This window comes from Cebidichthys violaceus, unplaced genomic scaffold (assembly GCF_023349555.1).
Source record: "Cebidichthys violaceus isolate CVI_PGR_0920_01 unplaced genomic scaffold, fCebVio1.0.p SCAF_7, whole genome shotgun sequence".
In the NCBI taxonomy this organism is placed as follows: domain Eukaryota; kingdom Metazoa; phylum Chordata; class Actinopteri; order Perciformes; family Stichaeidae; genus Cebidichthys; species Cebidichthys violaceus.
The window spans coordinates 10,940,922-11,003,663 of record NW_027176927.1 but is presented as its reverse complement, the minus strand read 5'-3'; the positions used below and the strand labels follow the sequence as shown (position 1 = coordinate 11,003,663).

The 62,742-nt window shown below is 40.3% G+C and overlaps 3 protein-coding genes across 4 annotated transcripts; 2 read left to right on the top strand and 1 right to left on the bottom strand.

Annotated features, from left to right (window-relative positions):
- The first annotated feature begins 9,346 nt into the window (after positions 1 to 9,346).
- On the top strand, positions 9,347 to 16,629 carry ncam3 (neural cell adhesion molecule 3). Its single transcript, XM_068736416.1, has 16 exons — positions 9,347 to 9,577; positions 10,269 to 10,340; positions 10,497 to 10,694; positions 10,875 to 11,012; positions 11,230 to 11,373; positions 11,814 to 11,931; positions 12,091 to 12,245; positions 12,415 to 12,548; positions 12,805 to 12,940; positions 13,069 to 13,236; positions 13,368 to 13,488; positions 13,917 to 14,046; positions 14,148 to 14,316; positions 14,505 to 14,697; positions 14,797 to 14,931; positions 15,445 to 16,629. Exons 1-16 carry the CDS (start codon positions 9,505 to 9,507, stop codon positions 15,485 to 15,487), a joined length of 2,127 nt encoding a protein of 708 aa, XP_068592517.1. The 5' UTR covers positions 9,347 to 9,504; the 3' UTR covers positions 15,488 to 16,629.
- A 1,323-nt stretch (positions 16,630 to 17,952) lies between these two features.
- On the top strand, positions 17,953 to 44,066 carry mroh1 (maestro heat-like repeat family member 1). Of its 2 annotated transcripts, XM_068735335.1 has the most exons (45): positions 17,953 to 18,054; positions 18,558 to 18,662; positions 18,876 to 19,021; positions 20,010 to 20,141; positions 20,244 to 20,406; positions 20,747 to 20,845; positions 21,629 to 21,780; positions 22,630 to 22,770; positions 23,158 to 23,250; positions 24,542 to 24,620; positions 25,217 to 25,330; positions 25,533 to 25,606; positions 25,761 to 25,883; positions 26,337 to 26,444; positions 26,683 to 26,827; positions 27,019 to 27,059; positions 27,444 to 27,585; positions 27,760 to 27,812; positions 28,048 to 28,155; positions 28,620 to 28,739; positions 28,883 to 29,005; positions 29,118 to 29,264; positions 30,583 to 30,609; positions 32,053 to 32,175; positions 32,293 to 32,372; positions 32,489 to 32,630; positions 32,791 to 32,886; positions 33,354 to 33,458; positions 33,791 to 33,926; positions 34,114 to 34,226; positions 34,529 to 34,681; positions 36,554 to 36,610; positions 36,830 to 36,927; positions 37,113 to 37,278; positions 37,818 to 37,987; positions 38,089 to 38,226; positions 38,621 to 38,735; positions 38,991 to 39,137; positions 39,227 to 39,293; positions 39,460 to 39,581; positions 39,703 to 39,852; positions 40,023 to 40,157; positions 40,439 to 40,541; positions 40,650 to 40,715; positions 40,892 to 44,066. In XM_068735335.1, exons 2-45 carry the CDS (start codon positions 18,641 to 18,643, stop codon positions 40,966 to 40,968), a joined length of 4,911 nt encoding a protein of 1,636 aa, XP_068591436.1. In that variant the 5' UTR covers positions 17,953 to 18,054; positions 18,558 to 18,640; the 3' UTR covers positions 40,969 to 44,066. The 2 variants fall into 2 exon arrangements, with proteins under 2 accessions (XP_068591436.1, XP_068591435.1); XM_068735334.1 differs by lacking the exons at positions 17,953 to 18,054; positions 30,583 to 30,609 and having other exon boundaries at positions 18,568 to 18,662.
- A 1,218-nt stretch (positions 44,067 to 45,284) lies between these two features.
- Positions 45,285 to 51,112, bottom strand: LOC137891543 (cholecystokinin-like). The gene is made up of 4 exons (XM_068736209.1): positions 51,051 to 51,112; positions 48,782 to 48,855; positions 48,394 to 48,583; positions 45,285 to 47,771 (listed from the first exon to the last, which is right to left on the bottom strand). Exons 1-4 carry the CDS (start codon positions 51,064 to 51,066, stop codon positions 47,641 to 47,643), a joined length of 411 nt encoding a protein of 136 aa, XP_068592310.1. The 5' UTR covers positions 51,067 to 51,112; the 3' UTR covers positions 45,285 to 47,640.
- Positions 51,113 to 62,742: the final 11,630 nt, after the last annotated feature.

Genomic DNA, 62,742 nt, shown 5'->3' with positions numbered 1-62,742 from the left:
TTGTTGTATACAGTACATGGCATTATGTCTGTTTCTTCATAATAATTCAAGCAGAGCTATTTAGCCGTTTTAGTGACAGACAAGATTTTTTTATTTTTTTTATTTTATTCAATCTTTATTTTTCCAGGAATATTTCCCATTGAGATTCAAAATCTCTTTTTTGAGGGACTCCTTGCCAAGATGGCAGCATAAAAAAGTTCCACGTAAAAGAACAAACAGTGGGCTTAAAACAGCAACAGTTAAAACAAACAAAAAATAAGAAATTTCACATAAAAGAAACAAACAACAGACTCATCCTGTTTTTACAATCCTCCATACATTTTAACATACACAAACTGTCTGACTCCATACCATCCCTCCCTCCGCTGTCTACATACCCTTCATCCTCTCTTCCGTTCACTATGAATGCACCAATGATACTGACGCATAAAACCATATGTTTCCCCCAGACAGGGAACATATACAGGGATAAATTCAGCCTTGTAAACAGGTAGGTAACATTTGCAGATATGTGAAAAACTTACATTTCCCCCCCACACACATACACAGACACACGCACACTCTTCAGTCACGCCCCACCCAGGGTGTTTGCAGTTCCGGGCCATGGGGCAATTAGCAATAATGGCAGGAAACTAGTTAGTGTTATCTGCTACCATGGCGGCCTCCACAGGCACTGACAGACCCTGGGCCGGTCACGTAGAGACACAGACAGTCAGGCAGAGAGACTGGGAGGGAGGAGGAGTTGGATAGGTCAAAGAGCCAAAGCCCCCAGACAAATGTCCTGAGAGGACATCCATATTATTCACCTGCTGGGCGCCGTCTTAAATTAAATAAACAAGAGACTTTAGGTAACCAGGAAATATGGTGTTTAGTCCCATATTGTCTGTCGTGAGTATAAAACTTAAAGGTTCTTTTTTTTTTGTTTCTTTCTTTCTGGTCATTTATTGATCAGAGATTCTCAGTCTGTGCTCATTAGGACTAGGCAAAACTATAAGATACTTTCAATCAGAGGGTCAGAGGTTCAATCCTCGGCTCCTGCTCCACTAGTCTCATGTCAATGTGTCGTGTCCTTGAGCAAGACACTTAACCCCAAAAATTGCTCCTGTAGCTGTGCCTACGGTATATAGTTAGGTACTGAATTGAATTGTAATATTTATTTAATAATTAATATTTAATTATTTATATAATAATTAAATGTATATAATAATTAAATGTATTTTTATGTATTTTGAGTAACAAGATGACCTGATGTCTGATCTATGTGCCACTGGCTCATCTAGGCTGCGGCTCCTGGCTGCAGCTACAATGTCTCTCTATTGTTTCAGCAGCCCGTCTCTCTTCCTGTATACATGACACTACACACGTCTATTGGGTGTCTGGGTGGGTGTGTTTTTGGGAGGGGGCAACAGGGATGACGGTATGAGTAGCACTGCAGAGCTTTAAGAGGATGTGATCAGGGAGGCCCAAAAAAGACCAAACAAAATAAACAGCAGAGATCCCTGAATGACGCTCAGACACAACAACAGTCACGCAGGTCACATCGTCAGACTGGCAGGCGCACGTGGATGGTAGCTTTTATGGCCCGCTGTGATTGTATTTACGCAGCATTTATATCAACATCCGGCAGGATTGTTGTTACACAGCAAGTTGAGTATTTCAAAGACTGATTAATAAAATAATAGTCACACTATGGGATTAAAGTCCCATGCTGATGCTAAATAACTATATATATCAAACTGGTTATTAATGTATTTTCAACGTGCCTGTGAGCGAACACTGAAATGCCTAAATGTCAAAGTGGAGCTTCTAGTCATGCGACGATGCAGTTGAAAACAGATGCAGTTGAAAATAATACCTACAGCCTTAGTTTTATAAGCCAACACCTGCATTGTCTGTAAAAAAGCTCAATATGTGGCTACAACATTTTGAGTTGCTTAAATAAAGTGGGTATATTTATTTTTTGTCGTTTTAGTATAAAATGTTCTTTTTTATCTTGAATCTATCGCTCTACAAGGGAACAGAAAAACAGACAAAGGCAATTTTGTATTTAAAAGGCTATAAGATTGGAAGATGTCTAATTGATTTTTATAACCTCCGACTGTTGAAGCCTCATTTAAAGGTGCTAAATACGAGATTGGGAGCATTTCGTTTGCCCCTCAATGGCTCTCAACATGGCAACGCCTAAGCCAGTGGCTCATAGCTAACAGTGCTAACAGTACAAAATACAGCAAACGCGCTGACAGAGCTAACAGTGTGTACCTGAGTGGGAAGCTGAGGGTGAGTGCTAGGCTTCAACGATGATGACACATTCTGCTTTGGTCAAATAGAGCTGAGCTGGCTCAGTAGCCTCAGTTTGTATGCCGCTCCTCACGAGCCTCTCTTCACACCAACCACGACCTACTGAACCGCTACGAAAGTATTTTATTGTGAGTGAGTGTGTGTGTGTGTGTGTGTGTGTGTGTGTGTGTGTGTGTGTGTGTGTGTGAGAGAGAATTTACTGTATGTGTTTATGTATGAAATCTTCCCTTTTCCCTTCATTAACTCTCCAAGGTCAAGCTCAATAAAAGAAAAGATCTGTCAACACTAGAAGCTAAGGCCCGCTAACAAATAACTTGCACTAATGTAGCATGAGAGCCAACATGCCAGTATACCCAACATTGTGTCACTGAACCGTCACCCCGATCACTTCTTAAATGTAATTGTACAAATTTGTTGTTGTTCTTTACGTTGCGTCAACTTAAATGCTTCCACTTTCCAACCAAAAATCCTGTCCGCACCAGTTCCCTACTAGATAAAAGTTCATTCATAAAATGTACTTTGTTCGCTCATTCTCTCAACATCATCAGGCAAGTGACTGAAAAGCATAGCAGGCCGTTGTAATGATGTCTGCTAAATGAGACGCCGCGTGTGTTTGGAAGAAAACATCCTTAACGGAAACTCTAGTAAAATATCAGCTGCTGGCAAACCGCTCACAGCCGGCTGCGGTGTTTGACATGAATTCATTCAGTCATCGGATGGCATGCAAAATAAACTATGAGTCAAATAAACAGGGCTCCATTCTAGTAAATATTGTTTATATTCCTTAGCTGGGATGGGGTCAACAGCTTCCCCTTCAGTTCAAAATGTCAATGGAAACGTTCCCCATTGTATAAGATGTTTTTTTTTTTGTTATTTATGTAATCCTGTGGTAACTTAATGATTCTAAATGGAAAACAAATCTAATTTGAAACTTGCCTGAGCAAGTTTATGGGTCTAAGTTCATGTGAGCAGCAAGTAAGAAGAGAAAGTTAGGGCCAAACCAGAAACTCATTTGACATGCTGCTTTGTTTGTCTACAAAAAAAAAAGCTGATTATTCCAAGCGCATTTAAAAATGCTTGGTTTCTAGACAATCTGTCTTCCTACTATTGTTGTTGCTGATTGTATTTTGAATTTCAGTGACTTACAATAACAATGACAGAGGCTGGCTTCAGATGACAGATTGATGATGGATTGAATGTGTGTGAGTGAGTACTTCATCATTTCTTCACTATTTTAGCACTTTTTCCTTCAACTTGTCAACAGATCTAAATTGCCGTCACACATTACACAATTAAAAAACAACTTGAAGATGAGATCTTAGTGGAAAACAGCTCTAGATTTAAGCACCAAACATTTATGTCAGACCCAGATTCTTAAACTTTGTCCCGCATCCTATTGCTGTGTGTTCATAAATACCTCAGTACCATTTTCATCAGTTGTTTCTCTTGATGAAAGTAATTCCTAGTTATAAAGTAATTCCTATAGTGCGCTCTGCAGTGCTCAGTTCTCACACTCTGATTGTTGTTGCGAGGCTATAATTTAATTGGAGCGATGGAACATCTGCAGCTGGATCCGCCAGATTCGGCTTAGATGTTCAGATGAAAGATCTGATGGCGACATCAAGATTGTTTAGACTGCCCAACTGTTTGATGAGGGACATGGCTTTGGCTGAAAAATCCCTTTTTGCCACTCTCGTCTCCTCATGTCCTCCTCCTCTTCTTTCTGTGGGCATAGTGGGGTGCTGTGCCCCTGACCTTTGGCTTGCGCAGCCGTAGTTTATCTTAATAAAGTTCATCCTGCCTGTGCACTGCGCTTGGGCTCCCAGATGCTAACCGAGCAGACGGACAGATGATAGAAGCCTGTCTATCACCTGTCTGTGGCCTCTGCTGATCCACGATGAGTTTCCTGTATGGCACAAGAGGCCAGGAAGAGAGGAGCACAGAACAAGAAGTAGACCGGGTCACTCCCATTATTAGCTGAAGATGGTGCAGAGGTCTGGCTAAACGCTGGACCGGTCCGGTCTGGAATAGACACAACACAGCAAAAACACACTATGCACGCACACATGGTGTACAGGAGGAGAACACACCGCAGTGTTTGTTTATTAGTTGTTTATGTGACAACAATGGTTGGCGTAAACAGAGGTTTAGATGACCTCAGGGCGTCTCTTTCAGTGTCTTATCCGTGTATAAATATACGCTGGATAAATATAGCCTGACGCTGCACTGTTGTCACTTTCACATTGATAACAATGGAGAATCTAGAGGAGAAGTGAAGTTTCTCTTTTGTTTAGAGTCATCCGGTCTGACACTATTTTAGTAACAGTGATTATGTTACAGACGTGAGCACAAACCATGGCTTTGCGTGCGAGGAGTAAGCAGTACTTGGATTAGTGTGATGTTAATTACAACTGCACTGTTGCAGGATTGTCTTAGCAAACTAAAAGATCCTGGTAGTTTGCATGTTTGTCGTCTTAAGTAAATGAAAGTAATTTTATACATTCTTTATACATATTAAAGGTAAGATGATATGTGCTAACCAGCTGTCATATAATTACTAAATACGCAGTATATTTTAACAGGTCAGAGTGATAAATAGAAGGCTACAACAAAGTGGGACTAAAGTAATCATGAAAATTATTCTGACATCCTTAAACGTTTATTCAAATCAGTCTAAAGCTATGTGTCCATTCATTTATCTTGAAACAGAGACACAATGCATACAAACGCAGTTACTGTAAAGTGAAATGTGTGACCTAATAGAATTTTTAGTTTGTCCAAAACAACTGCCCAATCGAATGTTTTGAGTTTCAACTTTTTGAGTTTGACTTTTAACTGATCAAATCAGTGTTTTTTAATTTTACAGATTTACAGATGATCATAACTTCACCTTGGAGATTGCTGGAGCTTGACTGAAGGGTGTGGAAGCAAAATAATCAAAGAAATGAATACTCCTGTCTCCAATATTTAGCATGTTGGTAGTTTAGGCTGTTATTTGCTCTAATCTTTTCCAATAATCGTCCTGAACAAGCTTTCAAAGGCACCACTGCAGCATGAAGCAACTTTGAAAGTCGTTGCTCACTTTTAATGAGTCCGACTGAACCTTTTAACTCCAAATCCACATCTAGCATTTTTAATGACTAATGATACCAAACTGTTCAGAGCTCATTTCAGTGAGCTAATCTTGTGAAGAGAACACACACACACGGTGATGGTGCTGCTCTTTAGTTTACGTCAAACATACTTTCTGCTGGGTGGACAGGACGTGTCTGGCAGTGGCATTACGCACAAACCATTCTGGTGTCACGTGTGCAAGCTAAGCACTGATTATTATCTATTTGAGCCCTTCCTGCTTCTTGATGTTACAGTAATACTATAGAGTGACGACATGGTTGCACTGTATTGGGAATGATGGTATGATTGCTCCTAATTTTGATTTATTTTCTGCAGTATTAATACTTCAGTTTTTAACTTTGACAGGAAATAATTTATGTCCGGTCAGCAGTAGTTATTATAAGTTGTATAAAGTGGAGACATGGAAGCTCTAGAAATGTTTGAATAATTGCGATATACTTTCTGCAGAAGGGTTTGCACAAGTGAAGGTTATTCCCTGTTTCCAGGCTCATATTTTCTTCTGAATCTAGGACTGGGACTGTGAATCTGCGTCCGTCCGTTCGTCAAGCACAATATTGGAAACACCGCTAATCAGAGCTCAGTCAAACTCAAAGGAACATTTCGTCTGTGTTCACAAGAATATCCTAATATCCTAACATGATATACAAAAGGGGACAAACAATTATGGTGTAATGTTTTGCCTTTGACAACACAATTTACTGAGGTTCAAGTTACATAATCCAATAAGCCAAGCTTATCATAGCCAGGATACTTGAAGACATGCACACATACACACACGCAGGTCTGTTCTATCCAGAGAGTGAGGGTGTGTTTTCTCCAGTCACGAGAGTCTGTCTCTGTCTCTCTCGCTCTTCCTGCCTGTCTCGTCCTTGTGTCTTCAACTGTCACATCATTGTTTCTGTCAGTCTGCGTGTTACATGTAGCTGTTTGTGTATACATTATTTTTGTCACTGTATTATTATTATATTATATTATAAAAATTACAAAAATGGATTATGTAAATGTCTTCTATTTTTTACAATGTATTTGTATGTATTATCTGTGTACTATGTGTACCGGTCATAAGCAAACACCCTGCCGTTGTGTCCTTTAGCTGGTCACTGAGTCCCTGCTAGCTATGTTCCTTAAACAACATTTCAAATGTAAGCTAGTGTGTCAACATAGCAACACAAGCGTTTTTATGATACAGTAAAAGCTCTGCTCAAATGCATCCATGTGGTTTTCTGACGCCAGATCATTGGGAAGAATAATCTGTTAAAACTGCACTAAACTATCATTAATGTTTTTTTATTATTAAGGTTAGGTGTGGGTTAACAGGTTTAAATCATTGTTAAAGATTATCAGTTAATGCACTGGATGTGCTTCAGCATCATTTTATAGATACACAACAATTTTAGCTGATGTAGCTCTCTACACCAAAACAGCTCGAGCTTCACTCATGTTTACAGACGTAACTGCAACAGAAGCATCTTTATTGTCATTAACTCGAAAGTTTTGTGTAGTCACATGTTTTAAGTACAATACCGTATTTTTCCTGATCTCTGTCAAAATGCATAAGTAAGCAAACGAAGGACTGTAACTGTAACGATCATTTAAAAGCTTATTTAAAAAGTTTTAAATTGAAGAATGTAGATGTATCAATTGACCAAAACATTTTGCGTTGAATTAAAGATTAAGATGGAGCAGGCCAGAATGATGCTCATAATGACTCCAACATGTCCTCAAAACATACTGAATAGTCTCTGAGTGACTACATAATGTTTGAGTATCGATTTGTTGTTGTTGTTGAGCCTTGGGCCTGCAGTAACACAAGCAGAAGCAATTAAAACATTTACGATAGTCAACAAGAAGTGCTCAAAAGAATGTGATGTAGAGCAGCTGTGTGTGTGTGTGAGCCCACCCTCGTTAACAGCCCTCATTATGAGCACACTCCGACCTAATGAGCCATAATAGCGCTTCCTGATAATCAACCCGATAGGTGGCCCCTTCGGACTCTGTGCCCGTTTCATTGGCTGGTGGGACGGCGGCGTGGAAACACTGATAGGCTATCACGGGGGAGGTGGGAGGAGCCGGCTGGCCTTTGGCCAATAGAAGTGATAGGACCCAGAGGAACGCAACTTGACTGGCAACAGGCACTAACGCCACACGATGAAAGAGTAGTGACGTACAATAAGCTCTGGGATTGGGTGTTTCAGTTTAGGATACTCATTTCGCTGACCCTTTTATCCCATTCACGTAAAGCACGAAGCATCACCCTTTAGCAAATGACCAAAACTGATGTTCAGAGTTTTGTGATGAATCCAATGCATGATTCCCCCCCCCCCCCAGATATTCCTGTAAGGATCCCGGTGATCACAGCAGGCATTTTGACATGTCACAGTAGAAAAGCACAGGTGTAAAGAATGATGGCTGAACTTCATTTAGCTGCTTCCGTTTTCAGGCTCCTGGTATTGGTCATGCTGGCTCACAGTCACACTGCATGGTGTTGTGGAATTTTCTGGGTAGAACGGGGTAAAGATTAGTTTCCAATAAAGACAATACTGTGATGAATGATTCAAATGATGTGAGTCAATTTATTGCTTGCAAGCGGAGGACAGTTATGTAGAGACGTGTTACAGCGTCTGCATAAGTGATCTTCAAATGATACATACAGAGTGGAGGATATTTATACAGTTCAAACCGCACCCTTTGTGTGCAGACGCCTAAGCCATACGTTTTGCAGTATGGCTTATTTCCCCTATGCTCCATCAGAGAGTCTTTGTCACAAGCTGTCTAAAGGTTATGGAACAGGATGTGGAACTAGACAACAAGATGTGGAACTAAGCCGTCGGCAGACGCTTCTCGGGACACAGGGTGTGAGGGTCTAAGGCCAAGCACACAAACATGTTGCAAAACAGTTTCAGGGTCAAAATGAGGACAGCGCTGCACCTATCTCTATGATATGTGGCAACACATAAGCAAATACATATTTTACCATTACAATGGCTTACTGGGAAACTTGAATAGAGCGGAGCCATTGTTAATGTTATAAGTAAGACTAGTGTTTTTCTTATTAAGTCAAAATGTCTGCTGTTTAAACAGCATTTTATTCAAAGTTATAAAGCCTAATGATGCTAATCTAAAAAGCCACCGTCAACACACCACTGACTTTAATCAAAATGTTACTTTTAAGTCTACTTTGATGTGACTTTGACTTGACTACATGAATTAGATGATTAAATGTTCTAGGCCTTGTTGACAATCAACACCCTCAAATACAGTTTATTTTGCAATCACCGGGTAGGAGCTGTTAAGTTAAGTTAAGAAAATGTTTTCTTTGCAGTAGAATGGGTGTCATTGAGGTTGTTGATTTCAGCATCCTAAAGGACGTACATTTTCAGGAAATGTGAACGGTGGCAGTGTTCGGCACACTGGGTGAGCAGTTTGTTCCGTGTGCTTGAGAAGTATGTGACCCTTTTTTGAACGATGGAATGATAAAAATATCTTTTCCCCATCTCTTCTTCCCCTGAGGGGGCTTTCATCCGGTGGCCTGGAGGAAGAGAGAGGGAACAGGGTGGAGTGAGAGAAGGCGAGAGACAGAGAGAGAGGAGAGGTAAAAGAACTAGAAAAAAAGGGACAGACAAAAGACAGGTAGGGACAAATGTGAGTCAAGGAAAAGAGAGAAAGATTGGAATGAGAGGGGCACGGACGTCATTCAGTCTTCGCCTCCCATTTCTCCAACAGTAACTCGGTTGGGGTTAATTAAAGGAGGATGAGGGAGCAATGCTCTCTCTCTCTCTCTCTCTCTCTCTCTCTCTCTCTCTCTTTCTCTCTCTCTTCCCCCCACCCCTCTCTCGTTTCCTCTCATCTCCTCTGCTCTTGTGCTCCTATATAACCTCTGACACGGACCCTCTCCCTATCATGCTCATGTTAGGTGGTTAGGAAATAACAGGTGTCTGCTTGTCAGTGTGTTATAGAGTCACATATACTTCTGTCCAGCTGTGCTGACTGGAAAACCTTCAGACTCAACAGACAGACTGCAGAGTTTTGATCTCAAGTCATACAGGATTGGCAATCAGCAGCCGGGTGAACATGACGAAGCAATCAGCTGTCATCCTAAAGATAGCCTTGATGCTGCTGCTGCTGCTGCTGCTGCACGGCACAGGTAAGATCTGTTTACTTTATTAAGATTTCTACAAGAAAAACAGAGTCATAATGATATGTTTCAATACACACTGCATGGGTAGAATATGGAGACTTTGAGCAAAAGTAGGTTTGTGTTGATGATTTAAAGTGTAAGCAGGAAATAACTCAGAAAATAACCAATATCTGAGTGTTTTGTCTCAAATATAAAGTTTGTAGTTTATAGTTTTGATAATAAATACTAAGCAAGATATTGAGAAATTAAAGCTTACATTTTGGGATCAGTTTTTGTTGATGTCTTTAGTTCAGATGATCTTAATGCCAGGTGCTTCAAACCACATCTGACCTTTTTTGCACCATGACCTATTTTGTTATTTTTCAACAGATGTTATGTCATAATGTACTAATAACATGGCTACATGTGTTATTTCAGCCCATCTTTTATGTTTAAAAAGGACAAATAATTATATTTACTGTCAGTGAATTTGTATTTTTGTTGTTAATTTATTTCTGCCAAAGTAAGTTTTGTAATCATAAGAATTTACAACGTGGATGTTAAATCAAACTGTTTGGTCATCAGCTCAATGTTTGCTCTCCTGCAGAGCATCAATCAGAAACACATATATTTGATAACTTTTGTGTTCTAAATGCTTTTTTGGAAAAAGCAGAAACAGGTGCAACAGAAAAACAAAACTCTTCTCCTCCTCCTCTAGATGCAAAGATGAACATCATTGCCACTAAGCAAGACATTGAGGTGGGAAAAGAGATCTTACTGTTGTGTAAAGGTGAGTCATTTCAATTTCATTTGATGACTAATGAAGCTCGTCCATGTGAATGACATTTTTCAGTTTGATCCTCTTCTAGATGCTTCAAAGTAAGCATGTTAAAGCATTTATTTTCACTCTGTCTCTTCCTACTTCGCTGCTCCTCTCCTGTCCTAGTTGGGGGAGAGGGAGATATAACGTGGCAGAAGGACGGGAATGACATTGACGATGAAGACAAGGTGTCAATTGTGGATGAGTCTTCTTCTAAATTGGTCATTAAGAAGGCTACGATGCAGGATGCAGGAAGATATACCTGTCTGTGTGAGTTCGAAAACGGACACAAAGATGACGTTTTTACACAGGTGTATGTTTATGGTACGTAACAGATGGCAGTTGTTGCTAAACCTATAACTGATCTTTTATTTAGCTAGGAAATAGAAATTGGTAGTATTCAGCATATTGTTTAACGAACCCACATTTTAATGCTGATAGCCTTCATTTTCTTGCTGTGTTGCATAGAAAGTAAGCATCCTAAGCATTCTCTTCTTTTGTCAGAGGGTCCATCATTTGGGAGCACCAACACCTACCATGAGTTTCTGAATGGCACAGATGGATTGGTGCCATGTCTGGTGACCGGCCAGCCAGCCGTAGATGTTCACTGGCTCAGACACAAAGAAGGAATCTCCTCTGATGGTAGGACCAGCACCCTGGGCATGGAGTTTGAAGGGTTATTTTGTAGTTTACAAAATAGCTTTGCACATTTTGTAAACTTGACATGACTGAATATTGGACTCTCATGAAGCAACATAACTTTCTTTTCTCTCTTTTTGTGTTTTTTGCCTCTGCCTTTACCATTTTTCTAATCTTTCCATCTGTCTCTGCATTTCTGTCCTGCCATCTCTGACTTCAGAAGGACGGCGTGTGCATCGGCTGTCTGATAACTCAGTCCTCATTGAAAATGTGAAGAAAGAGGATGCTGGGACGTACGTGTGTGAGGCTCAGATCAGAGGAAGGCCCATCAAACGGCAACTCGCCGTCTCCGTTGTTGTCAATGGTCGGTTTCTTTTACACATGAATGTTAAATAGTGATCAGGGGGTGACAGACAGTTTATGACACATTACGTTACAGTCATTTAGCAGACGTTTTTATCCAAAGCGACTTACAATTCAGTATCTATCTACACACCGTAGACGCAGCTACGGGAGCAATTTTAGGGTTAAGTGTCTTGCTCAAGGACACATTGACACGAGTAGAGGTAGGAGCCGGGGATCGAACCTCCGACCCTCTGATTGAAAGGCGGCGCTGCTCTCCACTTAGGCACTTATCCACGGTCACCCCACACTTTCTGGCTCTGATGTGGGTAACATAATTGTGTCAATGAGTGTTATAGTTAGGGATGGCTTAATTTTGCTTTGAGTCATAATGATGCCATAATAAATCTGAAGTGTTAACAAAGCATGATTTGGAATAAAAAATGCAATTCCCTCCTGCAGCTCCACCTTCTGTGCATCTGAGAGAAGTGGTGAAAAAAGTGATTGCCGGACCAGAAACCAACGTTTCCCTGGTGTGTTTGGTGGACGGCCAACCAAAACCCAACATCACCTGGATCATGTAAGTCCTGACTTTGGGAGAGGTGTGTGTGTGTGTGTGTGTGTGTGTGTGGTTTCTGGCAATATCAAATATCTGCATGACATGTTTTGAATCCATATGAATAACAAATCCCTGTAGCATTACTCATTGTGTGTTCTGCTCTGCTTGTCGTCCTCCCAGGCCGGCTACGTTTGACCCTTCACATCATCAGTTTAACTCAGACCGCAGCGAGTTGATTATTAGGTCTGTTACCAGAGCCGACTATGGAGAGTACATCTGCACCGCCACCAACAAGATAGCTGAGAGCAGTGCCACCATTATGCTTCATGTTTATGGTAAGTTCAATTTATATGATATTTTCCCACCCCTCTGATAACTTCATTAGATCACCAAAACACAACAAACAACAACGACATACAATCCAAATGTACTTAAATCACTATACATGAACATGTTTACTGTATCATGTTGTGCTATGATGACACATGAGATGTTTCATTTCAGAGGCCCCAGAGGTGTTTGTGTCAGCAGAGCAGCAGAGTGTATCAGTGGGCGAGAGAGTGTCTGTGTCCTGTAACGTCTCTGGCCATCCTCAGCCTGAGCTACACTGGCTCAACAAGCACAACGGACGCACACTGGTAAGAGTTTATGGTACACACACACACACACACACACACACACACACACACACACACACACACACACACATACACAGCATGAGCTGCAAGTCTGACATTTGTAGCCAGTATTTTTCAGCCCCTACAGCTTTGACAGTCCAGTTAACGCCATGTTACTGTTGCTGCGTGTTGACTTTCAACACTGTTTGAGCATTTATAGACTTAAGATTGGTCCAATATATGATTGGACATTTCCTTTTGTGCCTCCCTCTGTCAGGACTCAACCTCTGGACGTGTCCGTGTTGTTGATGGTGTGGTGGTGATTGATGAGGTAGTGCCCTCTGATGGTGGAATATATTCCTGCATGGCTGTCAGCACCTCTGGAAACGCATCGAGAGACGTTTCAATACACAGTAAGAGTTTATGTCTGTCTTTGTCTTTGAGACAAAAGTTGAGTGGAGGAAAAGTTGATTTAATCTTTACTTATAACCATGACACTTACACATTTCTATCTTTCTCTGACCTGCCTCCTTACACACAGCCCAGCCTGGTCCGCCTCACTACCTGTCAGTCTCACCTGGACTAACCTCAGTCCTCTTCTCCCTCAAAACCCCACCCATGAGTGGAGGAACATCGATCACAAGCTTCGTCCTGCAGTGGAGGCAAAGTGCAGCGGAGCAGTGGAAGGAGATCACAGTCCCAGCTTCAGGTAAAACATCTGTTTTTCAAGAGGCTTTTACAGTTGTGTATCATGACTCTCAGGAGAAAATCAGATCAGTGAGTGAATCTTTTATACTTTAAATTGCTTAAACCGTCAACTCACATTCAATCATTCTGTAGATCCCCTAGCCATCCCCTCCCTCAAGCCGTACACGTTGTACACTGTGCGTTTGGCTGCCTTGAATGCAGTGGGAGTGGGACAGTTCTCAGACAAAAACACCGTCCGCACCCAGGGATTACGTAAGTGGTACACACTCTACATTAGCAACAATCACTGTCAACACACACCACATTTATATATCATATGTGTGGAGCATTGCATACATATTTACGTGATGTAAAATATATGTATAGTGTAGGTGCAAGTATTACTGCATGCCAGTGTTGATATGTCTTGCAAGCAAGGCTTTTCCTCCTCATCTGCCATCACTCATTTTTCTTATTCATCTTTCATGCAACCGTCATCTGCTGCCTGACGTTCATTCATGCTGCTGATGACACCATTTAATCGACTGTTAACCATCCTCAGGAGGTAAAGTACCCACAGTGATCCACTAAACAATGAAAAAATAAACTGACATGCCCAGTCAACCTGTATTTATTTGTCTATATCATGAAAGCTCATCAGTTGGTCATCAATTCTTTCTTTTCTCTTTGCCTCCTGTCCATAGGTGAACCAGACAGCCCTGTTTTGTTGTCCAATGAGATGAAAGTAGAGGGCAACTCCTTCTCTGTCCCCCTTAAACAGACTGATGATGGTGGAACTCCTCTGCTGTACTTTGACATACGATACAAACAGGTAAGAGACGCCGTGAGCCTGTCTCTGCCTTTCTCAATGAATCTCTCCTTTTCTTTGTGTTGTTTCTTTACTTTCATCCTTTGGTTCCTATGCTCTCTCAGGATAAAGAGGGACCTGAGTGGAAAGAGATGCAGCTGCCGTCCAATGCTGACTCTGTCTCCCTTCAAGATCTGTCCTACGGCTCAGACTATCAACTGGAAGTTTCAGCCGTCAACCCTAATGGTTCCTCAATCCCTGCCATGTTCAACTTCACCATTGCAGATCAGCCAGGTATGGGGCCTTTCACTCCTTATATCATACACTTAAACTGGCCTAAACTATGAACTGGGAGCGGTGACACAAATAGAGATGAACTGCACCTCGACATTGTGGCATGACAGATCAACTCACAAAAACGTGTTGCTTGTTTGCCATACTTTCAGTTTGATCACCTTGACTCTTTCATCTCCCTCATCCAGTCAAAGTGAGCAGCATGACCAAAGGCAGCGTGGCTGGCATCGTCATGGTGATCTTCCTGGTGGTATTCCTGGTGGTAGACGCCACCTGCTGCTTCAGAAATCGCTGCGGCCTGCTCATGTCCATCGCTGTGAAAGTCTTTGGACAGAAAGTCCCAGGCCTCCAAATGCTTGGAGAAGGAGAAGGAACCAACGGGTAAGTAGGTGTTGAAAGAGTCCGTCAGTGTGTATTCATGTATATTTTCACTATTTTTTTTCCGTCATCATCATATTTCAAACCTTTGTTTGACGGCAGAGAAGTGAAGCTGAAGGGTATATCCACTCCGAGAGGCAGCGTGCAACATTCGGAGGCGGGGGTGCAGACACTCACTCAGGACGGGGGGCAGCTCACAGAGATCACCTGCGACAAAGCCCCGCTTACCAAACACGAGTATGTTCATTCATTCCCATAAACAGCAAACCTACTTGTTGAGAAGTTTAAACACCCGCTGTAAGCTGTTTCCTTTCACTCTGATAACAAAGCATACTCCATCCATAGACAATTACAGGAATGAGCTGTAAACCAAATTATTTCCTTACATAAATGTTTTTTTAAAGTCAGTGTCCCTGCCCACCATGCAGAGGTGTTGGCTAAATTATTAAAAAGTAAAACATGTGCAATGGAACAGAAATAGATTTTTGAAGACTTTGATGTTGAGATCGATGTTGAAATCAAAGACTACATGTAGTTTTGAAGAAAATATCCTTGAAAATCTGCTCGATCTGTCTGCACAGTGTTACTCTGGCAACAACAGTGTTTGACTAGAGGAAATGATAAAACTCTGTCTTATGGCTATTCCTGCTTATTTAGACTAGCGCATGAAGATCAAATCCATACCACAGAGTAAATGATTCATCTACATTTATATGTTTTTATACCAATGTTTTATTTTCTTTCCAACAGGAAAAAGCAGGCGGGCAGAGACGTGCACACTGCCAACGCATGAGGCCAGAAACCCGAGAAATAAGAAAGAAGAAGTGTGAGAAAGCAAGGATGACGTACAGACAACAAGAGAAGATATCAAACAACCACTCAGTATGAATGACTGAGTCAGAACCGTTGGCGATCTCTACATTCAATACAACTGCTATGGGAAAGAGGTCTGTGCTGTTGGAGTGAGAGGATGGAGGGTTTGAAATCTCACATGAAGACTGACACAGGCTGCAGGCAAGAGATGATGTCATTTTGTGGTTTTTGTGTTGTTCTGTGCGCTCTGATTTAGATTGGCTCAAATGACAAAGTCTCATTTTACAGGGTAATCGTGTTGTCTGTGTTTTACAGGGTAAACTTGTTGGTGTTATAAATATTTTTTTTATTTGCTATATTTACTAAAAGTCACAGAAAATGTTTACTTTCTGCATTTTGAATGTTGTACACAAACACATGGTCTTGTTTTATTTTTGCTATTTGTTATTGTTTCATGATGTCCTGTGTAATGCATTGGAAATATTTCTCTGTTAATGATGTTTTTCATATATATCTTTTAACTGTTTTTCACTTTTTATTGACATGCATTGTGGCTGCTCTTCTGATGATTATGTAAAAGTGAACATATTTTTTTAAATAAAATAACACTGTATTCAGCATCAACTTAACCTATCTAACCTTTATATAATTATCATGCACTAATATGTATTGTTTTCAAACCATACATGAGAGATATTTTTATTATTATACATCATGAGAGGCTTTGAACTTGAAGCCATATTTGACTTTGTAACCAGCTTAACTGTTAAGCACTTTTTTGTGGACGAACTTCATAAACAGTCGGCAAATAACTCTGGCCATGTAGGGAACCTGTAATTAAAATCAGCTTTTATTACGAGAACCTTCCTTAAAGTACCTGTAATAATATGTGATATGTAAAACATATATAAACCTAATGCTGTACGTTATTTTGTTTTTATAGTCACTATATTTCCAGTAATCAAATATGTTCAAGTGAAAATGTTTTAAGTCAAATATTTAACTTGCAGCTTTTTTGATTTGAGATACTTTGACATAATTATGTCATGTTTGCAAATTGCCTGACCATGTTAATGAAGTGTTTTGATATTGATGTAATATTGCATTAAACACTGAACACTGTACATAAACATGTCATTACATCTATGTGTTTGATAAAAACATAGACTGTAAAATAGCTTTATGTCTTTTGTGCTCACCAAAACCTCCATCACAAGCAGGGTTGAATAGGAGGGCCGGTGGGTGGGCGTATAGTGCTCACTAAATGAATGTTTTAACCTCTTCATCTCATACAATAACATTTACAGTTAAGGTCTTTAAGGGCTGTCAAAAATGTAAACATTTGAATTGAGAGGTTTGGAATATTTGGCAAAGCAGTGTATTTTTCTGGTTATATTTTTCCCTGATTGACTCACATTAGAACATTAAGGCAAACGGCTATTGATAACAGTGGACTAGGGTTGCTTTATAGAATTGTATTTGGATAAGTCACACCAGATTTGCCCAATGAACTTGAACTCTAAATTTCCAGAATTCCTGTCATGCCGTCTCCTGCACCAGCTGTCACACAAAAACCTTTGCATAGTTTGGGTATTGGGACCCTGTTGTGAAATGCTTTCACACTTTGACAGCCGGGTGTCACTCATCAGGAGGATGATGAAACTGTCAGAGCTCTGATGTTGGTCTTGCACAGACATGAGTACAAGGAGGAAGTGGAGGGTTAGCAGAGATGCCTGAGTCAAAGCTGAGTCAGACCTTCATTAAAGAATGAGGGATAAAAGATGTGGCAATCAAGACTCTGAAGGGGTGAGTGACACATTATACAATTTAACACTTTTATGAAAATTATTTTTTCAAATGCGACTGAACTGCACATTGACAAGTATGATTTTGAGGCACTTGTACTTTACTGGAGTATTTCTATTTTAAGCTTACCTTTAACTTTATTTACTCTTCATCTGACAGCTGTAGTTTCTAATAAAAAAAAAAAGTTAGTATTTTATTGTCATATACATATACACATACACACAATTTGTCTTCTGCATTTAACCCATCCCTAACTTATTGGGAGCAGTGGGCGTCTGAGAAGCGAGTATTTTTACATTCTGGCCCTTGTACCTTTACTCAAAGTATCTCAATATCTATTTCTCCACTGCTTCACTAGGCAGTTAAACCTGGAAGAAACAGTAATGGTCGATACACAGAGACATGCAAATATGAAAAAAAAAGTTTGATTATGAAGTTGAGTCCTGCATAACAGTAGTCTCCATAATATAAAGCAGTATCATGTAAAACTATAGCAGACAGTATTGATGTTGAGTAGCAGCTCTATCTTCCTCAGTGCTGTGATACTGACGCGTTGGCCACGCCCCCTGCCTGATACGTTCCTGCTGACTAGAAGCACATGATCAGGCGTGTTTACACCTGCAGTGACAGAGAGACACACAGCGCCAACACTGACTCTGACAGGACAGCCTCGTTTAAACCGAGATAAGAAGCACTTTTGTCGTGAGGGGTCATTGTTTAGCGGACGCTCACAGGGACTCGGTAAGTATTAACAAGGCTGTTGTTTTCCTCCAGTCTGTGACGTGAGGACGCTGTCGGCTCTTCCGTAGCAGCAGCTGCTAGCTTAGCATGCTAACGTGTCTCAGACGGTTAGCTCGCTGCTGCAGCATCACCACCCAAGCAGGTCTAAGCCAGATACTATATTATAACACCAACCAAGAAAGGCCATGACGCTTAGAGTTTACTCGGCTAACACTGCTACTTGTGTTTGGATTAATGTCATCTTTATAGAGCTTCGTAATCTTAAAAAGTTACTGCACCAGTTAGCTAACAGTTACTTGGTATTTGTTTTAGTGGGTGGTAGTGTTTGTACCTGAAGAAGTGGATTGAACAGGTAAGGTCAGCTAAAGCGTAGACAGCTGAAGAGACAGTTACATTTTAAAGCAAATTCAGATTGACGACAAAGGTCTCCTCTCAATGTTTTTTTCTTTAGCGAAGCTGTGATCTCTCAGCTGTAACTCCTCTGTATCTGGTTTGTCTGGCAGGTAGCCTGTGCCCACCTGTACCCCAGGAGGGAAGCTACATCCTCGGCCACAGGCTCAGGAAGCCAGCCCTCTTGCTGTCCACCATGGACGAGACGGATGTTGAACGTGAGCTTTTCCTCTTTACTGCTCTTGACTTCTCCTTTCTTCTCTCCTCTTCTCTGTCTGCCTCTATTCAGCTACAGTAATTGATTTGCTCTGTTAGACACATTGGTCTCAAACATTCTTTAGCCATTTGTGTTTCTTCCATCGCTCTCCTCTTTCTACATTTTTCTTTTCCTACTCAGACTTGTCTCCATTCTGTCATGTTTTTCCCTCTAGAGGTGACCCTGGCTCTGCTAGATGCGGCCACTGATAAAGACTCGGAGGTCCAGGATCAGGTCAGAAAGTCTATGTTGACTCTGGGAAAACAGCAGCCAGACAGAGTGTTAGCCATGTGTCAGGACTACCTTCTGAAACACCCAAAGGTAAAAGCCCAGAAAACACCTCTGTTACACTGTATGTCAAACAACTCTCAGAGTGTCAGCCTCAGGCCTGCTCTAATAAATCATACCAGAGTAACCTGGAACTAATTATCAGTACACACTCTTGTAGCCTGATAAGCATGTCTGCTATACATGAGCACGCTAACACTACCATTTAACTCCTCTAGTCTGTAGTGCTTGTGTTGCTATTGGTGTCATGTGGTATCCCACTGTACACATGCAGAGTGGAAGCTGCAGGGGAAATCCCCCATGTTGAACAAAAAGCAGAATTGCAGCAAACACCAAAGAGTGGTACTAGATGATGGAGATGTTTGTGGTTTTGTTGCTAATCCGTTAAATCTGGTAGAGCCCCTAGTGTGTGGTTTGGTTTCACAAATGTACAAGATGTGAATATTGCCATAAATAGCTGTTTATGCACCTCTATTACAAAGAGAGTCTGACTTTTTTTTTTTTTTTCACAATTTCTTGAAAATTTACTATTATTGAGCTACAAAGTGACACATGCTGCCAAATCCTAATTTGCAGTCCTGCACTGCTAACATTTCACCTGCATGGGCCGAGACAATACATAGAATAGGATCAGTCCTCATAAAAAAGAGTTGCTAATGTAGCTTGATGTTAAAGTGAAAACATCCCTCAAATTCACTTCTTTGCCCGTTCTTTTACTTGCAACACATCTGCTCCTCAGAAATGTCACCATAGAGCTCTGAATCACCTTGTGTCTGTGTGATGCTGCAACATCTTATCATTCTGTCTCTCCGCCTCTGACTTTGTGATTATCAGAAGATTACATCTTTACACTGAAGAAACACCCTTGGGAAACATCAACAACATACTGTAGTACAAATGATGTCCTTTTATTTTGAATGTGCTGTGTCATATTTTGTTTTGTTAATGTGTTTTAGATGTGCTTTTAATTGTTATTCCGTGTCTCTTTTCTTCTTCTTCTTTCCTCGTCCTCCTCCTCTAGCTGGTAGTGAGCCACAGAGTTGTGATTCTTCAAACTATTGAGCTGGTTGTTGGCTGCAGGATAGAGGAGATCAGTTCCCCCAGAATAAAAAGTATCATCTCCCTGGCTTCAGATGAGATGACACGATCAAAAGTACAACTTCAGATTTTAATCATTCATTTTTTGTTCATTTCGGGAGGCTGATGATAAATGATGTTCCTCACTTTGTTCTCTACGTCTTCCTGGTTCACTCAGGAGGTCGTCCCTGATTGGCAGCAGGCAGCCAGTAATATTTTGGTTGCTGTGGGTAACAAGCACATCAATGACATCATGGAGGAAATACTAAGCAAGTTTCAGCCAGGGCTTTTACCTCACTTCTTTGTGGTCCAGACACTGGCCAACCTTTCTGATTCCAACGGTAAGAGAATATTTACACCCACAAAGACAAAGAATGCACACATTTGCCTTGTTAAGGCCACGAGGAAGAACACACACACACACACACACACACACACACACACACACACACACACAGGTATTCACAGGTTGTTGAGAAAGACATAAACCTGTTAAACCTGTCCAAAAATGGCAATTCTGGCACTCACACTTGCTGCAGTTGGGGATGCCCAGAGCCACTGAACTGATCGAAACATTATCTCTTACTCAGTACAGTACTACAGTGTATGTCTCCCTGCTTTACAGAGGAAGTGGTAAGGAAATAACGTCCCCTTAATGCAGTATTCTTCCTTGTTCTCTAGTTTATGGCATGGTACCCTTCCTGAATGCTATTCTGGGCACCTTGTTGCCAATGTTGAGCATGGCCAAACAGGACAACATGAAGTGGGTCTTCGCCTCTGGTAAGAACCTCTCTACAGGCTTTTTAAAATTGTCATAATTGTTCAAGTATCTTAACCCCACCCCAAAACTCTTTAATTACTATCGCCAGGTACTCACCTCTTTCAAAATATGCAATTCTTCCCTTTTCTCTTTCTTACCATTTTATCATTACATTAGCCTCCTTCCATTCACATATTTAGAAAAGCTGAATGTCCTCCTCCTGAATTGTTAAAACAAGTTTTTAAGTTACACTTGAGGTTTTTTTTTTTTGCATTTGTCCAAAAACCGATGATGCTTTACCGTTAAATGGATTACATTAACTAACATGACTGATCAGCTGTTTCCGCTGTTGCCGTCTTCTCGGATATTCCCATATCATGCAGATGCTTGTCTTTGTCTCCAGACAGTATGAAACATGGCCAATGCCAGCTGACATGAAAGAAGGATTAAAACTTGCCCAATTGAAACAAATTCCTGGAGACCTCTCTCCATTTGTCTCTCATGCATTGGTTAGATGGCCAAGCCGCCTTGTTTTGTTTCCAGTTGGCCACCTCTACTTCCTCTACTCTGTTTATGACAGATTACAGCCTTCATAGCCTATAGAGCAAACTTTGGACCAAACCACAGTGTTGCTGAGTTTTTTCGCTTAAAACCAGTTGATGGAAATGCACCATATTCACATTTATTTTTTTTGCGACATTTTAAAAGCTCAAAATTTGCTTAACAATTGAATGGAAACATGACGATTGTTTTCTTCTCTCCTTAATTTTCTTTCCCCCTCTGTTTTGTTTCTCTTTCTCCAGCTCTGTGTCATTTCAGCGACAGTATCTTGGAGTACCTCGCTAACCTGGACAAGGCTCCAGATCCCACAGTGAGAAAGGACACGTTTTCCAGTGAAATCTTTGCTGCTTTTGACATCCTCTTCAATAACTGGTTACAAAGCAGAGAGTCTAAGGTAAGGACACTGTAGGTCCATGTTGGGGGTTCAGCAAGATGGTTTGATATACAGTGGACTATGCAGCTTACAAAGTCATGTTCAAAAAGAAGTAGTTGAGCTGCGGTAAGCCATCTAATGCTGAGCGTAGCGAGTACCAATGTCTTTTTTTCATATACGGCCGCCTTAGAGAAAAAGACAGCCATATCTTTGCACTACAGATTAACACCAACAAATGTGATTAAGCTTTCCAGGCCATGACAAGTACCAGAAAATCTTTTCCACCTGATCACACACTCACTCACTCACGAGGCTCAGGCATTGCATCGCCGTACCTGTCAGGCCTTCATATCGTAGGCACAAGGAGGTTACAAAGGCAGACTTTTTAGTTTAATTGTTTTCCGAAGAGTCACTCAATTTATTTTGTTCACATCTCATCCAGAATTATGAAGCTGTATTAAGTCCTAGTCCAACAATTTAACCACTGTACCCTCATGCTGCATTACAGAAGGCAGGGACCTTTTTTGACAACTGGAAAACAAATTATCTCAGAAGGATGTTCATGCAGTGATAGAACATTTGCTTTAATGAAAAAAATGTCTTGTTCTGTTGTCTATTCTTCCACCTTAATACATTTAGAATAGAGTACAGTCGTACTGTATAGAACTGTGATGAGATGGCCACCAACAACAATGACAGTGAATCACCACAAGTTGTATTGTCTTTTGACCAACATGATTATTTATTTATTATTCTTTTGTATGTGTGTTCCCCTTTTTATCCCTTCTCTATTTACACTCATCTATTTGTTACAAGTATGAATCTATGTAATCTAATCTCTGTTATGTCTTTCTGTCTCTGCGTGTTCAGTTGAGGCTAACTGTGGCTGAGGCGGTGGGCTCTATGTGCCATCTGATGGCCAGCGATAAGCTGGAGGAACAGATTCCTAAACTCATTCCGGCCATCTTGTCCCTGTACAAGAAAAACAACGAGCACTATCTCATCAGCAAGGTGTGTGTGTGTGTGTGTGTGTGTGTGTGTGTGTGTGTGTGTGTGTGTGTGTGTGTGTGTGTGTGTGTGTGTGTGTGTGTGTGTGTGTGTGTGTGTGTGTGTGTGTGTGTGTGTGTGTGTGTGCGCGCGCGCGCTGCAGCAGCATGAGTGTGGTGGACGGTTTGTTATGGATTTCATAACATGGATAATTTGTGTTAACAAACAGGAGACCATCACTCTCCCTCTGAACTGCCTCCTGGCTCTGAATAGGAATGAGTCTCTTGTTTAACGTGCCTCAGCAGTACTTGTGGATTAGCACAGGTTACCAGTCACTGTGTGTGTAACATGCTGAATTAAATGATTAAATACATTTTTTCTTTTTCTTTTTTTCCTCCTGTCTCCACTCAGAGTCTGTGCCTAGTGCTGGATGCTTCTGTCAGCATGGGCAGCAGGGTGCTGGAGACACAACTGGACGGTCTACTCTTGGCACTGCATCAACAGGTACATGCATACATACTGTACATACATGCATACATACATACATGCATACTAAATTCAACACTGCAGCTGATGAGGCATGATACGGATGTTCCAAAAACTTTTCCCAGACATTGTAAAATTTCGATACTATATCTGTGAGTTTCTCAAGAGCCAAACTTGATGTTTAGTTTATTCAACCAGTGGCCAAGAGAGGGGCAACCAACACAGAGCCATTGAGTGTCTGGCACGTAGTAGACATAGGTCAAGAGTGTTTTTGCTGTCACTTTCTGGTTTGTTTTCATGTCGGAATGGTTAGTAAAGAAGTATCAGCCCTGGAGAAAAATGCATGCATAAAAGACTGACCAACACTACTTCATTACATTAGCTTCAGCTGGATCTGTCTGATCTGACCGCTGTCAGTTGCTGGTTCCCAACATCACTTTCTATCACAAGACTAGGTTTCTGTCATACCAACTGTAATGCATGGTCATGGTGTCTTAGTTATTCCTGCTCAGTGACGGACCGGTTCCCCCTCCTTGAAACCACAAATCTGTGGGCAGACTGGATTACTCCTTTCGCATCTTATATTCACTGCTATCTTTAGGACGTGTCACACGGCTGTCAGAGAGTCGCTGTAGTTAGATGTTTTCATAACGTTGTGACTCAGCTGACACTTGGCCCCATGCCTTGACTGTTGCAACATTTTACCACAATGACTCTGCCAGCGGTATGTGTGTATGATCTGGATTGTCAGGTGGGGAGTATTTCACCAGAATGATAGAGCAGCAGTATCTGACAGTTACAGTTATCATTCCCACTGCAATTATCTTACACAAAGTCTCATAACTTTGTTTGTTAACACTAAACTATTGACAGAGTTGATAGCAGTTTGGCAGGTCCAAATTACGGTAGCTGCTTGCAAAGGCAAGTTCTCACAATTAAAAAATGTTGATCCTTAATTAACAAATGTCTCATTTCTTATATCCAGTTATTCATAAACTGAGCTCAAGTAAGAGATTGTGGTTGTATGAAACTTCTCACGTCTTACTTGCTTGCTACAGTATAAAAAAAACATGTTTATTCAGCCGCTCCCTTAGACAAATAGTCAATGCAAACTTATTTATTTTCCTCATTATCATTATTATTATTACTGCCACTGCATGAGTAGATTTAGTTGTTACAGTAAGACATTTCCATTGAGTTTGAATAAATGAATTCTATTGTGACTCACATCATAACGGTGTTTGTGGGAGCACAAGTTGAAACATGGCTGTCACAGAGAACAGTGTAACATGTCCTTTCTCTCCCCCAGGTGTCTGCCCCTGTTGATTACAGTAACCCTCCTACTGTCAAGAACCACAACGAGGTCCTGCGCTGCTTCAGCTTACTAGGTACAGCAGCTCTTCAGTTGGTGTTGGTGTTTATGTTAAATGTGCTCTGTGTTGCCACTACAGCGCACGGGTGACCGTGGCTAAGTGGAGAGCAGGGCCGCCTTTCAATCAGAGGGTCGGAGGTTCGATCCCCGGCTCCTGCCTCTACCAGTCTCATGTCAATGTGTCCTTGAGCAAGACACTTAACCCCAAAATTGCTCCCGTAGCTGCGTCTACGGTGTGTAGATAGATACTCGATTGTAAGTCGCTTTGGATAAAAGCGTCTGCTAAATGACTGTAATGTAATGTAATGTACATCAAATCCTGACAGTTGATTTAAGAAAGTTTGTGGCGACCAAGTTCAGTGTGGGATAGTAGCCTTTCTATCTGTTTTAGTTCTATGGAGTCACAAGACCAGTAATGAGATCATCCATTAGTGCGCGAGACTCTGTGTCCTCCACAACATAATCATATTAACTGTGACAGATGGTCTACTTCTCACCCTTTCTCTCTTGTCTTGCTGGTCTTTCCTGCGTTTTGCCCTTGTTCTTGTGTTTCTGTGACAATTTAAGTATTTTACATTTTTAAATTTTCTTTCTCCACTCCTTTCCCTCTAGCTAACTCCTTCCCGGACCGACTGGTCATGTTTGTTCTTCAGAAGTTAGAGAACAGTAATGAGCGAAACAGGATGGGCTCCCTGGCGGTCCTGCGTCACCTCATCAACTCTACCAGTGAGACAATACAGTAACACATGCATCCCCAACTCATCCCAAACACGCATATCTGTTACTCCACAAGCATCAGTGATTGATTTATCATAAGTTCATAAGTTATTAAATGTGCCCTGAATTATAGCGGAGTCATATAAACTACACAATCCTCCGTTATTTATCCGCTAATATTCTCTGTGTGTGTCGTAATGTGTTTTTGCAGCGTCCACAATGGAGAGCAAGAAGCTGCTGATTCTGGCCAGCATCAGACAACCAATGGCTGACCACAGCAACAAGGTAACACACTTGTAGACACCCACATGACTATTCCGCTTAATCACAACAAAAATATATTTTTCTCTTCAAATGTTTTGTCAGTTAAGTTTGTCCTGAAGAAGTTGTGTTATTCTGATAATCATGACGTTGTGATGTCTCACACTATGTGTCCCAGGTCAAGAAGCGTGTGGTCCAGGTGATCAGTGCGATGGCTCATCACGGCTATCTGGAGCTGGAGGGAGGGGAGCTGCTGGTTCGATTCATCGTTCAACACTGTGCCTTACCTGACACGTATCGGGTACAACTTTTAAAAGTTTGAAAAGTGGATTTGTGTGGAAGTTATGTCTCAAAACCATTTTATTCATGCATGTATGCTCCTGTATATGTGGCTTGTGTGATTGTGGTAGCTTGAGTGGTAGTTTTTAGTTTAGTAAGAGAATTACTGCTCAAGTAATTTAAACAATTTTCCTTCTCATGTTTAACAAAGCTAATGAACGACATAAAGTTTAAGACAGCAATTAAGCCATCAAACACATACTATGTATGAGCTCAATGGACGATATGTGACATACGCCACAACCAATGCGCTGCATGATGTAACAGATGATGTTGTGCACAAGTGCCTCATATCCGCTCAAGCTGAAGCCGGGCCTTGCAAATCAAGGTGCTCAGACTTGAAACCTTTTGCATGACAGAAGCACATCTGAGGGGATGGAATACGAAACATTTACATGTGTCTGTGTGTCTCCAGCGAGGTCAGAAGCCCACAGATCCAGAAGAGGTGACTAACGAGGCACTGAGGACGATGTGTGACAACACTCTTCACCTCCTGACCACCACTGTTGGACGACTAGCAGATGTACGTATACTATCTACTGTCTGATCTGTTGGTGACCGACTTATCCATCTTCCCAAAATCATTTGAACTGCTGATGTTGTTGCGGATGTTTGTTTCACTGCAGTTGCAGCTATTTACCAAGCTTTAGCTTTACAACAAATTAGTTTAGAGTAGATTGGAGTAAGTTGTTGTCCATTGTGTGTTAGAAAGATGAACATTTGTTGAGAAACTTAATATGTGTATGTTTCGTTGTTTGCAGGTACTATGGCCAAAGCTGCTGTACTATCTGACCCCTTCACAGTACAGCATTGCCACCACTCCTCTGTGTAAGAGTCTGATAGTGCTCGGCAACAAGAAGAAGAATAACCAGGAGCCCAGCTTCAACATAGACTTCACACAGGAAGGTAGGAGGAATATTTACTGACCAGGTGCATCCATGTGAAAGTTATCTGCTGTGTGTGTTCCATGTTAGATGCAAGTCACAAAATATCACAAATGAATCATTAACCATTGAAATTTGCTATTTTAAAAGTTACCATTCTTATTGTTCTGTGTGATCCATTCCAATCTAAATGTTTTCTTGTATCTCCTCCAGTCAATCTGCCCTCCCCTCAAATACTTATGCTCAGACTGCTGGTAAGTAAATCCAAGTCTATAACTCAATTTTCAAACTCTTTCCTTTTGTGTCTAGAGTTTAAAACAAAGGTTCACTGAACCTCCAGTCGAATAACTGGCCGGAGAAACAGATTGTTATTGATGAATTGCAGTGTCAATTGTTTGTCATGCCAAATAATCCTGTTAAATCTGATTTTTCCCTTTAATGCTTCAGCAACAATCTGTTACTTTATAATAATGATATTGACTTTTAGAGCTACTCTTACTGTTTATTCAACATAGAGGATCCCACTAAAGTGGTGCAGTTAACGTGCTTAAATAAGTAAAATGTATTCATAATTGATAACATCCCTGACTGGTTTGTCTACGTGTGTTTATGCCCTGGTTTGCCTCGGTGTGTCCCAGGTGAATGCAGCGTTCCCGTTCAGTAGCAGAGGTCATGGAGCTCCGTCCCTCTGTCTCCTTCAAATCCTCAGCATCAACATCCACCCCAATACAGAGATACTGTGGGAGAAAGACATACCTCCTCTGCTGTCCATGCTAGAGGGTATGGAAATATAGTAAACAAATAAATAAAGTAATAGTTTTGGATGAAGTTCTGCTTCCCTGTAGTGACACCAGAGACAACACTTAAGTCTGCACTACTTCCTTTTCCTTTCTCATGTACAGTAGTTTCCCTCCTCTATAGTATGGAAGTCTGACTGCTTGTTGTTGTTTCCAGAGTCAACGACAGAGAGCCTGGATAAGAAACACTGGGATGAAAAGTTGCTGAAGGTGTGTTTGTCTGCTGTTCATGGGAATATTATCTCATTCCAAGATAATGTGTCAGTGTTTTGCATTTGAATAAAACCAAAATGTGGGGATAATGGACAGAAAGATTGCTTCTTTTGAGCTCATATTAGATTTCAGATATTAGATAATTCATTTATTGTGCATTAATGGTTTAAATGTTCGTGTTGATGTTGGAAATATTCAATTGTCATTCTAAACAAGATGAAATTGTCTCCAGCTCCTGTCTAAAACCCTGGCTACTATTGATGATGACAAGTGGGTGTGTCAGTTGGCAGCTGAGGCAACAAGATATCTCTCCACGTATAACAACGCCTTAGAAGAGAAAGTAAGTAACAGCTTTCAACCACAAATCAAGAGCGAACTGATTGCTTTGTTGTAGTTACCAACGTTAGTCCAGTGACATTAAATGAATGGACATAGTTTTGTGTTTTGTTGAGTTGCTGAGCCCCCACAGCAAGCCTAATTTAGAGCTTCAGGTTGGTCATAATTTGTCTCAAAAAGTTGACTGTTTAAAAGTGGTCATCATCCGTTGGGGCACATGACCTCACTAAACGGAGCCATGCCTCCTCATTACTCCGTGTATTTGTACACCGAGAGGTGAACAGTTCAACTCACCCCCATCAAAGGGTGAAGTGTAGATTTGTATGTTATGCTTTTTATTTAACTGTATGTCAAAATCTTGACAGATCAGAAGTGGTTCTACATTTGCATAGTCAAATCGTTATTTCTGCTAACCTACAAGTGTTTTCATGACACCCTGACATGGTTAGTATGTTTCACTCTCTCTAGAGTTTCCTGTATCGATGTATAGGAGTGACTCTACAACAGTGTTTCAACAAGGAGTTGGTTAAAAAACAGCTGCAGGAAATCCTCCTCGCGGCGCGACACAATGATGCTGTCGAAAGAGAGGTAACGATGGATGTCATGTGATCCTTTCTCTGGTGTTGTGGTGTTCAAAACAAAACGGAAAGTATCTTCTCAATGATTGGCTGGATTGTTTCACACCTGGACAAGTTAACGATCCAATTTGTCGTGTCACCTGTATCTATCAGGGAGTTGCAATGGGTGTTGGTCTGTGTGCCAACAGCCACCTGGAGGGAACTCTGGCCAAGCTGGAAGAGTTCGGCAAGTCGGACGCCTTCAAGAAGTCACCAAGCATCTTTAACCTTCTCAAGGTACTTGGAACTTCTATCATGTTTTGCAAATTAAGTTGATTTTGTTACTATTGATGGTAAAAAAAACAATAACATCGCCTTTCTTCATCTCGCCTTCGTTTCCTCTCCTCAGGAGCGTAATGATGTTGAGGTAGAGAAGGTGAAAAGCACTCTAATCTTGTGTTATGGTCAAGTGGCTTTGAACGCACCTCCAGAAAAGATACTGACCCGCATTGATCAAGACATCCTTCGCTGCATCAGTAAACACTTCAATACCAAGGTAATGTAATAATAGGGTCATATGGCTTTGTTATTAAAGAAGGAATTTCAGACAAATATTTTGCATTCTGAGAAAAAATGACACTGATGATGAGAACAAGAAACTGTAGCAGGTTGTACTGAAAGCGATGTTTATTAAGATGAACATGGCTGATTGTCATGAAAATGTATTCCAGTTGAAGTTACAATAGTTTTCTATATTCCTACTAAATCCAACTGGATCCGTTGTATTGTATCATGTATGATTTCAGCCCACCCACGGCAAATCTAAGCATTTTTCATTCATGTCAATACAGATTTTTGCTACATGTGCGTTTCCCAACGTTGCAGTGAAATGGACCCTCTGATGTTGGAGTAAAACGTGGCTACATTGAAGCCAGCTATGACCCTTGTACTTTGTGTGTTTGTGACATGGAATGAGAGTAAATGGTGGAAAAGTTGTGGTAAACATGTTGCGTCACACCTATTGGGATTTGTCCTTCTTGGCTGAGTCAGCATCATATTAACCTTAAAGGGGCCTTTTTTTGTGGCACAAACAGGTGGGAGGTTCTTGGCACTAATAGACGTCTCAGAACCGCGTCTGTTTCTGGTGTGGTGATTTTAACAACAAGAGCAAACGGAGAGTAACTATAACGAAATAATGCTTAAAATATAAATAAAATACTTTAATTAGACAAACTCCAACCAGTAGATGTCTTTAATGTTGCATAAAACCATAACGGTAAATGTAGTTACCATGAACGCTGGAAAAGCAGTCTACATTTATCTACAAATTAAAATAGCGGTTTGTTTTATGCTGAATACAAATCTATTCTTCAGATCAATAAACCCCTGCAGCCGTCTGAAGGCAGCAGGACACACACGTGGGTCAATCTGCAGATTTGAGAATCACTATTACACACAGCCGTCTACTGTGTGTTACCTTAATTAGATTACATGTAAATAACTCCAGGATGCCACAAAATAACCACACGCACCTCGACACACACACACACACACACACACACATACATCAGACTGGTCAGTTATAACCACGTTGACGTAAGACATTGGATTACAGCGCCTCACATCCTGGTCATGTTTTATACTTTAAATGTTTTTGATTCAAATGCTGCTCACATTTTAAGATATGATGTGACCATTTACACACGGTCCAAAATAGCATGTATGCTTGGAGACGCACACACAGTGCGCTTCAACACCTATTGCTCTGTGTTTGTCGTTGTGCTTGTGTGAGAACAATAGTGCCTAGAAACTTGCAGGTAAGACTGCTATATTTGTATGTGCACTCATGACGATATCACCTCTATTTCATGCAGGTTCTGGGGATTAAAGTAGAGACAAAGGTATTGTCACAGGAATACAGGGGCCGTCTCTCTCCGTTCTCTTTGTTTTACTTTGCTCGTGAACTTTTCCTCCCTTTCATCTTGCTCTTCTTTCTTACTCTTCTGCACACATTATGGGGATATTGTCACTAAAATCTTAACTGAAACTATTCAAGCCAAGAAAAGAAAGCTTCACATGTAACCGTACAGTAACCATATCTTAAAGGCATTCATCATTAACATACCAACAAGGCCAACTGGGGTCATAGTTAAAGCTGCTTAAGTGCTGTTGTGCAGAAAATGATCAGTTGGGAGCAATGTTGATAAGAAAACACAAACCAACACTAATGCTGCAAGTTGACTACAACTGTCCTCATTGTACTAAGTGAAAATGCTCGACCTCTGTGAAATGTAGCTTTACACCAGACACCCCCAGAAGGCTTGAGTTGGCTTGAAAGGTGGCTGTTTAGAAGTTTGTCCTTTCCACATTGATTGACAACAGTTTCTGTGGTCAGCTTGAATTGAGTCCATTACAAAGGATTCCAGCCAATATTCACCAAGAAAAAGTATCAAAACATCTTTTACAGTCACCTTTATAGTGTTTGATGGTGGATTATCACTCTACTGCAGGAATGTAAAAGCTGTGACATGGTTACTAGATGGTGTTTCCATCCTTGAATCTAAAGTGCTATTCATTTTTGATAGCAGCCACAATTCCACAAAAGCCTCAGTGTTTTCTTCTGGCCATGGCTGAACCCAAATATAATGCAAATCATTTTCAAAATGTCCGTTTTTAAATGACATGCATTACTCGCAAAATGTATTTTGCTCTTCTTAATAAGGCTGGTTTACAACAATTTTCAAGTGAAAATAGTAAAGTATCATCTCTTTTAAGATGATCTAAAGACGATGTTGCCTCCTTCATTCCTTCTTCTCTTCGTTGCTTAATGGTGGATTGTTCTTTTAAATGCTCACAAATGACTCGCGCTGAGTGTAAAAGGGCTTTTGTGATTTCTTTCTAACTCTTAACTGCTCTTCTGTCACTTCTAAGAGCAGAGCCTGCAGGTGGTGTGCCGTTCAACCAATCTCTAATCTCTAATCTCACAGCTCTGATTTTAAACTTCTCTTCATCCAATAGGCATGGAGGATCAATCTGCAATATCGCTATTGGATTGATTGAAGGACTGAGTGGATTGATTGCTTAATTTTGATATTACTGGAATGATTTTGGTTTGTGTTTGCTTCCACTCAGTCGCTTGTAGAGTTGTATCTGCTGAACTGGTGCTGCAGTTGGCCTTGTTTGCATTCCTGACAATTTGGAAAATGCAATTATTGAATTGTCTTCATATTTAGCCTACTTGGCTGACCTGAATCCCATGATCTGTGTGTGCCCTTTCATTTATCCTGTTTGTTCGTCTTGTGTATCTTGTCGACATGCTTCTGTGTGTCTTCCCCTCATTTCAGGACCTAACTATGAAACTCAGTTTGATCCAGAGCGTTGGGCTCATAGCCAGAGCCATCAGTGAGTGTGTGAAGAAACAAGGCTACGTCTTCTCTCGCAAACAGGAGCTCATTACTGTTATGCTGGTCAGTATTCTGTCATTTCAGTTTGTTAAAACAAGGCATAAATGTTTAATTGCCGATAAAACAACAATGTTATTTTTTTCTGTTCTGTCTTCCTGCTGTTTTGTCTCCACTGGTCAGGACTTTATCAAGGCAGAGCCAGCTGATTCGTTGAGGACTCCAGTGCGCCATCTTGTGATGACCACCTATGCCAACCTGATGTATCCTTCAGCTTCAGTGACTACGTTCATCACAGAAAGCTGTGGTATCCCTGCGTTCTTGCACTGGAGGTTCTGTCATTTCCAAGTGTTTTTTTCTTTGACCTTTAGTGCTTCAGGCCTCTGGACCCTGCGCTGAGTGAGAATGACAACTTTGACTTGCTAAAGGTTTGTGTGAACAGTGTGTTCTCTCTGCCACCCGAGACACACACGCCAGAGAAAATAAAAGAAGAGGAGACGCTGGACCCCAAGCAGAGAAAGGTGAAGAAAATCAGACAGAGATGTGTGCGCACACATACAGTATACTTCACATACCCGCTGTATATTTGTCTTGTGCCATTTTAACGCTCACAACTGTTGTGCAACATTTGTCAAAGGCTGTCGTGTTGTCAAACTAACGTGTCCCGGTAAATATGTACAGGCATTGTACAAAGACACGTTGGCTGCACTGCAGGAGCTGCTGAAAAGTGTTCTGGCCAAGGATCCCACTCCTGATGGCCTGCAGAGTGTCTTCAAGGTGAAGCTTGGTGTTTCAGATTAATCAGCTCTTTAGCTAAAAGTATTAAGTCCCAGTAATGTTTGTATCACCACATTATTCTGTTTTCTAATTGGGCATTTAGGAAAAAAAACTGAGGATACAAGTGGTGGCAGCCCTTGTCGTCACATGTCAGCATGTTGCTGAACAATAGCAAATCCTCATTCCTAATTTCTTGGAAATTTCCAACATCTTTAACTCTATAGCTCAAAAGAAATGTATTTAGGTTTTTTCTTACTTCTGGGGCTACATTAGTAGTCTTGCTAGCTATGACAGAATGTAAAGACTTTTTCTTGTGTCTCTCCTCCTTTATCCATTTGACTACTTTTTCAGCTGTCTAATTGAAAAATAACAATTGGCTTGAGTGAACTGCCGTGCATCGAGAAGGAGCTGTGTTACGCTGCGACACTGCAGTCTGACACAATGTATGTTGTTATTATTATGTGCAGCACATTGAATCATGGTTGAGCTCCGGACAGGACCACGAGAGAGAGAGAGCTGTCACAGCTACTGCTCACATGCTGGCTTACTACCTGGATAACCTGACTGTCAAGGTACACACACACACACACACACACACACACACACACACACACACACACACACACACACACACACACACACACATTCAAACAAACATATATCTGCATGTTTGTCTTGTTTGTTTTATTTCTGACAACTTGACTATCCCGGACACACCCTAGATCTTAGTTTTGATAATGGGTGAATTGTAACTCATTCAAATGTAAATGCTCCAAAGTATGACGTGTATTCAGCCATTGATGGTCCCTAAAGTATCTTGTCAGGGCGGATGTTATTTTGTCTTCACTTGATGTTAAAACTGACATTTTGTGCCTTTCTTTTATTTCTGTGCATCTATGTGTAGAACATGGTATCTTTCCACAACCTTGGAGCTCTGCTGGGTCGACTGTCTCCACGATGTTCTGATCCTCACCCTGCTGTACGCACTGCTGCTGTGGACTGTATCTACTCTCTGCTTTACATTCAGCTGCGCTATGAAGGTACAGAGACACAGAGCCCTGACCTTTCACCTTTTTCATCTTCTTTGCAATCACTTAATAATTGTTAAAATACTTGTTAATATATTTTGCACTCAACCTACGTAGTCCATCTTTGACCTAAACTTTTTATGTTGAATGAAAGTAAAGGTTTTTTGTAAAGCTTGCTGTTTTGACTCTTTGTGTGTAGGTTTCTCCCTCGATTATAAGGATGAAGGGGTGGACAGTCTGTTGCCCCTAAAAGACCGGCTAGATAACCCTGACCATTCAGTTCTATATAAGACCTGCTCCGACCTCACCAAGGTACACTTTGTACCACTCAACAAAGCTGTCTTAAAACATCTATGACCTGTGCTGCTTCCTTTCTGTTTCCTTGCCCAGATAGATTATTGTGCCCTTTTGTAACGGCACTCAATGACCAACCGTTCTGTTGTTTTGCTTTTATTCTGCTTAACAAGGTCCACCTAAATATAGTCATACAATCATTGTTACCTCTTTTCTGTATGTCCATGTCAAATTAGTATGAACAGTCGTGACCCATACAGTGAAACCGTTCTATTGCGTCTATTCCTGTGTGTGTGTGTGTGTGTGTGTGTGTGTGTCAGGTGATGAGTAAGCGTCTGCCTCAGGAGCAGCTGACGACGTTGGTTTTCATGTTGTTTGAAGGGCTGGTCGACAGTCAGGCAAACTGCTGCAGAGCCTCATCTGTCATCCTAAATACTCTGCTGAAGAACAGAGGAGGAGGACTACAAGAGCTGGTAGCAAACACACACACACACACACACACACACACACACACACACACACACACACACACACACACACACACACAGACACACACACAGACACACACACACACACAAACATATACTTCTCACAGCCCTTTGTTACCCTTTGTTGCATCTGCTGATTAATGCAGTTATTTGACACACACACATACAGTTAGGTCCATAAATATTTGGACATTGACACAATTTTCATCATTTTGGCTCTGTACACCACCACAATGGATTTTGAATGAAACAATCAAGATGTGCTTTAAGTGCAGACTTTCAGCTTTAATTTGAGGGTATTTACATCCCAATCAGGTGAACGGTGTAGGAATTACAACACATTTTATATGTGGCCCCTCCTTTTTAAGGGACCAAAAGTAATTGGACAACTGGCTGCTCAGCTGTTCCATGGCCAGGTGTGTGTTATTCCCTCGTTATTTCATTGACAAGGAGCAGATAAAAGGTCTAGAGTTCATTTCAAGTGTGGTATTTGTGTTTGGAATCTGTTGCTGTCAACTCTCAATATGAAGTCCAAAGATCTGTCACTATCAGTGAAGCAAGCCATCATTAGGCTGAAAAATCAAAACAAACCTATCAGAGAGATAGCAAAAACATTAGGTGTGGCCAAATCAACTGTTTGGTACATTCTTAAAAAGAAAGAACGCACTGGTGAGCTCAGCAACACCAAAAGACCTGGAAGACCACGGAAAACAACTGTGGTGGATGACAGAAGAATTATTTCCCTGGTGAAGAAAAACCCCTTCACAACAGTTGGCCAGATCAAGAACACTCTCCAGGAGGTAGGCGTATCTGTGTCAAAGTCAACAATCAAGAGAAGTCTTCACCAGAGTAAATACAGAGGGTTCACCACAAGATGTAAACCATTGGTGAGCCTCAAAAACAGGAAGACCAGATTAGAGTTTGCCAAAAAACATCTAAAAGAGCCTGAACAGTTCTGGAACAACATCCTATGGACAGATGAGACAAAGATCAACTTGTACCAGAATGATGAGAAGAGAAGAGTATGGAGAAGGGAAGGAACTGCTCATGATCCAAAGCATACCACCTCATCAGTGAAGCATGGTGGAGGTAGTGTTATGGCGTGGGCATGTATGGCTGCCAATGGAATTGGTTCCCTTGTATTTATTGATGATGTGACTGCTGACAAAAGCAGTAGGATGAATTCTGAAGTGTTTCGGGCAATATTATCTGCTCATATTCAGCCAAATGCTTCAGAACTCATTGGACAGCGCTTCACAGTGCAGATGGACAATGACCCGAAGCATACTGCGAAAGCAACCAAAGACCTTTTTAAGGCAAAGAAGTGGAATGTTCTGCAATGGCCAAGTCAATCACCTGACCTGAATCCAATTGAGCATGCATTTCACTTGCTGAAGACAAAACTGAAGGGAAAATGCCCCAAGAACAAGCAGGAACTGAAGACAGTTGCAGTAGAGGCCTGGCAGAGCATCACCAGGGATGAAATCCAGCGTCTGGTGATGTCTATGGGTTCCAGACTTCAGGCTGTCATTGACTGCAAAGGATTTGCAACCAAGTATTAAAAGTGACAATTACATTGATGATTATGTTAGTTTGTCCAATTACTTTTGGTCCCTTAAAAAGGAGGGGCCACATATAAAATGTGTTGTAATTCCTACACCGTTCACCCGATTGGGATATAAATACCCTCAAATTAAAGCTGAAAGTCTACACTTAATGCACATCTTGATTGTTTCATTTCAAATCCATTGTGGTGGTGTACAGAGCCAAAATGATGAAAATTGTGTCAATGTCCAAATATTTATGGACCTAACTGTATATCTGGAATACCAAACGCAGTGCTTGTTTGTATGTTAGGTCCCAGAGATGCTGGAGGTGCTACATGTGCGTCTGCAGAGCATCACAGAGGAGCAGGTATGAACGCACATCAGTGTGACAATATTCAGCATAGATATTACTTTTTGTTATTCTAATTCTGTTTTGAATAACCGACTCACCCTTGTGTGGGGTATTTTGCTATAATGACCTGCTCATTGTGTAATTATATCTTGTTAACCATCTATGAGCAAAATATGAACCATCTATGAGCTAAACCCGCACTGTAATAACTGTGTTTATTGTACCTGTGTTTAGGTGAGAGTGGCGGTGGGACAGACCGTACTAATCCTGGCTTCTCAGCATCTACAGGCTGTTATCAATACACTAGTTAACCAACCCCTCCCTTATGACAGGTATATTCACAAAACCTGTAATTATATATACTACCTAACACATTCAATTCAGTAACCTTGTTCTTTAGATTGTGAGTTGCTCATTTTTTGTCTTTCACAGGACAAAGAATTTCACTTAGAGCCAAGTGTTTGTGTTTTCAATGAAAGACACTTGAGTTTTTTACTTTTTCTGTCTCTCTGGCCAGCTGGACCAGTGAGATGTGGATGGCACTGGGAGCAGACCCCATCGTAGCCAATCAGATCATTGAGATGGTGATTGAGAAGCTTCTCATCATGGCGCCCTACGTAGACCAGAGAGAGTCAATGATGAGAGGAGGGACGAAAAAGGTGGCCACCAATCAGCCGTTGGCTGTAAGTCACAGACACTCTCAGACATGTCGCTAAATACATTGTATGGAATAAGTTCTAGATAAAGATGATGATATTCATGCATGATTGCTTTTATTTCAACTCAATTCACACTAAATATAAATAAGAAAGCAATGCCATGTAAGGCAAAACATAAAGTAGCATTTACCTGTAAAGTTTATAGGGTCTTCAGTTTAATGTCCTCTGACAAGGTACTGTTGCTGAATTTGTATTTTTTCTAATGATCATCAGCCATTTTCTTAATTGACACAATGTCTACGCAGCCTGCATAGCGAAAGCAGCACATAGCAGAGCAGCAGCTTTACTCCTGTGTCTGTGTCAACACAGGAAGTGTTCAGGGATGGTATTTAGAGCAGGTCACCCACATTTTGACAGCGCAACACATTCACTGTAGTTACACACAAAAAATGGACTTGAAGCGCACACTTCAGCTGGTTTCTGCACCGGGCACCAGCTCCAAACCAGACAGAAACTTCACAAGAGGATGATTTTCATGTGTGTGTCTGTTTTTCTGTCTCCAGATGACATGTGGTCTCAAAGAGCTGTTGATGAATGGCAACAGTCAGGAGCCGGCAGTCAGCATGTTTCCTCAGCTCTTCTCCTGTCTCACTGTCAGATTGGGAGCAAGTGTCGGGGTCTCGGCACCGAAGGACAACAACACTAAACAAACTGCCTCTGTCCATGTAGCAGGGTGGGCATCTTCTTCCTCTTTTGAACTATTAAAATCTAGTTCTGAAGTCAGTTAGTTTCAGGTGAAGTTAACATTTTGGTGTCCTCTATTGTGTGATTCAGGGTAGCAGCTGATGCTCTGCGAATCTTGTTAGCACGGGCCCAGTTAGATGAGGTGATTAAAAGACTGGATGAAGATAAGGCCTGGGACGCGATGAAGGAACCAAATACGCACATTACTGGAGTTACACTACTGGCAAGGTACGTACACACTCGCTGAGCTGGATGGGTCCAGTTTGAGATCTCAATCAGAAATTCACGACAGATAAATGCTGGATCAACACAGTTCTGCCAAGCTGCTCATCAATATTATTGTGATAAAAGTGACTTGTATATTCAAAGGTATTAGAAACTAAATGTGTGACGCTCAATGCATTCATCAGGTGTCCAAAAATCTATTTGATAAAACAATACGTTAGGGACATGATATTAAAAAGTAAATGAAACGCAAATCTATTCTTATCTATCCTAACAAGGATTAAAATACATTTCCTCTACTGCATTCCGCTCTTGTTTTCTCTCTCTCATAAAGAAAATATGTGTTTAAATAATGAATCCCCCCTTTATATAAAGCCTGCTTAAATATTGTGTGTAGGGCAATGGCTAAGCATGCTGGTCCCAGGTTGCCCTCCATCGTGGAGAGTCTGTGTCCCTCCTTGAACAACATCTATGAGTGCCAGAGAATCACCGTCACTGCTTTCTTCTCTGAGGTGAGACACCATGAAATATTTAATATCATGTTTAGTTTTTCTGTGTTGGAGGGGCCCAAGTGTTTCGTTGAGCTTAGTGAAATGAGTGATACATGCCCCCACCTGTTGCCACCATATGAATTACTAATAACTTCTTCTTCTTTTTTTTATCATGTCCCTAACCCTTATTTAAGATGATAATATCAAATCGGCTTTCATTGACCAACAGATGAAGAACACAAATAACCTGTCGTCTCTCTCATTTACTGACTCCAGCTCTTAAACCATCACGTGGTGACGGAGTTGATGTTGATAGATGTGTTGATGAACAACATGATGGAGAGGATATCGGATCCCTGTTGCACTGTCCGCATGCTGGCTGTTCGGGGGCTGGGCAATATAGCCGTGGGATCACCTGAGAAGGTACAAGAGCACATGCTCTGCTGTTAGATCAGGGTTAGATGAGTTTTCCGGGGGTCCTCGTTCCTACTCTCACTTCCTTCTCCCACCAGGTGAACAAATATGCCAAGGAGCTGCTGGCAGCCATGAGTTCAGGCATGGAGGAGAAAGACGATCCAGGTCGGTAGACATGATTGATTGCAGTGATTCCTAAAGCTTACAGTCTAGTCTGATTTGGGTTTTGCTTTCCTTCATGACTTCCATCATGTTTATCGTACTACATGTTCAGCCTCTCGTTCTGGATTGGTTGTTTTTTGTAGAAATGCTCTTTTTTCATTTCCTGCAGGTAAGCTGATTACCCTCGAAGCCATGTCGGGTCTTTCCAAAGTTCTCCTCTATCTGGACAAGAAGAACGTCCACTTATTAGTGGTCTATATCTTCATGAAGATCAAACCATTCCTGGAAAGTGTAAGTTCCCTTTAAATCAGCATGTTTTGTGATGTTATATATTGTGACGATTATTTTCAAAGTAATAACACATAGAGACACATGTAACGCTAACAGTACTTTTCTGTCTGTGCTCATCCAGGAGAACGATGAGATCCGCTGTGCTTCCATCCATCTCATGGGGAACCTGTCCAAGTTTGGCTCAGGGGAGCCAGTGTTCAAAGACCAGATCCACAATGTCCTGGTCAGCCTGCTGTTACACCTGGTTGACCCAAACCCACAGGTGGTCAAGGTAAGTAGGAAATGTGCATTCATGTCAGGGTTATTGTCGTAAATAGAACTGGGACAAAGGTCAGTTGGGAAAATATTTGCTTAAATTGAAACTTAACAATAACAACAAGAAAATTATAAAACTACTGTATTGTTTCATACTAATGTGATCTTGTTTTCTCATCTGTCCAGGCGTGTAAGTATTCGATGCGAGTATGTGCACCTGTCGTGGGATCAGAGCAGATCACAACCATGTTTCAGAACCACCTTCACGATGAGAAGAGTTTGCACTATGGAGAGTTTATCAATGACCTCACCAAGTACCTGGTGAGACACACACACACACACACACAGTCGAACTCTGCAACATCTTACAAAGTATGAAATGTATTCAGAAGATTCTTTGTGTTCATGAATGTTGAGAAACAATGTTTCGGAAATCTGACCAAAAAATGTTTTAAAGTAGTTGTACACTTACTGTCTTTAACACAAAGTGAATTTAAGGATCAACCTCACAGATTCTTTGCAAAGTCAGAATAGATGATATTCTTGAATTACATTAGTGCTTATTCGTGTTTGACGTTCAGTGCATGTTTTGTGGTTCATAGATTCAGGACTTTCCAGGCATGCTGAACTTTTATCACATATCAGTCATCCAGTTCTTCAAGAGCAACTGGGCTGAGGTCAGAGCAGGAGCTGCCATGTTTATAGGTATGACTGCAAAATGAACATTTATGTCAGTGAACCTGAGTGGATGTATGGGTCAGAAACAATGGGTTGTATATGATGTGACCTGATCATAAGGTTTCTCTGTTTCAGGGTTTCTGCTGGGGAATCTTCAAGAGGAGCATTTCTCCCACCTCAACATGGGCACCATCACTAAAGGTGATTCACTGCACAGCTTTCTCTTTTCTTCAGACATGTAAACTAATTCTGTTGTATTGACTGTGTGTGTGTGTGTGTGTGTGTGTGTGTGTGTGTGTGTGTGTGTGTGTGTGTGTGTGTGTGTGTGTGTGTGTGTGTGTGTGTGTGTGTGTGTGTGTGTGTGTATTCATCCCTAGGTTTGGTGATGCTTCTCCAAGATCCAGATCCTGTGGTGAGAGTGAAGGCTGCTGAGGCCATGGGACATTTCCACTGACACAAAGACAAAGGGCTACGTACAAATCTCAGAAAAAAAATGAAAGGAATATTTATGATTTGGCCCACAGTTTTCAAAAAACATTTAGAGCCCACTATTAAATGTACAGATACGATAACGTATTCAAATATCACAACTGCAACCTTCATTAAAACCAAAAACAGGGACCAAAGCGGGAACAAATGCGGAGCCAGAAGCCAAACTGTCAGATTTACCGATGTAACGATATCATACACATATATTTAGCAGTTAGCAGCTTTGCTAAACTTCTTTTGACACTTTACTATGGTACTTGAAAGGAAGTGTTGATTCTTCTGATACGTCAGTGACCAAAGACTGTGTTGCTCCATACAGATCGATGTTGTCTGTAGTGTTTAGCGTTCTGTCAGTGACAGTAACAGAGATATACTTCTGTTCTGTCAACGACATGTACCATGCGCCTAGCAACAGCTAAAAACACTTGAGTAAAACGTTTTTTAGAATAAATATAGTTTCTGAAAAATATTATCTGAAAAATATAATAGTAATGCACATTTAAAGTACGTGACAACAAATCTATATGACTCTGGCTGGCTGGTTGCTAAGGTGTGTGTGTGTGTGTGTGTGTGTGTGTGTGTCTGTCGTCATACCAACATTTCATAATAGTGTTGTGGATGTTAGTTTTAGTCATAATGTCTTTCAGAGATAGTTCCAGTGAAGAGGGCTTGGTTATATGTTTAAAGACCCTCCCTCAGATTTTGTGTGTGTGTGTGTGTGTGTGTGTGTGTGTGTGTGTGTGTGTGTGTGTGTGTGTGTGTGTGTGTGTGTGTGTGTGTGTGTGTGTGTGTGTGTGTGTGTGTGTGTGTGTGTGTGTGTGAAGGATGTAATTGAAAGAAAAAGGGATGGTTAGGATCTCATCGCAGTGTCCAGTAGTCCAGATCATCTTGCTGACTTTGTTAAATCAGCCAGCAATAAAGAGACGGTAACCACTTTTACTTTTTACTTCAATAACCAATCTGTAACAGCAGGACTTGTGCTTAAGCATTTATGATGTATGCTTGCAAGTGTCTACACGGCCAAAGTGACGTCACACCACCGGACACAGCCCTTTGCGGGGGACCTGTGTGGCAGGTTTTCACCTGTCTGTGCACAACTAACATTTTCCATCTCTGCAGATGAGAGGAGAAAATGGAGAATTTTGAGGTGCTTTGAGAATGTTAGTTTGCCTCAAAGAGAAACCAGCACAGAGTTTAAAAGATCCAAATGTTTCCTCGTCGGCTCATGTCCGTACGACCGTCCCTGTGAAAAGAACAACCCAGGCTTAATAGTTCTGTTTTTGGAGCAAGACAGTAGCTAACATGTGAACTGGTTTGTTCAGAACAGAGTTAAGACAGTTAAGCAAACTACACTACTCTTTTGAACGCCATTAACATGTTGGTGCCAAACTCCCCTCCATTTCTAAGCCATGATGGTGCTGTTTATACATCACTACCAGCACTACAGTGTGTGTGTGTGTGTGTGTGTGTGTGTGTGTGTGTGTGTGTGTGTGTGTGTGTGTGTGTGTGTGTGTGTGTGTGTGTGTGTGTGTGTGTGTGTGTGTGTGTGTGTGTGTGTGTGTGAGAGAGGGAGGGAGAGAGAGAGAGACAATAATTCCTTTGGCCCACCACAGGTGGCTGCTTTGACTTCCCGTTTAATCTGCACACAGTTTATGATTCAATTTCACATTACAGGTCACATGAGTGTTCAGCCATGTTCTGTAGGAACGTTAATTACCACCACAACTTTTCCAGGCATCTTGTGGTAGCCATCATAAATACACACACCAGCCAAATCACAGATCAGAATCATTTTAAAGTGGGGAGCCTTTTCTTTTCAGTCTGGCGCTGCATCCTCGTGTAACGTATTTCTGTGAGACCTAACAGAAGTCTGAGCCAGCCAGTTCCAGTCAATAAACCATTACTCACCAGTGTAGCCATGCTGAAAACAATTTGTGCCAAATATTCATTGATAACATGTATTATAATAGCACCATAGAGATGCTGTAAATTATTTCTTCTTTCTCTCTCACTTTGACTGCACTTAATGTTGTTTCCAGGTCGTTATTGCATTACATGTTTGAGTTTGTACAGTTTTAGACTACAGTTGTAGGTTTGCAGGCCTCTTACTGTCGTGTGTGTGTGTGTGTGTGTGTGTGTGTGTGTGTGTGTGTGTGTGTGTGTGTGTGTGTGAGTGTGTGAGTGTGTGAGTGTGTGAGTGTGTGAGTGAGTGAGTGAGTGAGTGAGAATGTGTATTATGTCTGTGCACGTAACTTTAACTTTTATGTCTCCAAATGAATTCACTCAAATGCCAACAAAGACGGATGTAAAATAATCCATTGTGCATCTTCATTTAAATACATTTGGTGACAGAAAATGTCCAGAGTCAGGTGAAAGCAATACATTGTTTCTAGAATAAATTATTATATGTATGTTTGCCTTAAATATTTCTGTTGCACTCTGTCATGTAGTCCCTGATTTAAGAACCAAAAGGCAAACAAGTAGCTGAACCTGTTTATTTTTTAATCTTAATTTTTCTTTACCAGACACATGTCACATGTGGCAAACATTTTTATTATTTTTGCCTTTAGATAACTGAAAAAGATGCTTTAAATAGTTTTTCGGTTATTTCAAGTGGAACGGAAAAGTAAATGTTCCCCATAATGCGACAAGTTATTTGTGGGTAGGAAAAACGATTAAAAAAAACAAACATTCATACTGTAGATTTATCAATCAAATGTAAAAGGCTGCTATCGGTTGTATTAGATGTTCTACAAACAGGGACTCATGGCTTCTAACACTATGGCTTGGTTTAGGTTGAATGGTAAATAGTAATTATGTTCTGAGTTTTACTGTTATTAACTTTATACTACTGATATGATTTTTTTTTTTTCCCATGTCATCTACTTGTTTTTCTTTCTTTTTTTCTATTATGTTTATTGCTGTTAATGAATGTCGCTGTATGTATGACACATGGCTACATGTTTGAATGTGTGCATGTCACTTATCATGTGTCGCTGGACCAGAAGACAGAGTGGATGATTGCAATCAATGTATTTAAAATAAAAAGATCCATTAGAAGTATGATTGGTGATTTCTTTGTTTTTTCAAAAATTGTATACGTCTGACGTGAGTGTACTTCTCTCTGTAGCCATATGAGCGCAGTAAAGAGCAAGGTATTGTGATCAGACCATTTCAATTCATGTCACAATAGATTAGACAACTTAGTTTAAACACAGGTGCAACAATTAGTCAAACAACGCTCTCAGCCTATAAATGCAGCATATTTCCATCACTGATTTATATCGGTATATATGTATATATATCATTTATATCCCTTGGGTTGGCTGCATGCTTTTTGATCAATTTCATCGTTAATGTTTTAGTGTATTAAAAAGTGTGCTAAAGCATTAGTCATGTTTTGTGAATTTATTTTTGTATTCATATGATCTACTATTGGAGCTGTTGGTCTGACCCATCTGAAACTAGAACGAAGTGTTCGTGTGCTTTAGCAGCAGCAGAGTAAATATGAGCCACTTGAGCTCTAGTATGAGAGCTTACAGACAGACGGTCAGTAAACACAACTATTGTGTGTTTCAGATGGGAGGATGATGACAACCCATCAACAGACGTCATTCTTCGAGCTGTATATTGCGTTTAGTCTGTTGCTGTGCGTCCCTACAGTCTGTTGTATCCTATCTCCGGATGTAGCATGAAAAATATTTTTTTAGAAATTAGTTCACCTTCTTGCAACTGAATTGTTCTGATGCAAAAATTAAAAAACAAGTACTAAAAATGATTCTGTCAGTGGTTTAATGTAACTAAGAAGGTCTACATTTACTCAAGTACTGTACTTAACTACAAATTCAAGGTACTTGTACTTTGATTTAATATTTCAATTTGAATGCAACTTTATTCTTCTACCCCACTACATCTCAGAGACAAATTTTAAAACTAGTAAATTGTTACTTTTTAGATAACAAGTTGTATATAATGCCTGTCCAGCGAAAACCTTGTGTCCAATTTTGGTGAATTTGAATGTTTCTGAAAGACTGATCAGGTTTTTGTTTGTGCTGAGAAAACTCCTTTACTTCTTAAGATAGATAAACTATTAAAAAAAGTTGTTTTTTTACTTATAATGGAGTATTTTTTACAGTGTGGTATTTGTACTTTTAGTCCAGTAAATTATCTGAATACATCTCCTATTTGTGTGTGTGTGTGTGTGTGTGTGTGTGTGTGTGTGTGTGTGTGTGTGTGTGTGTGTGTGTGTGTGTGTGTAGGCAGTTGAGTTGTATTCATAAGTCAATATAGTATTTTATTCATTCTAAGCCAGAGTAATTGATAAACCAAGACCTGTCTTTGCTTCACTTTGAACACATAAAACCCCATTTTTCATCAAACAATGATATACACATACACTTATATTGCTTCATGTCCGTTTTACAAACAGATTTACAAATGACCATCTATTTTCTGTTGTTTGCAAACTAAAAGCTTTATTTTATTACATTTTCTCTCTACGAACAGGGTGCATTCAGGTTTCCTGTGTGTTCAGTGATGTAGAGAATCCCTCACTTTCACTTGATGTTCCCCTTTTGCTCTTCTGCTTCTCATTAGCATTTGATTTAAATCATCCAGAGGCATAAAATCATATGTTAAATACTTGTATTATAGTTGAAGTCCACTGTATGATGTGAGGAAAGTGTTCCCTCACTTTTTGCAGTGTACTAAAGCTCAGTTTCATTTCCCAGGTGTAACAATTGACGAACAAAGATGGCTGATATTAAAACTTATATAACAAATTTAAATTCAAGATGTGTTTTAGAGTCACTTCTAAAACAGGATTATACCAATTTAAATGTATGCTAATCCTGGAAAAGCCTGATCTTTGTAAACAATAGACACCAATGATAATAGTCCTGGCTTTCATGTAGTCGAGGATGCCCTGGTGAATTACGCCAAATGCTCATGTGGAAGGACACCTGCAGACAGACCTGGCAGCCGTAGTCAGAGGATGAATGACATGCTTGGGATCAGCCCACCAACTGTGCCCTCGAAACATTATAACATCATAATCCCAAACAAAGGCATTTTCATTTCTTGCTGACATCAGGGGGAGATGGAGCTTTATTTTGACTTTTGTTGAATCTGAAAGTTGGTAAAAAGATATAATGTATCACAGAGACTTTAACCTTAAGAGTGCAATACATACATGATATTTCAAAATAAGAACAACAACACTCTGCTTTTCATATCTGCAGTACTTTCTGCCTCCGAGGTCTATAATGCAATGACAGGGCGACTTCCAAGCATCTCATATACAGCAGACAACACCTTGTGCTTTCTCGGACGTGTCTTGTGCTTTTCACACTGCACATTTTGAGCCCAGGGTTACCGTCAGCAGGCAGGGTAGGGGGTGAAAGGTTGGGGCTGTTTAAAGCAACTTTTGTTCCAGTTCTATACTGGTACTGTGATGTAATGATGTATCACACTGTTTTTCGTTAGAGATGGTATGATGTGAATAGACTGAATAGACAGAAGCTCTGAGCTGCAGTTAGCTGAATGCATTGACTTAAATCACACTTTTGATCCAATTGCCAAAGACACCTAAGTGGCTTATTACGGTCCAATATAAAGGCCTTCGATACATTCCTAATCGTCAGTAGAATGAGACCCTTTAATAACTTTGAGTGACATGCATTTGAGTCGTAAGACAGTGAGAATAGGGCTGGAATTTATATTCAAAGGAAAATGTTCTGCTTGTCTCTTCCAAGTAAATTGAGATTATATTCAATCAAAGTATACAACAAAAAACATATTGCTCAATGCCCAAGACCTAAGAGATGTCTGCTGCGCTGTTAACACCACCTTGTGTTTGTTCCTGTTGGTCTTAAAGCATAGGTTTGGTAAAAATCTGTATTTTTCTTATTATCAGAAAATCCTATGAAAACAACAATTCCAACAATGAATTGAAACCAATGTAACAAATATTACATGTGCAGCCAAAGCCTCAATTATCCTCTGTAATATAAACTTCCATTGTTGCCCAAAACCTTTAGAAACCTGTCAATGAGTCATACTGTTGCACCGTGTGACGTGTCCTCCCATTACAATGAACACTCCCAGTTTATTTTGACAGAGATACTCATCTCCTCCTGTTTAAGTGATGTCTTCTAAAACGACCGCCCCTGTTTCTACATTACTGAGTCTTTGTAAGAATGAAACCATTCATTTGTGAGCTGTTTTTAATGATTTATGTTTTCAATTGGAACAAAAGGGCTTGACAGCCTCATATAAGGTAGAGAAGTCAGAAAATATTTGGGAGATGAACTAACACACTGTTGGTTTTTATTTTATTTTTCATAGGATTTCTTGACAATAACAACAATATAGAATATTGTCAGCATTATCTTTAACATTTGAATACAATATTTACGTAGTGTGGGGAGCGGTTTGGCAGGTGCTCTTTACTTCAGCATGGAGAAAGAGGGTCCCCCCCCATTTATATATTATGATGCTAAACTCACTCTGGGGTCCAGTCAAGTCAGCCCTTGGTTACAGTAAGTGCAGTGTGAAAAGGGCTCATTATTTTTTGTGAGTGTTTTATTAGCGGTGATAGGGGTTGTAACTCGGGTTTCAGCGAAAGCAAGCCATGCCTTTAAGAGGCGTATTCATACTCCTCTGCACTGCGTCTTCCAAAGTCCATCCAGCCTTGGTAGTCTCTGTCCTTTATCCTGTGGCCGGGGGCCAGACCGCTGGCTCTGCTGGTGAGGGAGGATCTGGGGGAACCTTAAGGAGACAGAGACACACCCGTCACTCATCCTCAAACTGATGATGTGGGCACATTTTACGACCTATACTGACTGAGCGCTATAATGAAAATATAGAACTCGGAAAAGAGGGGGTTGAAGTAACTCATGTCGACTTGTTTTGTCTTTGTGTGTTTCAGTGAGACCAGTGAGCTCAGCAGGTCTCCAAGTCACACCGTGTTGACTTGAAAGAGACACAGATATGCACAGTGACAGAGAGAGAGAGAGAGAGAGAGAGAGAGAGCTAGAGGAAGGACAGGAGGCAGGGAGACGGGTGGAGGAGGAGGCATGGAAAGATGGAGAGAGGAGGGAGAGAGCTAGAGGGAGGAAAGGAGGCAGGGAGACAGGTGGAGGAGGAGGTATGGAAAGATGGAGGGAGGAGAGAGAGAGAGAGCTAGAGGGAGGCGGTAAAATGCCAGATGGTTGGACTACAGGACTCAGCATGGGTGATGGATGTTGGGACGATAGAAATAACAGGACCAGGAGCGAAATAAGGACGAGGGAAACATTCTGTGTGTAATGAGGTGAGATGACTAGAGGAAAAGACTTTCAATCTAATTACACTTTCAGTTTCATCTCATGCTGTACATCTGCCCACCCACCTTTCCTGGAGATGAGTCTGGCCAGTAGCTGGCTCAGGCTGTTGCGTGCGTTTGCCTCCTCCTGGAGTTGGTTGTAGTTAACTAGGGGCCCTGAGGGGGGCGCCGGGGCTGAGCGGGCCTGGCGTGTGTGAAGGGACGAGGGGGGAGGCAGGTCGTCCGACACGAGAGCCTCACCCTCGGCTCTCTGTGGCTTTAGAGGACGAGAAAAACAAAGCAAACAGTGTATCTACCTCAACCCATTAACAATAAGTACACTTGTATGTTTTCCAAAAACACATCCTCATGCTAAATACTTAATGAATTTGTGTAGGATTAAAACATAATACTGTGTGTGTGTGTGTGTGTGTGTGTGTGTGTGTGTGTGTGTGTGTGTGTGTGTGTGTCTTACCATGGACTCTGAGGGCAGACTCAGCGAACTGCTGGACAAAGCAGCCAGGAGAACACAGATACCTACATTCATGACTTGGGGGGGGGGGGGGAGAGAGAGAGAGAGAGAGAGAGAGAGAGAGAGAGAGAGAGAGAGAGAATGTAGTTAAAAGAAAACCACAGGCAATGTAGGTTTTGCAGAAAGCAGCAATAAATCTATTTTACAGCTGTACAGCTTAAAACTCGGGGGGGGGGGGGGGGGGGATTAACCTTTGATGGTTCCACTGGAACCTAAGGCAAACATAATTTCTTCTTTCAGAACAAATCAGTATTTAACACACACGCACAGAGTTGGTGTGTGGCGTAGTTGTGATGAATGTACACTGTCAGCATTGACAGGATCACAAAGGAAACACCAATTATCTCTAAATCTTCATTTGGCTTTCCATGCTTTTTTTTCTTTTTTTCCACAGTGTTCACACAAGAGTTAATGTTAATGTGACAGCACTCACAGAATGAATTACATTTTTTACCATTTTATTTATTCTTTTGCTTGTATAAAAGGGTCAAAACATAAATGTATTGGGGGGGGGGGGGGACATAATGAGGGAGAGAAATAAAAATCAGTTTCTGCTGTTGTATATCTGCATCTATCTGCTTAGATAATCAACAGCGAATGTAGTTTTGACATCATATTTATTGTGAAAGAGCAGTTGTGTGAAAAAAGGGAAAAACTACATAAACGATGGCATGATATTCAATTTGTCAGACTGATTAGCTAGTTTTCTAACACAATATTTATTCTGGAGCCCAAAGCAGCATATTAGTTCTGATGAACGATGCTTCGTGCCAGAACATTCTTCCAGAGCAAATCATCCAATTAGATCAAATCAACAACACCAGTTCAAAACCCACTCTCTCCAACTGTCTCGCTTCTATTACAGCATATTTGTTGACTACCGTATTGCTCAGGGTCTTTACTCTCTTGCTGCCTTTTTAAAAAAAAAACTTGTCCATTCTTCAACTCTATTTCTTTACAGTTCAAAGAATGGTCCTTTTGCGTAGTAAAGCGCGCACACACACGCACGCACGCACACACACACACACACACACACACACACACACACACACACACACACACACAGGTGGGTAAAACGGTGAGCTCAGCCAGGAGAGGTAACATATTACTTTTTACATTTTTTTCCGTGAATATTTCAACAGACACAGAATCAAAACTCTTAATAATGTGTCCGTCAAGCAATGTGTGCTCATCCCTCAGCAGCTTGGATGACATCAGTTCTTTACTTCCTCTAGTTGCTGTTCACTGGACATGATGATTATCAGCTCTCTTCATCAACCTGAACATGCAGCATTGAAATGAAACCTTGGTGGAACTCCTTTAAACCAAAATTATATCTCGAAATAATATTAGTGTCATTTTTTCGATGCAACGGCTCATTTGAATAATTGTGTTTAAATTGACACAGCGGTGGTGTAAACAGCCATTCTCTTGATGCTAATATAATTCCTGTTAGCAGCTGGTCATTGTCTCTAATTCATTATTCAGTGAGCTGGTAATGATGCGGTACTGTACTCCTCTCCCCTTCTCAGAAAAAACTCAAATTAAAGAATTCAAAAGGGAATTCCTTTTTTAAAATGCATTAAAACACGTCTATGTTCACTTATTGCACAGAGATGACATTTTTTTACTTTAATTTGCATTTTTTTCCCTACTTTTATTAATGAGCACAATCTTGCCTGTGATATTTGCTGCAATAATAACCCAACATGAAAATATGATAAATATTGTATACTTACAAGATTTTGTCTTGAAACTTAAGAGAAGACACAAAATTCCAAAGTCATGATCTGATTATTTGCACACTCGGTTAGTCATAGGACCTTAAACTGCCTGATTATTCTAACAGTTGTAAATTGGCCACCTGTCATTATGCACTTATTCGTTATTAGATATTTTAAATGTACTGTCCCTAACAAACTTCAACACGTGTCAGTGGTTTCCAATATATCCACATTACATGTTCTAGATTATATTTTCCATTTAAGATACAACTCAGTTAATTAAAGAAACTGTGAGAAAAATAATAATACATTTATTGTGAAAAGATTAAAACAATTAATTAAACTAAATATGATAACCAAATTTAAAAACCTCTTCCTCTGAAAAACAAAAAAAGGACAAATGATTAAAAACAAAAAACATTTGTCCTCATTCAAGAGAAACACACAAACAAGGACACACATTTCAGAATGAGTTTTTTTATTCTTACCTGCAGTTGTTGCCATGGACCAAGAGATGCTGAGTCTGAAGATGCCGATCTTTGCTCCTCCAGTGTTCAGACTGAGAGTGAGTGAGCAAGAGAGGAGATCATGTTTTATACTGACACACAGGAAGGGGGAGGGGTCTGGACACATGGGAGGAGCCTGCTGCTGGCGCAGAAACTAAAGCCACTGACGCATTGTAGGACGCAAACGTGCACACATGCTGCAAACACTTACACACTTACACACACACACACACACACAAAAGGGTCATGACAAAGGTGGTAGCTTTAATTGCACGCCTCCTCCTCGCTCACCTGTGTGAAGAACACATTGACAGTTTTGGTGGAAACTGAACGGCTCTTTGAAAGTAGAATGTATTCCTGAGTGTCAGCATCTAATTAACAGGCACACACACAAACACACACACACACACACACACACACACACACACACACACACACACACACACACACACACACACACACACAGATACTGATAGATGGACAGATATAAGTATACATGAGGCAGGGAGGTTGCGACATTTAGAGTTACAAAGGGAGAAAAAAAAGTCCAAGAGAAAGAATATCTCCCCTGAATTTGTATTGTGTATGCATAGACACAGATGTAGATAGAAAATGTAGAATATGAAAAGTAAAATGTTTTACTCTGTCAGTGGGTTTGAGTTTTTCTTTCTCAGTGAGCAGAAGCAACATGGAGGTCAGTGCCCTACCAATTTCAGCGAGGGCAAAATGACACTGGCTTTGCTTATGACAGGCCATTGCAATTTCATAAAGGAAATGGATTTCTCTCTGGGGCTTTCTTTTCTTCATACTTCACCACCAATGATCACTGCTGGACTTTTGACAAAATGAGTCAGAAATGGGTCATAATGTAATGACGTTTATTGGACATTTATTATGTGTGATGCACATGCACCAACTGACATGTGACAAGAAAAACGTTGCTGGTAGAGTTTAGGGAAAACAAATGCTTGATTTTCACTCTGAGAGACCTGAACAAACATTTGTCTGTTTTATTAAAAAAATACAGTAGTCAAATACAGAAACATTCATGATCTTTTTAATTTATGATGATACTTTTAATACCTCTGTATTTATAACCAAATCAATATGTGATGTATTGGATCTGTAACTTTTATATAAAGTACAAATCTGCTGAATATAATGGGTATAAATACTGTAGGTGGGGGTTTTTCATGTCTGATAGAACTTGATGGAAACTGCCTTAAAGTTGAAGGATTTAACAGGTTGGACTCTACAAGCTCATTTTCAAACTGACATTCGGTGTGTTAAGTCTGATGAAAAGGCTGAACAGCATTCATACATTAAATGGGGTGAGCCGCACACTGAAGTAATAACATGAAGTGCTAAAGCAATTGTTTTTAAAAGGTCCATTAAAGGTGCGAGGGCAGGCTTTAGCTTTTAACTCTCTCTCTCTCTGAACCTTGAATCTGTAACCTTCAACTGATACCCTCACCATTATGCATAACCTCTGCTGTGTCCTTACTACAACATTCAAATCATAAAACTATTTGAGATAAAAAATATAGTCAAAAAGAGCTTTAGGTATGCAGCCAGTCATGGAGACACACAACTGTGCTTCCTTTACTTGCCAGCTATTATTCCTGGTATGTCTATGTAGATACTAATTTGCTTGCAGGGGTTGTCCAAATCATTTAAAATGTTGCAGTTGTTCAGCTGCTGGCGAGGTCGCAGGAAGGCTCTAAAGCATTTTGGAAAGAGATTTTAACTCTTTAGCTTTGTGTAATTCAGGACCTGACACTTTAACTTCCCCGGGGGTCTTTGCTGGCTCAAATGAAAGTTATATTGCAAGTTTTCAACGTATGAATCTGAAACCAGCCAGCAATAAATTATATCAGTGTCACAAAAGGAATAACGCATCTCACAACTGTGACGTGGGAAGATCATTTATTAACTGTTGACACGTGTTGATTAAGGTGTCAACAGGTTGCTATTACCTGTGACACAATGTGAGAGACAATGGGTGAGTGTGTCAGCGGACGATGTGTGTTTTTAGCTCTACTCTAGTATGGTAATGAGGCTAACATTAGCCTGTGTCCTGACGGTGTCATTAGCAGGTGTTTCACCTTTGATGGAGCATTCACCTACACACTGTCATTGGCACCTGTCTAACTTCTAGCAGACACATGAGCAAACACAGTCTTTTGAAATCTCTCTCCATGTTCAAACGTCCGTCTTTACCTCATGAATAATGAAGCTGCTGCACACAGCTTTTACTGTTTACCCGCTCCACCATGTTTTACAAATGTAATCCCTTCCTTCAAAAGACACTGAGAGTGCTTTTGGGCTCACAGGTAACTGAACAAATGACACTCTCCTCCCAAAGGGCTTCATGACAGAAGTACAGCTGTAGGCCTCATCAGACAGCTTCTGTCTGCTGTTTTGGGGGGGAAATAAAGATGAAAAGCCTATGAATAAATAACAGGCGTGAAGAAGCTACATTCTCTGTTTTATATATTTTAGTCTGTATCACACTGTATGCCATTACCTGCCTTCTCAAGTCCCTCTCATGTCCACTAGAGGGCTAAATACCACAGTGCGCTCTCCATCCCTCTCCAACCTCCACATGCAATCAAAGTGTTTGTGCAGGATGGCCTTTATCACCTGCTGCATATGGCAAGCCCTTATAACATTTAATAGTTTTCACTTGACCACCTCTAACTTTCAGTTTAGACACCCATAGTGAAATGAATGTTGTGACCAGTCACACATGCATTGCTTTAATGTAAATGCTGTCTTCTCTTGCTACAGCTGCCGTTTGTCAGATTACCTGGCAGGGACGTGCGGTCAGGGGAGGCAGGTGAGGCGGAGCCTTTTGTAAAAAACAAATAATGCTAAAACAAAATAAATATTAATATTTCTCTACTGATCTGTGCTATAAATAGTTCAATTAGCGCATGTCCTGTTCAAACAGAGGAGACACGTGAGGTGAGGCAGCGACGAGCTGAGCCTCACCTCAGACTGTGAATCCCTCACTAACTGGGTTGAGCGCGTGCCTTTTACTTTCTCATTGTTTGTCACCACTGTAATATTTGTAGACAATTTTATTATATGTCCTTTCTTTCCATAGAATAGGTACTGTATTTCACGTCTGTGTAGAACATATTTAGTGTTGCTGATCTGACAGAAACCGCAGTGAAAAAGCACAGAGAGGCAAACACTACTCTGCCTCAAAGAAGAGGGCGAGCGAGAGCCCACGGGTCGGGTTTATGCTTGTTCTGTCGTTGCTCTTCTTCTACACTTCTCTTCTTCTTCTTATATTTTGCTTTGACCACAAAAATGTAAAATTCTATATCCAAGCTTAAAAATGTCTCAAAAAACAAGGAAATATGACCAAATCAACAGCAATTCAACGTCGGACAGGTAAAGTAACCTCTTACGTGTTTGTTGTTCTCTTTATACATCCGTGGTTGTTACACAGATTATCGCGGAATCTCACGATTTTCGCGGGTGGCGCCCGCGAGCGCTCCGCTTCTGAAACGCTCCCGGTGTAATCAAATATGTACCTTACCTATGTGTGTGTAAATAATGCTGACATGTAAAACAACCAGTGGTCAATTTGCAAGCTGCCAATTGAATGGTGATTTAAGCTACTCTATTGGGTTCATATATTTGTAAATCTGATTTATGTAGTGTCAGTGCCTCACCAGCCACGAACCTCACCGCACGTCACTGTTACCTGCAGCACATCAAGCGCACCTGGGAGGTCAAGAGGTTTCATGGTCGGAGTGTTTCGGTTTCAACTCTGAAGGCTTTCGTCTCCACTGTGACGCCGACGGGGAGCTCTACCTCACTGCGACAAGCTAAGTCTTTGCTGCTTGTCTTAACGCGCGTGTTGTCGGTGGATGTTTTGGCTCTTTTGCCAATAGTTGCTTGTGTGTTCATGCGCTCGTGGGCCCAAGTGACAGCACTTGCTAACTGCTAGCCAGCCTCCGCTGTTATCTGCAGAGCTATGTGCGGCTGTGGTAACACTTAATGGTGTGAGTTGGGAGTGATGTTCTTGTTGGCATGGGTGAGCATTGTGGTACATTTATTTTAACTTAAGTAGCCAATATAATATTGGCTGCATATTTCATAAGCTTAAATGGTTTACACCTACTTCACCTGAGGCTGTTGCTGTCTTTAGGTACTGCGGTCAGAAGACAGATCTCCGTGGTCAACTCAGCAGACCTTTTAGTGCGCCTATATGTTGAATTCACTGTAAACGCATTCAAACTGCACACATCGGGGGCGAGCAAAGGACTTTGCAAAGTTAGCGGAAAGATTAACGTAAGACAACTTCCGGTGTTTTACAGACGAACATCCGGTTTTCAAAATAAGATGCCAACAATGCATAATGGAAATAAGATTAAATTAATTATATTCACATTAAGTTCAAAACATGTTACCTGCATCTCGTGAGTTAAAGGGAAAATACACCTAAATTGTGCGTGAAGTGTCTTTATTCTTTGATTTGCGGGTTGCAAAGTTTTCTCAATAATTCCAGACAATGACTGATATTTAACATTATGTGTTGAGGACATCGTTGACTCCACCCATACTGAAAATCAGACATTTTTACTGTACCAATTAGGAAATATTTCAAAGTACATGTCATACTTTTCTACCAACAAAATATCTAAAAACGGAATATTTGAAGTGTAATAAAAACAGTTTCTTACATTCCTCAATAATTCCAGACAATGACTGATATATATGTGTTGAGGACATCGTTGACTCCACCCATAGTGAAAATCAGAGAATTTTACTGTACCAATTAAGTGATATTTCAAAGTAAAAGTCATACATTTGTACCGAAAAATGATGATTCCAACCATAATAAAAATCAAACAATTTTATTTTACAAGAGAAAGGTTGTAGAACATTCAAGTTATCCATTTGTGAACAAACATTTTCTAATTCACAATTAACAATTAAAAAATGTAATTAAAGCTGCAAGCAGTGATGTACGGGGCCTCGTTTCCTAATTGATAGAGTAAAAATGTCTGATTTTCAGCATGTTTGTCAAAGATGTCTTGAACACATAAGTCAGTCATTGTCTGGAATTATTGAGAAACATATTTTTATAGCACCTCAAATATTCAGTTATTAGACGTTTTCTCGGTTCAAATGTATGACTTTTACTATGAAATATCACTTAATTGGTACTGTAAAATTGTTTAATTTTCTGCATGGATGGAGTCAGAGATGTCCTCAACACATCACTCATTGTTTGGAATTATTGAGGAAATACTTTTTATAACACTTCAAATATTCAGTTTTTAGATATTTTGTTAGTAGAAATGTATGACTTTTACTTTGAAATATATCCTAATTGGTAAAGTAAAAATAGCTGATTTTCAGTATGGGTGGAGTCAACGATATCCTCAACACATATCAGTCATTGTCTGGGATTATTGAGAAAACTTTTTTTTATTACACTTCAAATATTCCGTTTTTAGATATTTTGTTGGTAGAAATGTATGACTTTTACTTTGAAATATTTCCTAATTGGTACAGTAAAAATCTCTGATTTTCAATATGGGTGGAGTCAACGATATCCTCAACACATATATATATGACTCATTGTCTGTAATTATTGAGAAAATACATTTTCTAGCACTTCAAATATTCAGAAATGTACATTTTCCCGCTTCAATGTATGACATTTAATTTGAAATATCTCTTAATTGGTACAGTCAAAATGTCAGATTTTTAGTATGGGTGAAGTCAGACATGAGTTGAACACATATAGATCACTCATTGTCTGGAATTATTGAGAAAATAGTTTTTAGAACACTTCAAATATTGTTATTTGACGTTTTCTCGGTAGAAATGTATGACTTACTTTGAAATATCTCTTAATTGGTACAGTAAAATTGTCTGATTTTCAGTATGGGTGGAGTCAACGATGTCCTGAACACATATATGTCAGTCATTGTCTGGAATTATTGAGAAAACTCTTTTTCTAACACCTCAAATATTCAGTTATTAGATATTTTTTGTTAGAGATATTTACTTTGAAATATCTCTTAAATCACTCAATAAGAGGAGGTTGTTTTTTTTGCCCAGTCTATGAATTTGCTGCACACCTCGCATGTGTTTTCCTGCTGCTGTATATCTGGTGAAATACTGTGTTCTTACATCTCATTTTGCTAGATTGAATATTCCTCTCATGGTCTGGATGTACTCAGCCAAGTTTGTCTGTGTACAGTTTGTAATGTGGTTCTGCGTCTGTCTGTTCTGTCAGCCTCAAAATGAAAAGAAGGCATTTTAGTTTTCATAAGTGAACTACTTGGTTCAGTTAACAAGAAAATACCAAAAAAAAATTAGTTTAGAATAGTTTAGAAAAATTAAAACTATTGAACTAAGCAACAGTAGATCGGACAAACACTCGCAGAAAAGTATAACCAGATGTATCTTCATGCCAAGCTGAGACACAAGGCCTCACACACAGGTCAGTGGTTCACGAGGACATCGCTGTCATCATCAAACGGAACATGCATGTTTTTTTTTTTTTTTTTAAGGAATGCGTTGTTGTCTATTCTCTCCCTCCCAGTTGTGAGTCATGGCACTTGAGTTGATTGCAGCGTTGTGTTGTGTGGGACAGAAGCCTCTTCAGGAGATGAACCCTCGTTTTCTGCTTTAATCAACTGACTCGTTCTGTTTTGTCAGACATGAAGGGAAGCGCGGGGGCAGAGATAGAGATAGAGGGGGAAAGTGGACACAGACAGAAATAATGTTGATGATAAAACATTCATCAAATCATCTTTAACAGATGCATGACTATTACTGTATTACTTTTGAAAACAGTTTCCAAGTGCTTTAGAGCAATGAATAAGCTGGTGCAGACTGTCTGAGGCCACTGGGGAGCTGGTGGAAAAGCAGAGGATTTCAAATTATAGAAGAGAACTTGTAATGTGCTGATTATGGGACACAGTCCAAAAAAAAAGATGATTGTTTTTGACATGAAGCCCACCAAGAACTTTATTTTGCTTGTAATGTGATAATACAGATTGGCATGGTTTTCTAATTGTCTTTCATCATCTGGATTGTTTTGAATGCAGATATTCTGATCTAATCTGAGCATCTATGGACAAAAGCCTCGAGGTTGACCTGTTGTCTGGATTTGGTTGCCTTACACAAAAGGTTGTCAGTTTTTTGTTATTTATTTTCTAAAAAGGCATTTTAAATACATTGTTGCAAGCCTATAATTATTCATTGTGATTTATTTAAAGTTTCGACAATTTTTTGCACCATTAGTGAGGACCTTTTAACTCCAAATATTCCTCACCACACTTTAAATTCAACCAAATGATTGTTCGTCTTCCAAAAAAAGACTTTCTCTCAGGTGTCTTTCTGTGAGACGTCTCTCTCAGTAGCCTGAGGGAAAGGTGTTTCAGTGGAAAGCTATGGAAGTAAATGGCAAGTAGAAGCTGCAAAGACTGTTGACAACTTATGACATTTGTAACATCAGTTTCCCCTTTCTCATACTTCCATGCTAACATTGAACAGACTTTGAGCTGTGTCCTCAGGTGTTGCTGTGTGGTATTGCTTGTAGAACTTTCCTTTCTCAGAGCCAGTGTTTCCCGTTATTCACCTTTTTTGTCATGCCGTAGTTTCAAATGAAGGGATAATATTGTTACACTTCTCAACGGTGTATTTGTTTTACCATTTTTTCATGGTGTGACTTATTTCTTGTGTCGTGACCATTTATATTTGTGTTTATGATTAAATTATTTACTAGAGCACAATGTAAAAATAATCAGTTACAATATAAGTCCTGCATTAAAAATGTTACTTAAGTAAAAGTACAGAATTATTAGCACTGAATTATACATAAATACCAAATACCAGAAGAGTATATATTATAATAATATATTTACAGTAGTCCTATATCCTTGGATTATAATTATTGATGCATTAATGTGTTCATCATTTTGAATGTTGCTGCTGTGAAAGTGGGAGCTAATTTTAACATCTTTACTATTTAATAATACATCATAGCTAATTAGTTAATCTGTATTTAACATTAAGAATCTGCATCTGCAAGTAGCCTGACTAGTACCTGATATTGTGAAATATATGTAGTGAAGGTAAAAGTACAATATTTCCCTGTAAGATGTACTGGACTTGTAAAGTTACATAAAATGGAGATACTCAGAGCTAATGTTTCTGAACTTTGCTGCTCTCTCTCTCTCTCTCTCTCTCTCTCTCTCTCTCTCTCTCTGACTTTCTACAATTTGCAATGAAACTTTCTTACTAATCTAAATGACTAAATCTAATTTGTCACATGCAGGATTATCTGGGGGAAAAAAGCTTAACAAGTTGTGTTTACATGTTTTTTAATGTTATTTTGAGAATGTAATGATATTTCTGGAAGTGATTTGAATTGAAATCAACAGCCTGTGAGCTCAGGCCGGGTGTGCAGTGGGAGGCGTTATTGATGCATCTTAAGAGTGACTTTCTCAGGGGAAATAACGGCAGACTACATTCAACTGGTTTTTCTAATACAGTCGATCCTTTCATCAATACTAATGCTTCTCTCCGGGCCATAAAAGCTGTGTGTTTGTGTGTGTGTAACCTTCACAATATTAGTTACTGTACATGTGTGTCGTTATCTGAGCAGTAATAATGGGAGGTTCTGTGGCACTTAGTTAAACAGGGGAGAACTTGGAGAAATATTCACTCTGAAATGTTATAAAATGTCTGCGATAATATACTAAACTGTTCTGAATTATTAGCAAACAGGAACTGTAAAATGCTGGTCTGGCCTGCGGGGGACTGATTTTTGAAGAAGACTAGGTGGAAACCTAGTACTGTATATGGTCAGTGTGCTACATTGAGACCAAATTGTTACACAGATAGTCAGAGGTGTCTATAATGGGAATTCCTGGATATTATACTCAACTTTATTTCCAGAGTCCATATAGCAACAAAAAAAAAAAACTAAATGCAAAACAATACAAGGACACCAAGCCGCAGGTATAATCATTGCAGTTCAAAAGTCACTCGTGGTTAAAAAATATACAGACATTTGTTCCAATATTTCCAAAAACAAGGAAACAACCTTGTATCACTCTGTGTTGGCTCAGTTAAGGCCTTTATGATTACATTTTCTGAGTCATTCAATCGACATTTAAATGTGTAGATAAAATTCCTCAACACAGCATATTAAATGTTCATCTGGTGTTTTGTGTCACGGTCTCAGCAGTTTGTCCTTTTTTCAACAATTTGCTCTGGATTACTGATCTCAGATGTACTATTTCAGTCACTGTGGATATGGTGGACATCATAATGCTGATTTATCAAACAAATCCTATGGCATTAATGCCAGCTAGGCAGAATAAAGCTCTATAAAGTTAGTAGCGCTATAATGGCGGCCTTTCCGTTACACTGCTGACTCTCTGTACAGCCATCTGAAGGCAGCTATCTGTTCCCTCTGTAGCCTCTGTGGAATAATGTTGCACACTGTCAAGCCACACAATTAAGCACCGCAGATCCGCTGCTCCACATTTTTAATTTTAGTATGAGTAGATGTGTGGCTGTGAGGAACATGATGTCATAGAGATTGTTTGGATTAAAAACTAAACTTAAAAAAATGATTTCCATCCCAGATCCTAGACGACAATAAGTTTCCTCTGAGGGAAACTCTTTATAGGATTCCTAACTGTCAGTTAGTGGGAGAGCACTGTGATTGAAGGTGAAAGTACTGAATGTGATTGGCCATGATTGTTGCAGCCTTAATTGCACCCACCTGTGATGTGTTCTTTCTGATCCCACCACATGGCCAAGTGCACCACAGGTGAGCCAAGAGAGCCTGCCCACGGAAATTACCGTGTGCGTTTGCCACATTCCCGATTACGCATTGAATGATATGAAAATTTCACATCAAGATTATCCTAGCCAAAATAATTGTGATTCACATTAACAACCCCATAATCTTCAAAATATGCATCGGCTCTATTTTTCACTTCTACGTGTCCCAGCGATCTGGACGCCCCCTGGGTTCACTGTAAATAGAGCCTGTAGTGTCCTCTTGTGTGCACAGAGCAGCAATTAACCATTGACTTGTGGATGTAAGGAGATTAAATCAAATGTTAGGTGCAGAGAAAGGACAGACTGGAATACCAGTGACTGTAATGACACACAGTCCAACTTTGTTCCATTTTTGATTTTTAAACTTAAAACCTAAAGCATGCTAAAGGAGTTGTGAGATCTGACTTAATTCATTACTTATTCTAAAGTCGTTACTTGTTAATGTGCTTCTAAGGGCAGAAGAGTACAACATGTTGTATTAAGGCACTTTTGGGAAGTCGGCCTCAAACGTTTCTGAGGGTAATGGCAATCAATGCCAGATCAATGTCACCTTTTCTGGACCACTTTTATCCGTGATAGATTTTGAAATCGTTAAGAGGCCCGATGCTATTTACAGTGTAAATCCTGGATTGGTACTACAGTGTAAGTGGTGGAGGTTCTCATTTGAGTATCTGTCTCTGTAGAGATAGTAGAGACAGAGAGAGGTGCCTGGAGTCTCTCCTCCCCTCTGTTTACAGCCTCAGGCAGTCTATCACTGGCAGGAAATAGAGGGCTTTTGCTGGTTGAATCAAGAAAATGGGTTGGAAGGAGTGTGATTTTAAAAAGGCTACACACACACACACACACACACACACACACACACGCAGCTTCTTACACACATACTGAGAAAAGCAAGCCGGAGTCCAAAAGAAGCAGGCAGGTAACAGACAAGATAAGCTATGTAATATTGTATAGCTACGTTCATATTAAAACAAGGTTACACTAAACGTATGGGTGAATGGATGTTTTGACAGTTTGAGGGAAAATGCACTACAGCTGCTGTCTGTAGTTTGGGAAAAAATCAAGCATCACTGACATTTTCCACGGCCAAATAATGTTCTGTGTATTGAAAAGAGAGAGACCTGTCTTGGTGACAGGTATTTTAAGTCTCTTGATTGAATGAAAACACTCATCTCTTTAATATTTTACTGGTTATCTAAACTGAAATTTTCACAGAGAAGTTATTGCCGTTGGTGAGGTGATTTAATAAGAGGTGCTTTTTGTTGTTGCCCATTATTGCCGACATTTATTATCTGTCATGGCACCACTTCACTGGCTGTGAGAGATATCCCTCTGCTACAGCTTCTCTCAGCATTAAAACTCATGTTTATTAAAAAGCAGCTCACAGGATAGTCACACATTGGTGTGCTGTTTAAAGGTACTTTGTACTAACTATCTCTTAAAATCTAAAAAGACATTGATAAATGTGTCAGATTTCCTTGCATTTACAAAAGAAAGAGCTTAATTTAATTTACCTACATCCATACAATAATCTCTGGTGCTTGTGTTGATCACAACCAACACACTCATTTTAATGTACTTCATGGAAATCCTCCTCACCAACACGTTTTCTAAGGTTGATGGCTTGAATGGTCTTGAACATACAGAAGGACGGGGAAAACCAGCACCCAAAAAATAAAAGTATTTGTTGCCCATTCCTTGTATTTGTAGACTCCAACCCCAAGGTCGGAGTGAGTGACTCATCTTGGCTTTTTATAGACATTCTTTTGTCACACTTTTAGTTTACAGTTCCTTGGCAGCTGAGGTGTGTGTGTGTGTGTGTGTGTGTGTGTGTGTG

What these genes read in the sequence shown, in the direction of transcription:
- ncam3 (XM_068736416.1), top strand. Translation starts at nt 9,505, where the DNA reads ATGACGAAGCAATCAGCTGTCATCCTAAAGATAGCCTTGATGCTGCTG. An exon ending in GAGAGACGTTTCAATACACA is followed by an intron (nt 12,941 to 13,068) that starts GTAAGAGTTTAT and finishes CCTTACACACAG; the next exon opens with CCCAGCCTGGTCCGCCTCAC. An exon ending in GCCCCGCTTACCAAACACGA is followed by an intron (nt 14,932 to 15,444) that starts GTATGTTCATTC and finishes TCTTTCCAACAG; the next exon opens with GAAAAAGCAGGCGGGCAGAG.
- LOC137891543 (XM_068736209.1), bottom strand. An exon ending in GTCTGCCCTCAGAGTCCATG is followed by an intron (nt 48,584 to 48,781) that starts GTAAGACACACA and finishes CGTCCTCTAAAG; the next exon opens with CCACAGAGAGCCGAGGGTGA. An exon ending in CAGACTCATCTCCAGGAAAG is followed by an intron (nt 47,772 to 48,393) that starts GTGGGTGGGCAG and finishes TGTCTCCTTAAG; the next exon opens with GTTCCCCCAGATCCTCCCTC.
- mroh1 (XM_068735335.1), top strand. Translation starts at nt 18,641, where the DNA reads ATGGACGAGACGGATGTTGAAC. An exon ending in GCATCTTTAACCTTCTCAAG is followed by an intron (nt 29,006 to 29,117) that starts GTACTTGGAACT and finishes TCCTCTCCTCAG; the next exon opens with GAGCGTAATGATGTTGAGGT. An exon ending in ACCACCTATGCCAACCTGAT is followed by an intron (nt 32,373 to 32,488) that starts GTATCCTTCAGC and finishes TTAGTGCTTCAG; the next exon opens with GCCTCTGGACCCTGCGCTGA.